Source organism: Mastacembelus armatus, chromosome 9 (assembly GCF_900324485.2).
Source record: "Mastacembelus armatus chromosome 9, fMasArm1.2, whole genome shotgun sequence".
Classification (NCBI taxonomy): Eukaryota; Metazoa; Chordata; class Actinopteri; order Synbranchiformes; family Mastacembelidae; genus Mastacembelus; species Mastacembelus armatus.
This window is the reverse complement of record NC_046641.1, coordinates 3,720,481-3,775,798: the sequence shown is the minus strand read 5'-3', so window position 1 is coordinate 3,775,798 and position 55,318 is coordinate 3,720,481. Positions and strand designations below refer to the sequence as shown.

The window sequence follows — 55,318 nt, the reverse complement described above, 5'->3', positions numbered from 1 at the left end:
GTGGAGCTTCCAGGTCTCATGTTGAATAATTTAGAATGATTGGACTGCACACTTATGCAACAGCACTCAGTATATTGACGGGTAATTTGAATGCAGCTATTATCCATCCATCCATCCATCTTCTATACCCGCTTTTCCTGTTCAGGGTCACGGGGATCCGCTGGAGCCTATCCCAGCTCTCTCTCGGGTGGAAGGCAGGGGTACACCCTAGACAGGTCACCAGTCTGTCGCAGGGCCACATATAGACACACAAAGACAGACAACCTCACACACTCACACTCACTCCTACGGGCAATTTTAGAGTCACCAATCAACCTGACATGCATGTTTTTGGACTGTGGGAGGAAACCGGAGTACCCGGAGTAAACCCACGCAAGCACAGGGAGAACATGCAAACTCCACACAGAAAGGCCGGGATGCGAACCCACGACCTTCTTGCTGTGAGGCAACAGTGCTAACCACTCAGCCACCATGTGCAGCTATTATGACTGACAGAATAAAAAAGAGATATGTGAGATAGATACTGTAGATACAATGATATAAAGACATAGATACAATCCATATAAATTAAAAAACATGAAATCACTCATTTACAAAAGTATTCAGCCTCTTTGGCAGCAGTTACAGCTTTGAGCTCTCCATCCAGATTGGGTGGGACGCACTTGTGAGCTGGGCTTCGACTGGTCCCCTCAGGGGAGTCAGTGAGTTCTTTGCACCTACTTTTTGTCCTGACATGCAGTGTGAACTGTGGGACCTGATATCCACAGATGTGTGTCTTCCCAAACTATGTCCAATCACTTTTCCAGTCCGGTTCTAGACACATCTCAAAGAGAATTAAAGCAAACAGGATGAACCTGACCACTGTTAGAAGTCTCACACTGTGAGGAAGTTTTTGATTATTCATACATTTACAAATGTTGTGAAAACAGATGATTTCAGATTGTCAGTATGGGATACTTAGTAATGGATTGATCAGTGTTATGTAAACATTATATATTTCAAATTAAACCTACAACAAAATATATTGTGCAAAAAGCAAAGGGGTCTGACTATTTCCAGAAGCCACTGTACCTATAGCAGAGCTCAGGGTTGACATGAATTGAGAATGGCAGCACATGCAGATTGATCGAAAGCTCTAGTGTTTGCAGTTACAGCAGATTAATCCCTGCTAAGGAGCTCAGTGCAGCACCTCAGTCTACATCAAAACAAGTACACTGTATTCATAATGCCATTGTTGTATTGAATGCAGTGGTGTTCCTGCTCATTTGCCCACTCTTTGTAGCCACACTAGAAAAAATAACATGGTTTGTCAGTCCAACCATATAGAATGATTGATAATCATATTTCCTACATGGTCTGACTAACGAGCAACTAACTGTACGTAACTCTTATGTTACGTGGATGAACCTGCTTTCCACCACGAGCAGCATTACGTCATGCTGCCCCTGCCCGTCTGAGGGATTTACAGTATAAGCACCTGTAGACCATTATAACAACTTAAGGGTTGTAAGCAGAGGCATCACAGTGCTGTCAGCTGCCAGGTAGGCTGGCAGTGTGTACCAGGGCTACATTTCAGGAAGCCCCAGAGCTGTGTACACACAGGCTGACAAACTCATACAGGTGCTTTGATAACCCTGTCAGCAGTGAGTTTATGGCCACACTCACACTTGTCTGTTTTGTTTCCCCTCTCGGGAGAAGGTACGTTCTGCTGCCCGGCCCTCTCTGGGTGATTTTAACCAAGGACTGTGCGGGACTGGTCAGATGCCATAGATTCCTGCAAAAGCAAGCACTTAGTGTAATTAAACTGCATTTAATTTAATTTAAACCTGGGTGTGGGAATCCATACAGATATTCCCTGACCATGTTCTGTATTGTGTTTGGAGGAGATCATACTGTATCTTGTGGTTTTTGTGACTCAGTGAAATTCATGAGATCTAATTGACAGCATCGATCCAGATCTCATGATTCAGTGCATTGGGCAGATAGAGGGAGACCTGCTGGCTAATGAAATAAATGAGGTCAGCCACAGTGTTTGCTCTGCCTCTCATTTTATACTTTTTCTCCCTCTCTCTGTCTTTCTTGCTTTGTTCTTCTCTCTCTGCCTCGATTCATTTCTAAGCAGTGGGCTGTGGCTAAATAATGTTAACTGTTTACAGCTCTCAGTGAATGGAGGGAATGTAAAACTACTCTAAGGAAACCCTGCAGTAGTGAGGCCGCTGGAGGCCTGCTATTTTCATCCCAGCCCTCCCTGTCTCTCATAATGTTTAACTCTTTAACTGGAGCACCATGAGCTAAATCGGTCTCTATGTGGTCTCCTGTCCAAAGCTATGGACATGTTCCACTGCCCGTCGAGTGATTCTAAACTTCATATTGTGCTATTGTGCATTTTGTGCTTCGAGTCACAGGTCAAAGCGTGTTGACTGAACAACAAACTTATCTACTGAGGACCAGGCTCCTAACTGACATAGCAAACACATCCACAGTGCCTGGATTAAAACACAAACAAAAGCAGATAAAACGTTCAACCAGTTTGTGGCTGCCATTATTATATTAAGCAAAAAATAAAACAGTCAGAGTATTTCCATCTATCCATCTGTTATCTATGCTGCTTAAAGGATTGCAGGGGGGCTAGAACTAATCCCAGATAATATTGGCGGAAAGGTGGGGTACACCCTGGACAGATCGGCAGTCTGTCCTGTGACAAAGAAATGAAAATATTTCTGTGTGATTACATATATCAATTTTAGACTAAGACATAAATAATCATAACAGCAAAATATTTCCATACACTGCCATGTATTTAACATTTTTAGCATGTATTTGCTAAATTAATATATATATATATATATATATAATTTTTATTTAAGCTTTTATGTATGTATGTATGTACTCATTATTAAATGTAGATGTGTAGAAATAATCAACTTTATTTATTTCTCGATTCTTATCAATATTTTGGTTTTATCATTTAAAGTATTTTGTTATTACATATTCTAGCTTTTATTTATTTATTTATTTTTTGCATTTTCTTATATATGTATACATTCATTTACCTAGATACTTTTTTATATACTTTTATATATTTCTAAAGTAAACCCCTCAACTAAGGATTACATTTAAACGAACAGTGCACCAGCGTCCCAAAAGCTTGGGAGTCACTTCAGTTGGCTGCAGTGGGCTGACCTTGAGAAGGCAGGGCACACCACAGGAAGTGATGTGTATCATGGGGTAAGATGCAGCGCTGAGGGGATTAGGGTATAATCCAGGCTAATAGCCTGCCATATGCATTCATTCAGGAACCAAAACATACTCTGCTTAATTAATAACAGCAGGTAACTTAAATCTAAAATGTGATCTCTGACACATATACCCCCTGTGGTTATTCCTCTTTGTGTCTGTGTGTGTACGCTTACTCACATTTTGGGGACCAATCATATAAAGGTTTGAATTCTAAAGTGAAAACGTGATTTACAGAGAGTGTTGTTAGGGTTAGGTTAAGTTTAGGGTTAGCATTATGCGTTAATGGTTATCGTAACCCTCCTGGAAATGAAAAGGAATGCATGTGTGCATGTTTGAAAGATTAGGCCTATTGGTCTGTGCTGGTCTGTATGGGTGTTGAGTGTGAGAACAGTCAATCTTCTCAGGCCTAATCCGATCAGAGTGAACCAGCAGGAAGGGACCCTTTCTCTAATTACATTACCACACATGCTCAGGGACGTCTGGGGATACACTGTAACCAGCATGCAGGTGTTTGCATGCTTTATGGCCATAGTCAGTTTTATTTCTAGTGTTTGGCCCCAGAGTGTGATTAGGGACAGACTGAGTCCACGTTCAGTTTCACTTCTTTACAACCTCCAGCACCACCAATACAACTTCTCCCTGAGCATCTGTCCAGCCTTTAGTTTTGTTCACATCTTGTCACGTCTGCCTCCCATCAGCCAAATGTTTGCTCTCAGGCTCAGCTCTCTGATTGGAACCTATTGTCAGTCTGAGGATTTGTTATGCAACTGTTTGAACGTGGGGTTGCCCATCCTCCATAAGTCGACACAAGGCAGCGCTCTGTGAAATTAACTAAGGAAAACACCAGAAACACTGAGACCACAAGTCACAGCTCCACCAATCCTACTTCTCTCTGGTTGCTATGACAACCAGAGTGACATGCAAATTGAAACTCCATGTGTTGTTACCATGGGAATGTGTTCTACTGAATGGCACAAGGATACAGGTGGTTTGATGGTAGGTCGTGCCATCAGTGACCTGTGATTCACAGATAGTCATATCTGCTAGATCATCTTTCACAGACACAGACAACAACTGGTGTCTACTTTTAAAGTTTCTGCACACCTCCTCCTCCTCCTCCTGTTAAATGAATATACAGTATTAGTTCAGATAGAGTAGATGTCAGGGCAAAAAGGGAGTGTGTTTTCCTGCTGAGCCCTACTTTGTTGTCCTGGATTCTGTCACAGAAGTCTGATTTGCCCCTGTTTGTCCTGCTGTGCTAATAATGCTTTATCTAGGATATCTGTGGAATTTGTGTAAGTGACTATCTGCAAATCAAACAGTGTGTAGTCAACTCTGTGATTTTTTGACAAGATCTCAATCTGTCAGTTTGTGAGGCCACTGGGTCAGATGTTACGTTAAAACACTGTGACCTGCCGCTGCACTGGCCTCCAATGACCACACATCTGTCAGCCACTTGACAAGGACAGTGCCATGCAGCGCTCATAGAAACCCACATCTGGCTCAGAGACATTAACTCACAGTAATATAGCAAAGCGACTTAAGGGCTGAGGCACACTGTAGTCTCATTATTTGATGCTTTCATTTTTTTTTTTTCGGGTAATACTGTAAAAATCAGAGTAGTCAGTGCTTCGAGGGTGTTAGTTACTGTTTGAAGTGGAAGCAGGAACTAAAACAGTGACCCCCTGGCAGCTAATCTTTACCAGAGTCCCCCAGAAGCAGAACATAACCGGCGCTACCTAAAGTCAACTGAAATGAATTAATGTATCTACAGAGCTGTTAAGCCTCCTTGAGTCTCTCGATGAGCTTCCTGAGAAGATGCAGCAATGTACAGTGCCACCTAGAGGCTGTAATTCATATTAATGCAATAAGTCATCTTTAATTAAATTCAGCACACAGCAATTAAAAAACAAAAAACAAAACAAACAAAAAATAGAATTTGAATTAACACTTCATTTCTTAACCTTTTTTATGACGTATTATGTTCAGTCTCCTCAGTGTGCTGTAAAAAGTGAGGCTTTTATGATTTTGTTGTTGCCATGGCAGTGATGATATTGTGAACAGTAGCTTCCTGAGTGCAGCACTATGCTAATGAAGCCCAGGCAGGCTCTGTGTGGCCTGATCCCACCTGTCCAATAAGCTCAACTGATGCACTCAGTCTGCTGCTGCATCTACACTGCACAATACTGAGCAGTGGCCTATTTAATGCTTAAAAAAAAAAGCCATGACAAAGGAACAGAGAGGACCTGCACCATTTACATGAACTTGGGACTGATTTACAAGCAACACTATGTCAGTAACACTGACTATATTGTGAACATCAGTGTGTTTATTCATGTAGTGTGTGTGTGCTTGCTACATGACTCCAGTGAGTCACGTCAGTATCTTAGTGCGGGAACACAGACTAAAGAGCTGCTCTGCAGTCTTTCTAATTTAACTAAGCAGTAAATGCAACACTTCAACAATGTGCTGCTGCGGCAACATTTTTGAGACCAATAATTAAAGAGGAACTCCACTGATTTTGCACATCAAAGTTTGTTTACAAAGGTCTACTTCATGTGTGAAAACAAGTGTGTGAAGACTTGTACCTCAAAATGCAGCTGTTTGAAATCTAATATATTTCCTCAAGTGATATCAATTGATTGTGATGGACTGGTGACTTGTCCAGGGTGTACCCCTGCCTTTCACCCAAGGAGAGCTGGGATAGGCTCCAGCAGATCCCCGTGACCCTGAATACTTATAAGCAGGTATAGATGATGGATGGATGGATGCATGGATGGATATCACTTGAGTCAGGGTCATTTGGGTCTGAATACATAACTGAAGTTTGCGTATTCTGATTGCTGCTGACCATGAGGCTGAATTGGTGGAATACTCTTACATTTAAATCAAAGATTGACCTAGTTACTGTTCTGTTTTGAATCCAGGCTGCAGAGGTGGAGAGGCAGCTGTCCACTCAGGTCCATTCATTACGGGACGACTTCAGGGAGAAAAGTATGTCTACAAGCCAGCACATGACACGACTAGAGACTCTTCAGGCTGAGGTGAGCCACTATTAGTACCATTTTTACATTACAAAGAACTTCATGCTAATTTCAGTTCACTGAATTGTACTTTTCCAAAGGCAAACATCTTTAGCAGTCATCCACCAATAGTTAAACAAAACTCAAGAAGAGCAGAACAGAAAATTACAGATGTACAAATGTCATTATTGGTAGAAATCCCACAAGATGTAACACCCAGAAGAAATAATACACAATTCCTAAAGAGTCAAACTCACTGTTGTTGAATTCAGTATGCTATACTCTAGGGTTTGCGACGTAGTAGGTAATGTGAGTAACATTGATGTTATTGTGTTGCTGATATCCATTGGTTAATTCTGTAGCATTATGATTTGTCTACATTTGTACTACTGCTTCAAAGGCATTTCATTCGTTTTATCAAAAAATGTAAAGCAAGAAAAACACACCTCAGCATGAGAGACGTTTGTTGTTTCCTGCCTTTGGATCCATTCCACTCTCTCAGTCTGGGCCTAACAATGGCATCTTTAACGAAGCTGACTCATGAAAATTCAGTATTCAGTTATCCTGCAGTTACCACCTGTGGACGCAATGACACAAAGTTACAAACTCTCACTTTTAGAGCATGGTATTCACCTTTCACCTGTCATACTACTGGTACTGTAGTACTGTATATTCCATTAGGATACTTTCCCTTAAAATTGATCTTTTCCTCTCTTTCTTTCTGTAATCTGTATATGTATCTGTTTTCGCACAAATTCCTCCATCCCTCAACTTCCTTCTCTTTTGGTTGGAGCAGCAAGGGCTAGAAGTGAGTGGTCACTGAATGCTGTCTATCAGCCAGACTGCATGCTGCATGTTTTGTCTTGTAAAATAAAGAAACAAGGATTGCACTATTATAATCCTTACAATTGCTTTTACTCAGTCTAATCATCAAATGAACTGATGAAAGTGTATAATAAGCCATATTGTCAAATGTCAGTTGTACTATTGTTGGTTATGAACCCCTTGGGCTCAGCATCACCATAGCATCTTACATTGTATGTCTTGTAATGTTAAAGGAAGTCAGATTGTATGCTATCACAAATAATCTATATATAAATGCAAAATCTATTTCCACATTATTGTGGCAATCCCTGTTTCGTGAGATTGCACATTTAAAACATGCTTGGTATTCAGAGCATGAGATGTGGTGTGAAGTCAGTCATGTCCATGTATGATATCAGCCAGACATAAACAAAAGCACATTTAGAGCATAAAAACAGATGAGATTTCCCCATAGCTTCTCTTTAAAGACAGGTAGAAAATACCCAGACTGCAGAGGCTGCAGTATATTTGGGAGAAAAGACTACTGCTCTATATTTAGCTGAGATACTGCAATGTCTGGGTGCTCCCACTTTTCTAATGTTTTGCCTTTACGTGACATGTGCTGATGACTAAGAGCTTTTTGCCCTACTTTTGTAAAAACAGAGACTATAGTAGCACAAAAATATCCAGAACCTGGCAATGTAGATGTTTATATGGTAGAGAAAACATCTGATCCACATGTAAGCTATGCTGTGAAGTAGGTTATCAAATGTAGGTCAAAAGCAGGAGGAGTGCTACAGATGAACAAGAACTGCTGTTTGTTTAATAGAAAAAGCTGCTCAGGCAGCTTAAAAAACAGTTCATGGCATGAGGAATTGTTGTGTAGTGCCAGCCTTCAGCAGAAGGCCGTTACATGGGCATGGTCAGGACTAAGCTGATATCAATCTTTGGGGCGACGCTAACATATCACCAAGACATTCCTGAAGACGAGGGTGGCAGCTAATGCCTACGCCTGTGCTAGGCAACAAACATTCTTTAGACCAGTGGGAGGGCTTTTTAATTTTGTGTTAGAGTGCAGCTCGTCCCAGTCAGAAAAACAAAATCTAGGCTTTAATAAGGTACATAGCTGCCCATCTGTCTGCTGTCTGCCTTCTCCACTTACTGCCTATTTCTCTGGAGCAGTAACTAAGCAGTGCTATTTGCCATGCTAGATTAAGATGCTGTCGGAAAGAAAGATGGAGCTGGAGCGCCGGGTACACGCCATGCTGGAGGAGAACGAGCTGCTGCAGACCACAGTGGATGACCTCAGAGAGAGGACCCTGGTGTTGGAGAAGCAGTGCTATGAAAAGGACCTACAGGTACAGAGACAGGAAAGGACTATTAGAACTTGAAGGGTAGCTACTACCTCTGTAGATATTGTGAGTATATTGCCTTCTACAAAGGCTTTTGAGTTTACCCCACAACAATTTACTCTTGAAACAGTCATCAGTCTTGTCAGACCTCAGTAAATATTCTTACTGGGCATTATTAAATCCCAGTTATGCTATGTTATGTCCAGTTGCGTCAGAGCCAGCTGGAGCTCCAGGAGGTTCAGGTGTCCCACAGGCAGCTGACTGCTCGGCTGGAGCAGCTGACAGAGGAGCACAGCCTTCAAAGCCTCACCCCCCACCCATCCAGCCTGCTGTGTGAGATAGAGCAGAGTATGGAGCAGGAGGAACAGGAACAGGAGAGGGAGCAGGTAGTTCTGTAGGATTTGTGTTTTATTGACTTCAGTCTTCATTCTACTGGGAGTACCAGGTGGTTGGATCACTAATATGTAATGTGACACGTGTGTTTAGCTGCGTCTCCAGCTATGGGAGGCCTACTGTGAGGTCCGCTCGCTTTGCTCCCATCTGCGAGGAAACGACATCACAGACTCAGCATTATCCACTGACTCTTCCATGGACGAGTCCTCTGAGACGTCCTCAGCCAAGGATGTACCTACAGGAAGTCTACACACCAGTCTGCTGGAGTTACGGAGGTTAACACAGAATCTGCTGGATGGCAACGAGTCCACGGTAATGAGCCACACACATTATAAAAAGTCATCGCTGGCAAAACTTTAAAAGAGTGCCAAAGACGGATCCTGTGGCTCCTACTGTCTCTGCTGTACTGTTACTCTGTCTGCTGTCTATGGATATGTTTCATTATGTTAATCTTTACACCAAGATAAACTGTGATGATTACATTTTGCTCTTCAGCTGACATGCTATTTGTAATTATGCACAAACTGCCCTCCAGGAATCTTAAATAAATATAAGTTTACAGTCGCATACTGGCTCCCTTCTAGAAAATGAACACTATAGAACCCACAAAATAAAGTGCTATCATAGTTATGCCTCCTCTCATAACACTAGTGATGTTGCATAGTTGAAAGAAATTATGACTTATTGCTAACTTAATTAGACCGGCAAGATGTGGACCCCCTGTGGACCCTTTTTTAGACAGCCTTGAAAATGAACGTTGGACAGCCAAAGTACATTTACAGTGAGTGTGTGTGTGGTGCGTTGAAAGGGCTCACGGCGCAGTGATGAGGAGGCTTTGGAGGAGCAGGTGAGGAAGCTGGGAGAAGAGCTGAGAGAAGTCAGAGCGCTGTATGAGGCGGAGCAGGACAAGACACACAGCCATGAAGAGGAGCTGCGGCAGCTGCACAATCAGGTCCTGACTTCTGAATTTTCCGAATTATTTCTCCTGTGAATCCTGCAGATATTAAGATGTTGTATCTTGGATTGGTAACAGAAAAGTCTGTACTAAGAAGTGATCGATACTTCTGTAGAACTGGTTGCCTGCACAAAACAATAACTAAAAACTAGTTTAAAATGGATAACCCAGTCTTAACCAGTGTCTTGACATAGTAAGGGACATATATGAATGCAATGGAAAAACTGACATTATCCCTGAGGAACAAGGGTAAAAGCAGAAACAGATCACCTTCTATGCAAATTGTTAGAACAGTTATATCTCATTTTGGATGGTTAAGGACAATATTGATGGTTAGCAAAAGAGATCTATACCCTGCTTAGTTGTTACACTTTTTTAAATTAGCCATTCTTTTTTAATATACTTAAAATGGCATGAATAAAAGTGACAAAAAGATTAGGTGAGGTAACATTTGAAGGCAGAAGTCTTCACACTGAGGCTGTGCTGCTAATCATGTGAACAGGAAAGTGTCAGACAGCTCTCATTATGTTAAGATCACCTCCAGTCTGTCTAAGCAGAATTACAGTGCTCATGTCTAAGAATAACAGTCAGACACTCATGTGCTGCAGATGTGGTTCTCATCAGTTTGTTTGGCAGTGTGAATGTGATGAATATCAGTACCCCACTGTGTAACTTTAAACCCTTGAAGAATTCTTATTTGAGACCTGTTTCTCACGGATCTGTTTTGTTCTCCTATATGACCAACAGATGGCGCTACTCTCTGTAGAGATGTGCTCCCTGCGGGAGGAGAACAAGCGGATAAGGACGATGGCTGAAGTCAGAGAACCCAGCGAACAGCTCCAAAGTGCCATCAGAGATAGAGATGACGCCATAGCCAAGTAGGATCAATAATAATAATTATAATAATACTTAAAAATAATAATACATCAGTGTCACCAGTAATTAAAGTATATACAATAGTATGATGGTATAAAATACACTCAATGTCAAATAAATCCCCAGGCAGGAGAAAATTCTTGCAGGACACCTCTGCTTTGTCTGTGTTTTGCAGGAAGAAAGCAGTGGAGATGGAGCTGGCAAAGTGTAAAATAGACATTATGTCTCTGAATAGCCAGCTCCTGGACGCCATCCAGCAGAAACTCAACCTGTCACAGCAGCTGGAGGCCTGGCAGGTGGGTCAAAAGTCATAAACAATACAGAGTTTTACTCCAATATAGTCCTTTTGTAGCATTTTAGAACAGCTTTTTAAAGGTTGTTACAAAAATGTTTGTCTATTTTCTGAATGACTTTTGTTCATCCACCTGTAGATTAAACTAGAAAGCAGACTTTTATATAATGGATACACAGCAAAATGACTAAGTGCTAGAATAGTTTGTCCATTTCCTTCCTGTGTCAGTTTTTTTGAGAGGGTCCAGGCTGCAGACAAGATAGCAGGTTGCACCCAAGATTTTGGAGGTGTCAATATCAGCCTAAGGTTGTCAACTTTATCCTGAAATAGGGTTACAGTTTGACTTAACATTAACCCTAACCCCTAATCCTGACCATAAACCTGCCAAGGTTAACAACTTCTGACTAATATTGCCAAGTCCCTGCCTCCATTCGCTATTTTGTCTGCAAACAGGTGCTCTTAGTCAATTTTAATACACACATTTAACTTCTGATGGTGTATGACAGATGCTAGTCTGTGATGGGTCAGTGAGAAACATATGACATATGTGGCGTGTGTGATCCCTCCCTCCCTCCTCTGTCTCATCCTTAACTAGCAGCTCTTTCCTCTCTATTCTCCCTGCCCACAGTTTGCCTCCTCAGGGCTCTTTACTGTTTGGCTCTTGTGGTTTCTGATCTAGTGGCCTTTCTCAGCTTCCGTACCACCCTTTCTCCCCTGTGGTACCCCCCCTCCTGCCTTAGAGGTGAGCCTCAACTGCGCCATCTCGCCATTTCACCCTGCAATAATCCGACTACTCCATGCTGAGCCATTGCATGTCATGCTTAATTGACTCAGAAGAAACACCCATCCCAGTTCCCTCTCTATCTGAATACATTGACCATCACAGAGAACTATCCAAACCCATCACGCTGCTGCTCTCATCTCTTCATACACCTGTACTAAAGGAATGTTTTAGGAGATTGTGCAGATAGAGTTGGAAACATGGACGCCTGTGTCCCCACTAACATAAGTGTGTCTTTAGTGTTTTATTTGAGGCAAAGGCCTGAATATAGCAGGGCTTGTTTCTACATGTAAGGAAAACATACCTGACTAGTTGAGTAGCTACTCAGGTCGAACATGTGTGAGAAGCAGAGAAAACATAGGGTCACTTAGGAAATAACAGAATGGACTTAAGCTCTATAAAGTGCACATAATTTAATATACATTTCCAAACATTATAAGGTATGGTGTACATTAATCACGTCATTACTCATCAAGTCATCATCAGTGTCACCTGCACTGCCATCTGTGTTAATGTATCATGGCGCCATCTCGTGGTCAAATTAAAATACATCAATCCAGCCAAAAACACAAACCAAAAATCTCCAGTATTACAAACTGTAGTGATGTCTTCCAAGTCAGGTTATTTCCATACACACACACACACACACACACACACACACCTAATTAGGCTCTCATAAGGTATTCATAGCACCTAAAAAAAATAATACATCTTCAAATTTTTTTGGTATAGATCACATTTAAATTTATTCAAATTTTTTATCTTCGCACATGCAAACATTTTGAGCACTGGCTCTGTTTGTCAGGACCACACAGACATAGACATAGGCCACATATGTATTACTGTGGAATCACCAGGCAGGACACCTCTGGAACATGGAGAACTTCCAGTCACTCTTCCCGCTCACATTTAGCAGCAGTAAACACCACAGACTGCCCCTAACTTCACACACAGAAGACGAAGAACAAGTGAATAACAGCAATCGCCCACAGGTGCCCCTTGTTTTTTAATCACCATTTCACTCAACTCAACTACAGGCCCAGCACGACTTCTGGTGCCCAAACATCAGTTCCACCACTAACAACAACAAACATTGTGACATACCATCCACTACAAGTATTCTGTTCACCGTGGTGGTAATAATAGAGCTCAGCCGTCACAGATGACTAATGGGACAGGAAAAACATACTGCTCCACACATTGTTTCACACTTTGCATTTTCTTTTGAATTAGCCTACTAAGTAACCCCACATTACTTCTAGTCCATAACTTTATAATTTATTACATTTATTACTTTGCAGTTGTGAATTAATCTGAGAGAAAACTGTAAATTTAACTAGCAAAGACATAGACCTATTCATTAAATAGTTACTGCTTCATTTTTATGGGTCAGGAGTTTCACTCACGTATGTCTCTTCTTATACAGTAGAATGCAACCTCTGGTAATTCAGAGCAACTGATGGGTGGGGTTGAGGGTGAAAGGTGATTGTGGTATATCAATAATCAATATCTAACAGATAAATTGATTGGAGTCCAATCTTCCCAAAACTTCCTGTCACAGCCAACTATACACCCTCTCTGTGGGCCCCTTCTCCCTCCCACTCATTCACCTTTCTGTCTTTGGCTTAGGATGATATGCACAGAGTGATTGACCAGCAGTTGATGGACAAGCACCAGGACGAGTGGCGCGACGCGCCCTCCTCCATGTCAGCGTCATCAAGGGCCCACAGCTCATCCCCCCGACGAGCTCACCGCTTCTCTGACCGGGATAAGAGACTTTTCTCTTTTTTCAAAAAGAAATGAGCCCTACAGAACTGAACCACAGCATAGCAGACAAGGCAACAGACAAGGAGGGAGTGACGTTACAGTACAGGGGTAACAACACATCCAAAGAACGGCAGTGGCACACACTAAGGAATAGGGGTGGGGGGGGGGGGGTATCATTTTGCACTTTATCAGTCCCATTACTCTTCTCCTTACTGATTAAATGGTGAGTGCTGACAGTGAGAGATAGATAGAACAGGACTTCCCCAGAGGCTTTGGTTTCAGCCCCTAAATAGAAAGATATCGATCTTACAGAAGACGAACAGGGTCATAAAGTTTACTTCCAAAGAGGAAGGTTTCCTTGTAGTGCCTACAACTATCTCTACTAGTCCACTGCCAACTTTGTAGAGAGGAAACACCATGTACAAACTCTTATTGTATGCATCCAAATTATCAGGCCAAGCAGTCTGGGGAAAGGCATGGATCAATGGGACACAGCAGGACCATGGGAAAAGATCATAGCAGGATGACGACCAGAGCAATGATGCTGAAGCCTACCCATGTGATCTCTCAGGTTTATTCACTCTCCAGAGCCACAGAAGATATTAAACTGGTTTTAGGGTCCCCTATGACTAGTAATATTGAATCAAATTGGATTTGCCTTTAAAATTATACTACATTTAATCCCCTGAAGTAAAGACACATAAAACCATGGTTAGGTTTCATGTATCACACTGAGGTGAGATTCTTAGTGAAAATATAAAAACCTTTTTATTTGGCCCTGTCTCAGTCTCCACCTCAGTGGTGGCCTCCAGTAGGTCTGACATCTGAATAAACCTTTGGGTGGCTGAAGTTACTGACGCAGACTGTCCAGGTGATTTGTTCTTCTACAGTTCATGTTATATTTAATATTTAAAACATTAATCCTTCCTCAAAGACAAAGACACTGTACAGTGTTGTCCTCATGGTGACAGTCATCTCCTCAGCTGACCAAATTTTTATAATGTTTACATCAGCTTGAGGTGGAGGAAGAACTATGTAAAATGATAATCAGCTCAGTCATTCCTGCTCATCAATAAACTGTTAGCTTTCATATCATTTAAAGCTGTGTGTGTGCAAAGAACTTCACAAAACTTCCTCTTCAGTGGTCAATATCTGAGCTGATTTGGTTCAGCACTAATAGAAAAAGGTCTACCTCCATTCGCATTGCTTCTGTACTTCATAGGCACTTTGATTTCTTAGCTGTCGGGCTTCCGTTTTAGGCGACATATCTGTAAACCCATAGTTAAAACAGTATGTGTGGCCTGAAATCTCAGAGCATGAATGACTTTCAATGTGGCACAGTAATGTCTCATGTCTGTGTTTGAACTCTAATGCAGCTGTGCAAACCTATGCAGATGTCTTCTTGTCATCTCAGCTGGTTGTTGGGAAGGATCAACCCAAAGACTGATTTTTATAAACAGTTGAATAAGTTTGGATGAAATCGATATATTTATAAGAAAAAAATGCATACCTTTTGAATGAAAATGTTTTTTTAGAGAGAACTATACCTGTACATTGTTATTTGTAGGCTCTATTTTCCTGTGTGTCCCAACAGTGTGCAAGATTTCCACTGGTGAGCTGGACAATATCACTCACATATACTGTATGTTTATTTGACTGTTTGGGTGTGGTGTGCAATGGAGCTGGCGAGAGAAAACCATTAGCACATCTATTCAAATTATTAATCAAACATTGCTGCGTAATTTTTACTGGAGAGACCCCAAGAAGACCCATCACTCATAGTTATTAATCTAAGACGCATTAAAAAAAAGCAAAATAAAAAGCAAATAAACCTATCTCCCAAAATATTGAGCTGTTGTTTTATTAACATTAAAGGTGCAATGTGTAAACAATGAAAGATTTAGTGGCATCTATTGGTGAGATTACAGAATGCACTCCACCCCCCACCCCCGAAACCCCACCCACTCATTTCCAGGTGCAAGAAAGGGTACAGGGGCCATCACCTTTAAAACAAAATATGATTCCCTGTCTAGAGCCAGTTTGTCCATTCTGGGCTACTTTAGAAAAATGGCTGCACAAGATGGTCCTCTGTGAAAGGAGACCTGCTCCCTTTGCATATTCAAAAGGCTCAAGATTAAGAAAATGCAATGGTTGATATTTTCCGGTGTTTAAACACTGATGACAAGATATTTCTGATCACCACATTCAATTTCTGCTAATAGATTGCTCTAAATATTACACATTGAACCTTTAAAGATTTAATAATAAACCCATTAACATTCAATAAAAGGATGCCTTATTAGAAACTTTTTTCACTATTTCTGTCTGCAGAAACGTGATCAAAAACCTAAGAGAAAAACAGAAAAATGAGAGTGAATGATATCGCTATCCTTGTAGTTTGGGACTGTAGTGGTCCCTCTTCCACTGGATGATACATGTGAGGTAAAGCTTGAACACCAGTCACTTCTGACATGGACGAACTGTAATTTGTCTCTTTTCACATCACATTTTGTTTTAGAAGCACAGTACACTGTAAAGTATTTGGTTCTGTCCTCATATCCTTTTTCCTGTTTCTTGTTTATATGTATTTTTGGAGACTGTCGCTCTGACACTGTAGACTGTACTGATGCATTTTTCAATTGAAAGCATTTTTAAAACCAGATCTGCTGCTTCCTTCTGTGGTAACTATCCAGATGCTTTGGGTTGAGTGTGTTGCAGGGACTGACAGACATGACACTGAGTTTGTGTGGTTTCTGTTGCTTGCTTCCACTCAGGCGAATGTTGTTTTGTAATTTAGTGCTTTCAGTGGGTTTATTGTGCTCAGTGTGAGTGCTTCCATTCACCACTCACTAACAGCACTGCTTGAAAGTATCCAAAATATTTATCATGCAATCTTCTTAGTGTTTTGGGGATTTTTTTGTACAAATAAATAATTTACAATCTGCTTGTCTGCCCTGACTTGGCCCAGAACTACACAACAGCAGGAGGAAGAATGGATGCACCAAATATTTTAAATAGTTTTCTATGTCGATAAGTGTAAGGAGGAAAGCAACAAACTAAGAATATCATTACATCAACTAAATGTTACCTGTTATTATTGTGAGTGTGTGAGCATAATTTCGCTTAAAGCACTGCCCTGGTATAATCTCACAGAGCTGTTTGCATGCCTATAGATTTTTAATTTTGTCCATACTAATTTTGAAGCGAATTGCTGCCAGTAGTGTTTACAAATGTGGTGTCTACACATTTGCACTGGGTATGTATCAAATATTGAAGGTTTGCATGTTCATGTACCTTGAACAGTACCTGATCAGATGTGTACTGATGCACTTCTCAGCCTTTACACTAGTACGCAGCTCAAGAAGTGCAGATTGTTCGGGAATTGCAGGGTTGGCAGTGTCAGTGACACCCAAGATTTGCAGTCAAGTCAGTCCTGTGCTTGCATGGCAGCTGAGTGTCATCAGTGTGTGTGTGTGTGTGTGTGTGTGTGTGTGAATGAGAGGCAAATCATAAAGCGGATTGAAGAAAGGTATAATGTAAATACCACTCAAACTAAAGTGATGAAGACAAAAACGCAAACATGAAAATAGGAATAGCAGCCAAGCACGATCACAGGGAGTGAAATAACATAAGGAACACACACTTCATATTTCTTTTCACCATTGTTTATTGTTCCCAAATTAGTCATTCATGGATCTTTTTCATAGATGTTTTGATCTGTCATTGGAGGAAAGCACCGGTGGAAATAACAATCATCGGCTCCAACTGCAGTGCAGCAAATAACATTAGTTATCTGTGTTTGAAGCCTACTCATCTTTACTCTCACTCCAGATTTTTCTTCAGTCATGACAGTTTGGCTACCAGTGCTCAGGTCTGTGTTATTTCTTTTCTGAAACAGTGATGCACGGGGCAGTTTCACATATTTTATCAAATATAAATAGGTGTGTTTATATTCTAAAATATTGTTTTAGTGAGGACATCAATATGAAACATTTTCAAATGATCCTCAGGTCTTCTAATAATGTAAAATCGAGAAGTCCTTCAGCAAACCAGGTATGTACACATTTGCTCCGCTTGACAGTAAAGAACTTTTAAGTGAGGGATGACAAGTGAAAAACAGACTTTGATGGTCAGTTTATCATGATGCTCATAGAGAAGTCTTAACTTTCACTCAGAACATGATTATCCCCCCTACAAACAGCAGTTTCTTCCCAGTTTATAAGAGGCTAACCAAAAACCAGCACATAATTCAAAAAATAAAGACACAGGTTCGAAATTAAGTTTAAGACCGAGTTTCAAATCATTGATAAATGAGATCAGTCACTATGTGTCAAATATTTATTTCTTTAAAATGTTTATTACTGATTAGATTCATGTAGGGAAAATGAATAGTACATCTCTTTTTCTCCAGTGTACAGCAAACCACAGCTGACGAGTGTCTTTCAACCACAGCACACAAGGCATGTTTAACACATGCTCCGACTTGTGTGCTCATTTTGTGTGTATGTTCTATACTGAATATAAACACACAAATATATTTATATATACATACACATAATGAACAGTAATCAAAGTGTGAGATTTGATACCATTTCTAGGCCCACGATGTCACAGTGACCTATCACGATCCCATACCGGCTGCCAGAGTCTGCCCAGAGCAGGAAAACTACATGTTTCTAACAATCTCAGCTACAGTTCTCTCCATTTATTACTCTCCCAATTCAAAATAGAGGAAAAAAAATCTGAGTAAGACGCTCAGATGCTTCAGCCTCTGTGACAAACCCTGGAGATGCACATGGAGAAGGAGATGATTTCAGGCCTACATGCAAAAGATCCAGTCCAGTAGTTCATTCCCATCTGTCCTTCCATCAACAGTCCCATTGTCTGCCACACTCTCATCATGGGTGCCTAAAACACTGTTTGGTAACACTTCAGTTGAACAGGTAGTGGGGGGCAGGCTGTTACAAGGAAAAGCAAAGAGGAAAAAAACACGACATGTCTGACATCATCTTTTAAATACCCCATTCAAACAAAGTGTTACATGCTCAGAAACCAAGGGCAAAAAGTCTGGTACAGTGACTATGAGAAGCTGGTTTCCAGAGCAAGAGCCGCCTCCTCATGCCTCTTGAGTGGCCAAATGAAGGAGGTGAGTCCATTGCTGGGAGAGGTGCTGATTTGCAGGGTGCTGGGGCGAAAGAAGGCCAGTGGCTGCAGAAACGGCAGCAGAGAGGGCGTGCAGCCCTGAGCACTTCCTGAAGACTCAGCAGTTGCCAATCAGACCCTGATTCAGCCTGCCTCTTGGCCATCCAGCCTAGGAATACACTCCCTGCAACGACTGGGGCCACTGAGCTAATGTTTGTTCTCTTATATTGGCAGTATCAGTTTTTTTTTTTAAAAAAAAAGGAGGCTTAAAAACAAAATCTGATAGCACAGTAAGACCGCAGTAAATAGTGCTGTCAGAGCCCGACATCTCAGAGTGGTTGAACTGCCCTGCTGCACTTCTACAAAAACAAACAAACAAAAAAAGAAAAACAACGGATGAAAATCAAATCAAATCAATTCTTTTGGCTCACCACTACTGGGGGTTAGGGGGGAGAGGGTCGGAAGCTTGGCAAAACGCAGACAAAGAAAAAGAAAACATGAGACGTCACCAGTTCTGTCCATTGGATTAGTTTGACTACCAATCATCAGGACCATCATCATCAGTGTGATCCCCCCCCCCATCAAGTCAAATAAAACAAAACGTAGCAGTTCATGATCTGCTGGTGTGAGCCGTAGTAACACAGGTGTCAAAATGTTCAAATGGTAGAGAGGTTTTGAGCCCCTTGCTCTTACTCAAGTCTCCTAAACAACAAAGGAGCCCCCCCGTCCCAACCCTACCCTACCCACAGGATAAAAGGAAACAAATAAATCCAGAAAAGATGAGCCCTCCTCCTCCGGCAGAGAGTCCAACTTGACTCTGAATGTCCCATGTGCAGTGAAATGAGAAGGAGAGACGAGATACAGATGGAAGAACATGGGATTATGTGGCTATAAATCTGAGCATTATGGCGATCAGTTGTCAGCTTGCAGATCCTTTAAGAAAGGGGGACCTCAGGTCAATAGTGCCCATCTGCTGAATTCCAAATAAAACTTGATCGGACATCTAATAAAATCTGTACATTTTTTAAAGTCTTCATGATTAGTTTGTCCAAAGGGGACATTATTTTCCATTTATTTTTTTAATCTTTCAATGTTTATTTATTAAATCTTTATCTGCTCTTTAATTTAGGTGCTCTTTGTCCCATTGCGTGTGTATGTGTGTGTGAAGAAGATGCCGCCGATTTTTTGTGGATAGCTTCGAGTTTGCTAGCAGCACTTTTTTTTCCGTTTACTGTTCCGGGTGAGTTTGACCACGTCGTTCTGTTGCTGCTGCTGTTGTTTGGCAAGCACCTCTTTCTTGGCTCTTAGCACTAGCTCTGTAATACAGTTGAACATCTGCAAGACAAGCACAAACCAAGCAAGTGTGATGAGTACAGTCAGATCAGCCACATTACATGAAAAAAATATGCATATAATTTTACTCACTCTAGAGATCTAGAGAGTGATTTAATACAGTAAAACTGTGGACTTTTTGTCATTTTCATGGCAAAATAATTAGTTCAACATTTTAAGAAAAATATTTATTCTTAAGAGCTGAACGCAATGATAAATAGCGATCAATACTTTTATTTCAATACTAATATTTTTTCTCTCTCTCTTTTTTTTTTTTTTTTTTAAAACAGTACTAGTAGTAGTAAGTTTTTTACATTTTGGGACCAGACAGTTGAGAAATATAATCAGCAGGTTATTTAATATACATTTCCAGCCCTGAAATGTATATCCCAACTTTTCTGAACAGTAAGCTGCTAAACATTCACCATATTGAGACAACCTACTGATCAGCAGGTATTACTGAAAATGTAGAGACACTGCCCAATTCAAGCCTTCAGCTGAGCTATGCATACCAGACATGTTCTAGAAACAAAACAAACACACCAGTCTGCGCAGTTTGACAGCAGGCAGAACAGAAACAGAAATCAGTTACCTCTTCAACATTGATATTCTCTTTTGCACTTGTCTCAAACAGGCTGATTCCCATCTGCTCAGCAAACTTCTGCGCATCAGTCGTTTCAACCACCTTAGAGTTGGGGTCGTCATTCTTGTTTCCCACTGAAATTAAAAAATATGATGTAATGTGAGTCCACAGGGACTGCCTTGAGTCTAAACAAAGCAAAAAACACTATAGTGCTTGAGGGAAAAAAGGCATGCACTAGACTGAAGAGTCTATTTAAAGCAAAGGATGTCAAGGTGGCACTGGGACCACTACTGGACTTAATTATGCACATGACAGACAGCACACTCACCTAATATTCGGCAGACATCATCGCAGTTCTGGTTGATTTCGTGTAACCATCGTTTGACGTTAACGAAAGACTCTGCACTTGTGACGTCGTATACCACTATGACACCGTGCGTGCCCCGGTAGTATCTGAACAGAGGGAGACACAGTGAGCCAGTAGGTAGCTCAAGTCCAAGAATTTACAATTTGATTAAAAACTGTGTCAGCTAAAACACCTGAACCCCACATTGCAATTACTAGAACATGAAGCCCAGTTAGAAAAAGAAAGAAATGAAAACAGTTAAATATAACGAGTAAATGACTGAAATAGCGAAGAGAAACGGATAAACAGTTGAAATAGCTTAGAGTAATGGTTGTAATAGCTAAAAGTAATAAACTGTGATAGATTTAAGTCACTGGATAAAAGTAATTTAAAATAGCTATAGGTAAAGATTCAAGACAGCTTGAACAGCTAAAAGTAATGGATACCCGGTAAAAATAGTCAGATAGAAAATGTCAAACTTAGTCTACTCATGTTGGACAATATTGGCATTTTCTGTACTTTCCTAACATTTGAGTATAGCTAATCAAAACTTTAATATATATATGTATATATATCTCATCGGTAATATAGACCTGCTTTTCCAGCAAGATGTCTTCTCTAATCTCATTTCAGCATTAGCATCAAATACATACAAAAAAACAAAACAAAACAAAAAAATCAAATTTGTCATTCACTATTTGGAAATGACATGCCACCCAATAAAGATATCTCGTTTAGTTATCCTCATTCTGTTCTCCAGCCATGCAATTGTATGTCACATGATGACTAGGCGGGTATCAAACACACTGACCCTAAAACATTGTTCACAAATCAAATTCTATTTGGAGCAGCAGTGTGGTGGAAATCACAGTGACCCTAAGGAATAGTGGTTGTTTTTATTAACAATATCTGAAAATGTCTGAAGATTCTCAGTCATCCAGGTGAAGTTGTCTAGAGGCTGAGTCATGGCAACTGGACTTCTAGTTTTTAAGGTCGAAACTTTTCAACCAATTCATCCAGTTGACTCAACCTCTAAATATCTAAAAATGCCAACATATCCTACAGCAGAGGACACATTTGATTAGAATAGGCAGTAATACGTGATTCATATTTTTTTAATAATATTGTGTTAAAGTTTAAAATTCTGTAGAATAAAAACACCCAATAATAGTTAAAATATGCAAAAACGAAAACTGACTGTCCAACTACATGAAAAAATGTCTCCATCTACTGTAATATTATCGACTGTTAAATGATGTCCACTTTAGGGGCAATCCAAATGAAAACATTTGGAACATGACATGTCCACAAAGTGTCAAAAAGGCTGGCTACCACAGAGGTCACTAATGCAATCATCCAGCAGAGGTAGACAAATCCCAGCAGGAAACAGACAAAAACAAAAAATGATCTTAATGATGCAGTTACTTAAAATGAGCAATTACTTGTTAGATAGTCTGAAACAAGCTCAATACCATTGGCCTAACCTTATCTAAAACTAAACAGTCCATTGGAATCTCTGCTACAATAACCCAACACATTAGGACAGATGATATGACTGCTTGCATAAAGGAGGAAAGGCCTCAGAAAGGAGACTAGCACAGGTGACTAAAGCAGATGACAGAAAGCTCCATTAGAAACCTGCAAGCTTCAGACAATGGCTGGGCCACATAAAGGGAACATCCCCAGTGTAGCGCTACTGCGCCAAACAAGCACAAAGAGCCTTTTGTCAGGCTTGCTGTGTGTGTGACAGTGTGGGGATAGGGTGTTGTTCCTAATGTCCAGTAGTAATGGGCCATCAGACAGCATGGGGTGTCTCTGGCAATGTGTGCCAGTCTGCTTGGGCACATGAAAAGAGAACCAGAAATTTTAGGCCACAAAACAGCAAAATAAAATGTTCTTGCAAAAATATAATCCATCAAGTGGCTCCTTGGTTAAAGGTGCTGACCATGGGATTAAAACACTCCGGCACTGTTGCTGCAGATCGTTGCTGTCTCTCTGAACACTGTCCCTATTGCCCATTCTAGTTAGCTGCTTAAAGCCTCAGAACAGTAAATACTTGGAGTGGTACAGTATCAGGGAAATATTGGTGAGGAAGCACCCCGAATTTCAAAATCAATTTTGCATATAAAAATGAGTCCTTTTATGAACTCACTAAAAGAGGGGGAAACAACTTTAGCATTCATCTGAAAACTTTAAATTATGATTTAAGTTCTGCTGTTGCTTCAGATGTCAGAGGTCAGCCGCTGACACATCCGCAGGGTCCAACATATGGCCACCTAACCATACTAGCTCACTGTAAAATTTGTTTAGATTGCAATGAGGCACCATGCCACTCTCCTTCAGCATAACAATCAGCCTACATGGGCCACTTGCTTGGCAGAACGATGGCAGCTGGGCTGCCAAACTAGGACATTCATACTCTTCAGTGGCTGAAGCGTCATCACTGCAGAGGATTTCAAGATTTTTGGATGATTTTAGTGTTGTGATAGCTGCAGCAGAGCTAATTCACCATCAGCACTCTCTTCCTGGCCTTGTTCCTGACAAAACCTACATTACTCAGGCTGCAATGCTTTAATATTTATCTAAGTGTTGTCTCTGGCTGCTCCGAATTCAAATATGACTGAGTAGGTGAGCTGACTGCAGCTTGAGCTGTAGGTCACATCACTGTTTCTGTCGTTGCTGCTCAGACGCTATATCCTCAAAGTGGGAGGAGAATGGCTGCACATACACACACACAGCTTTTATCTGCTGCACAGTGTGTGTCAGCTCTGTACTGTAAAGTCAACCAGTCCATGAAATCTGCATAGTGATTCAAAGCCAAACTCTATATTCCAACTGGGAACTTCACAAGAATAGGGAAATCATGTGTTTGACAGTACTAAAGTGAGACACAAGAACACGAGTAATTGGTTGTCAGACACAGTGAGGGACACTTTACTAAGGACAAGAGACAGCAGCAGAAGCAAGCTGCAACTCAATAAGCTTTGGGTTTCCAAACCCAGTCCCAAGGAACGTCACACTGAATAAACTAAATAAGCAAACAGGTGAGTGAGGGCCATCACTACTAACAGTTTATTTATTTAAAAGGCTTTGAATGCCAAAACACCAAAAAAACTAAACCAGTGCAACTAGTATTAAACCGTTCCATTACTGATCTATCGCTTTTCAAAGCCAACATTGAAGACGTTTTTGTTCAACACTATTTATGGGTTGTGATATGTTTGACCTCACTTTGACACTTATTTTTATTGCTGGTTTCTGTCTGTGTTGTGTGTTTTATTGTTCCATGTTTCTATTCTCTTTTTGTGTGTTTTGTTCTAATGTTTGTTGTTGTCCAGCACCTAGTGTGACTTGTATCACTGGAAAGCACCATGCAAATAAATTTTAATTTAATTTATTAGTAGGAGGAAGGCTCATTACAACGTATGTCAATTACAGACCAGTTAATGACGATGATGTTGCCCTTAAAATATTTGTAATATTTGTATTTCTTCACATTACCTGCTTTTCTATGCTGAAAATCTAAAAAGTCACTTGGAGGCTAACTACTGTCAACAACTGCTTCAAACCTTCCACAAATATCATGCAAACCACTTTTGTTCATTAGCATAGTGCTAGTGACACAGCGTGTTCTGAAAACCTGCCTGACAGAAAAAGTGTTTCCATTGAAAGTGACGTGAGCAGCTCTCAATCTGATTTGAATGAGCTGAGGCCAAACTGACTGGACAGAAAAATAAAACTTGCAAGTCAGAAAAAGCTGACAGGCCTCATGTTGGGCGGCTGTGCTTCTATGAGTGGGTGCCTGTGCTCTTATGCTGCAGCACAAAACATTAATAATGTGGTTCGATTCAGTCTTGATTGCCAGTGAGAAAAACACTCTACCAATAACAATGGTTTTACTTTATATTTTTATTATAAGCATCCTCAACAATTCGCCTGCAGAGACCCAAACCAACAATTAATTTATCCTACACACAAAGATTGTCTGTATATCCTAATGCAGGTTATAATTGTGCATTAAAACTCTGCTTTCATCCAAAAACAACTAACTAAAACAACTAAAAGTGTCTGGTACTGCTCCGTTTTTGGCAGCGACACAGATCTAGAGCACAGACACCAAAGCTACACCATGGTATAGTTATACAAACAGAAAATACTTTGTGGTTTTGGTCTATTCAGGTGAATCGCTGATAATGAAAAGATGAAAAACAACACCAGCTAGAATGAAAACCCACATGGATGCTGTACAAGACTGGACAAAAAGTGTGGCACGCACTAAGGGGGCAAAGCTGCCGTCATGTTGCGCTGCAGTGTGAGGCCAGGAGCCTCCCTCTCACATCTGTAATTAGAATCTCTGGGGAATTCCACCCAGTTTCACAGAAGAGCACTGGCTTTTTCAAGTTGTCTACAAACTGCTTCCTCAAATAATACCTTATCTGAGGACCGCAAGGAACCTGTCTGTGTTTCAGATTCAGTTGTCAAAATGAAAACAAAGTGCTTCAGGTGAAAAACAAAGAGCATGTGAAACGTGTGCACGTATCTACTTACGTCGAGGTGATGGTGCGAAAGCGCTCCTGCCCTGCTGTATCCCAGATTTGTAGTTTCACCTTCTCCCCATTGATCTCCACTGTCCGGATCTTAAAGTCCACTCCAATCGTGGTGATATAGCTACCTGCAAACGTGCACACAAACACAAGATCTGGTGACTTTAAGCACTTTGACATAGAAGTCTTGAAATGATGCTAGAGTAGCTGAGAGAGAACCACACACCTGAAAATGTGTTGTCTGCAAATCGCAGGAGGAGACTGCTCTTCCCCACTCCTGAAGAAGAAACACACACACAGGATGGTGTTTAGAGTACGGCAGGTTTACAAAAGAGAGCACCGTTCATAACATTTATATTTAAGCTTTCAGACAATATACCACACCTGTTTGATGACAAATATTTTAAGGTTGTAGAAGGTTTTTTTTCCACCACACAAGAGTAACTTTCCACATGATGAAAGCAAAAACAAGACGTCAACCTGAGCACTTCCTGTAATCCTTGTGTATCTAAAGATTTGGTATTTGAAGACAGAGACCAGGCTGTACCTGTTTCGCAGTGCACAGTGATAAAGGACTTAAGGTAAGCAAGGCTGCACCCTTCATTTTCATTTAATGCACTAAGATGAACCTTATTCAGTGCAGTGGCAGAAGCAAAACAGCAATTGAGAAGGCAAACAACTAATGAATCATCTGTTTTCTGACACCAATTGTACGTGGTATACAGGTTTTAGGAAGAAATAAGAGAGAGATGAAAGGAGAGGACTTCAACAGATCATTTTCTAGGTAACAACTGGAAGTTAGGCAAAGAGTCTGCAGCCCAGCCAGTGGTGAGACTCAACCCGCATCCCTGTTACTTAACTTACCTATTGTGCTATTGTCATCTCATGTTTGATTGGTCCTAACAAAAAAAGGCTTCAGTTTCCTGTGATCTCCACGCAAACAATAACCTAAGCTTCAAAGCAGAACAAAGAACATCATCTTTTTGTACTCCTGAGGCTTTAATATGACATGCCTTCCTGCCATCTGGCAAAAAACCATTACATCCCAAATAAATGAAAATACATTCGTAGTCTGCAAGTTGTGTGTTTTGCTTCTGACACCTTAACATGCTCCACATGTCTCACAGAGAAGCAGTAGTTAACATCTCAGGTGTTTCATGAAGTGCCTGACAGAACTTTATGCTGCTCAGCTGAGATAGTGTCAAAGAACCATTTTACGTGAGCAGATATAAGATGTGTGAATCTTGCTGTGACATGCTAAAGGCTAAACCACAGCAGAGCAATAAAAGTCAGCCTCAGCGCAGTATGGAGACCCAGTGACTGGAATGTCCGATTCTCAGCAGCACATCTATGCACAAGCAAAAAAATTAAAAAAAATCCCAGCACAGCACTACAGACGGTCATATATCCAGGCTGCAGCTGAGAGGACAGTGGTCTCTGTGTGTGTGAGTGGTGGCAGTGAAGGGCCTGCTGTGCTGCCTTGCCCTCTGCTGTGAGCAGCCAGCTGATGGGGTAGTGCCAGGGTCGGGGCTGTCAATGAAGGCAAAGATCATTGCCCACAAAGAGACAGATCCTGCAGGACAGAGCTGAGGGCTGTTCTGTCACTTTGACAGGGACAGACTTTACAGAAAAGCCTTCACCATGTGTAAACGGGTTTACATCATGGATCTATGCTGCTTGATGTTGGTTCTAACATGATACAGAGCTAAGTTACCCACAGTCAGTGGTCTCTGGACCCCAGCAGACAGATGCACCTAAGGACCATACAGCTGATGCTGACCCCTGTTTGTGCCACTGCACTTTACCGTGGGTGGCGATAAAGCAGACTGCAGGGCAGCATGCCTCCACTGCGACCAGTTAGCAATACAAGGCAGACAGATAAACAGACTGCATCATGCCCATGGTTAGCTGACTGAGCACCGTGCAGCAAACAGAATGAAAGCTGTCGTTGGCTCAGGCATTAGCTTTTCAGCCGAGCTAGCGTTAGCCACAGTTAGCTCCCAGTGCAGTGTTAGCCTGGCTCCAGGCAGCACACACACGGCTAACGGGGATCTGAACAAGAGGCCAAAGTCAGACCACTATAGAGACCCCCCTACAGTTACCTGGGTTAAGGCTACAGTCCGACATTCACCCAATGATCTGGAGGCGATATCCGGCCTCAGCGGCTGACATGCCCAGTCCGGACACACAACCTCCGCCCTGTCACCACCACACAAATACGGCGGATGTCCACATTTCAAATAACTCACATGCTTAAAATAAAAATGACTAGTTGTAAGTGCGTCGGAGAAGTACACGGCAGACCCAGAGTTGCGTTTCTGCTTCTCTCCCTGTAAAAAAACACGACAAGGCCCACTTCCCGTCCCGCATCCCCGGCGTCGACTTACCGCTGTCACCGATGATGAGCAGCTTGAAGAGGTAATCGTAGTCCCTGGCCATGCCGGTAGCTGGTGGCTCACCCCCGCCTTGTGCCGCTTCTTTGCTCGGTTTGCAGTCCGACCCCCTCGGCCCGTAAATAACGACCAGCCCCCAGATCCCCTGATATTAAAGAAAACCACCACTTCAGACGCAGGAGAGACTGTTAGCCCCCTTAGTCGGCGGCGTTTTTCTCCGGCTTTCGCGGCGTCAGCAATCCTCTCCCTCCGCTGCAAACAGCCGGAAACTCCGCTTCCTTCTCTGGTGGAGCTGCACCCAGCTCTGCCCCGGCCTCACTGCGCAGGCTCTGCTGCGGCACAGCCGTCCTGTCCCGCTGATGAGCACTACACTCATGCTGCTGCAAGGCCGGGCCAGCGCCGATTCATAACATCTACCAGCGGCTCCAGCAAAGGGCGGGATCCCTCACATTTTAAAAACATTATCTGAGGCTAAATGGCACCGTGTGTAAGAACTGATAACACCAGCCATAGGCCGTGTCCTCGTGTCAATTACATAGACTCTACCTCATAGAAAACCAAATCACAATGATTAAAATATGATAATAATGATTTAGTGTAGTGGTGATAAAACATGACAAGATTGTGTCCTGCAGGACGGCTGCAACTGCTTAGTATGTTGGTGTGGTTTTTCAGCCTAGTGTGTCTCCTTAAGGTTTTCACAGCCATCACTTTTCATACAGTGCTCTGTAGATTAATTTTCAACTTGATAAAACTGGGATCTGCACTCAGTAACCCATAAGGCCCAGGTAAAACCATGTAGACACTTTACTGTGACACTTCTGACTGTGGTCAGGTTCATCCTGTTTGTTTCAACTCTATTTGACGTGTGTGGAACCTGAGTGGAGTCCAGCAGTAAAACAGTGATTTGATTGGACAAGGTTTGGAAAGACACACACCTGTGGATATCAGGTCCCACTGTGCATGCCAAGACAAACCCCAAGCCCAAGAATGTCTCTGTAGACCTATATGACAAACCTGTATCAGGGCAACAAAACATAGTATAAAACCACTTTAAAGCTCTGGACTTTACCAGGAGCACAGTGACCACAATGACTGAAATGGAAGAAGTTTGGAAACACCAGGGCTCTTCCTAAAGTAGGCACCACAGCAGCTCTCCACCTATCAGGTCTTTATGGTAAAGGGGCTAGACAGAAACCACTTTGATTGTGTCAAAAACAATGTAAGGGAAAAAGAGTATCTGGTCTTTGTGGGGAACTCATCATGAGCACCAGCCAGTGCTCATCACACTAATGGCTAATGCCATGGTTTAGTGTCCCAGCCAAAGACCAGACGTAACCCCACTGAGATGTCACTGTTTGATTTTTAATACATTTGCAAAAATTTCTACAAACATGTTTTCACCTTGTCATTTGGGTTGGGTACAGAATAATGGGCAAACAATTAGATTTTATCTATGTTTAAATAAATTGACAACTAAGTGGGCAAATGCAAACAGGGTGGAACGCTTCCCGAGGCAACTATAGTCGTCACCTATACTGACAAATTTTTAAAAAAAAAATCAAAAATACCAGCAGGAAGAGGACAAAGAAACATGGAGTCGAGTTACATTAAGCTGTGACAGCTCAGTGATTCTCAACTCCACCCTTACAATTAGTTTTGCAGTATTTCACAAACTAAGTTATGACATCAAGATTTTTTATTTTTATTTTGTATTGCCTTTTAACAACCATCTCACTGACATAAGAATATCTTTTATTCTTACAAGAGGTTGCTCCCCCCCAAACAACTCAATCACACAAAGTCCAAATAAAACTTAAAGATAGGGATATCACTTCATTACAGTATCTTAAATGCTTGAAATAATTTTGGTAAAAGTAGCAAAACACCAAATTATATTTGGCCTCTTCCTAATTGTAGTTTAGTACAGGAGAATAACCTGCATGTTGTTAGATAAAATAAAAGCCATAAATTGGGCTTAAAGGCCACTAAAACAATGACACAAAATGAGAAAGGAAAAAAAGGAGTCTGTTGGGGAAGATTTAAGGAACCAGCTGAAACACTACCCATGCCAGTCTTGGTCCATGAAGGGCACCATGGGCATGTGTGGTGAGTTTGTCAGGGGCTCTCATACAGTGGAAATTTGTTTTATATGACTTCAAAAGATGTCATTTCATTGCTCAGTCCTGTTCCATCATGTTAGGATGGTGTCATCAATCTCTTCATTGGAGTCTGGCAGGCTGGCGATTTTCTTCAAAGACCGACGGTGACACTCTGACAGTAGGTCGTTACTTGCAGAGTCCAGAATGGCAGTGACACTCTGAAATGCAGAAATAGTGAAAATTGAAACTGAGAAAAGGTCTTTGTGGATGTATGTGGGAACTGTGAATGATACCAGAGAGTCTGTACTCTGACCTGCATGGTTTCCTCTCCCTGGCGGAGTCGTAGCAGGTTGACGATGGTGTGTTCGCTCTGGGCTCTGACGCTGGTGTTCTTGTCCTTGGTGTTGTCCAGCAGATTCTTTAGCAGGGGCTTGATGAGACTGTCCTCCAGTTGTGGCGTAGCTGGGTCTCTGAACACCCACCACAACACTCGCTCTGACACCAGTCTGATGTCACTGGACTGATTCTGAAGACACTGTGTGGTCACATATACAACACATGTCACAACACAAAACCTCCATCTTTGGAAGCAGGCACTCATCTTTCAATAAACACTCTAATGGCCTCATGTTCCGATTCACATCTGCAGGAGAATTGCTGCTTTTTGAAATTAATCATCTGACTCACTTTCTTGAGGTTTCAAGGGGAAAAAAACAGCTAATTTTGAATGAGCTGGATCAAGTTGTGCATCTGATGACAAATGCTAAGCCCCTTTGTTCTTACAACCATCAAACCTAAACAAAAGATAAGATTTTTATAGTTTAATAGATTTTCTTTGAGGTGACTCATCTGCAACTGTTGGAACAATAGTAACTTAGAAAATAGTTGCCTAAATATACATCCAGCAAATATAACAACTTTAGCATTTTTTTAGAGTTGTGTTTCTGGGTAGCTGACACAAGCTGAAGCTTTACACAAACCTCCCTTTAGCTCTGATTTGGGGCTATTTGTGGTTTGACTATCAAAACGAGCAGAAAAATGGTCAAACACTGTTTAACTGAGGGGATATACAGAGGTGGGTTATAATTAGAAGTAGGTTTGTTGCTATGAGTAACATCTTTCATATATAAAAAAAAAAAAAAAACATTCAACAGTGTGGCTTTAATTTTTTATACAAGGTGCATGCAAGCCAGAAAAGGCTGTAGCTCGTCTGTGATCCTACACAGAAACAAGTGTTTACAGAAAATTAATTCATAAATATTGAATACAGAGTGCTCTGCATTTATCCTACAGATAAACTACCAAAGAAAATACATTTCTGAGTAATTTACTTCACTTTATAATTTGCACAAAATCTGAGCCAGAAGGGTAAAGGACTTCCTCACCTGTGCAGACACAGAAAAGGGAAGTACACAGCTTGTAATTATCTGCTCAGTGAAATGGTTCCTGCTTTACCTTGACAAACTGTGTGATGATGCGCTGGGAAATACTACTGCCTCCTCCTGTTCTCAGATGATGCCTCATCAGGTATCCCATTGCTCTGACTCCACTAGTGGCAATGGGGATCTGGAAGAGCAAATAAAAAGACTGAAGGAACAACTTACAACTTACAATGTAAAAAAACAGGAAAGGACATGGGCATGGATCTATAGCCTCTTCTATTTATGTTCCTTAAATATATATGTTATACACAAGTCGTGCACTCACTTTGTGATGAGGATAGATAAAACACTCATATAGTTATGAAACTATAGCCAGGAGACAATTATTTTAGCTCAAAATAAAGACTCAATACAAAGAAACAGCTAGCCTGACTCTTGGCTCTGTATCGTATTGTGTTGGTTATATCTTGTTTGTTTATCTGGTGTCAAAACAAGTTGTTGTTCAACAGTGGGTTATGTGCTGATATATTTCTTGGCCAAGAGCAGTAAGTTTCTGGAGTTGCCTGGCAAAGATATGGTACCTACTAAACTCCAGCCAACAAACAGTTAAAGCACACCTCTAATAAATCCAAACTATTTCTCCAAAGGTAGCATAATGGATACTCATCACAACCATGTATATCAGTTCGTGAGAGAGGTGAGAAATGTATTGTCGAAAAACAGAGGGCCACACAGAAACCTTGTTCTCACCCTGTCTGCAGTGGCATTGGTCAAAATGGTTTCTGTTACAGTATGACAGTATTCCTTCCCACACATCTTCTCAGGAGCAGACTTCACAGCTATGGCAAGGGCCAAGCTACGACCATGACGTACCATCCAGTCCACACCAGACATGTCTGCTAAAGTCAAAAAAGTTTTCTTTTATTAGCTCATGCTCTTAATGCTTTACAGGAGCAGAGAACAATATACACACACAGACAGTGTACAGTCCTGCTGCACAGTATGTCCTGTGAAATGTTAATATAACAATATAAGAATTTCAGCCACTACACAAGGTTAGTAGTAATAAATGGCATAGATGCTACATACATTCAGACTGTCACAAATAATTTATTCAGAAAACTGAAGGCGATGACAGCTTTACATATGAATACCAACCCAAGATATGCTGAAGTAGCACGCTATTCAGCTCCTCCTCTGGCAGGAAGGCACACATCTCACCAACACAGCCTGCTGAAGCCATTCGAGTTGCATCCTATGTGCGCACATACGCGCACACACACACACACACACACACACACAGAGAAACACACACCAGTCAGACAACCAGACAGTGTCATTTGTTGTCAAACCAATATGGACGCTCAAAACCACCTTTTTAGAAAACCACATCCTCTGCCTGACTTCCGTTTTTTTACTGATCACAGAGGAAACTTCTCAGTTGAACAAATCTCTCTGAAATCTCTTGTAGGCTTCTGTATTTAAACCATATTTTAATGTTATTTATTATATGTATTCAGTAGCCATTATGGGCTGTGCCGTGGAAAAAAAGCTTCTTTCAACTCTACTTGATGTTGCAAGGCATGTTTCTCCATCTGTCATACCTCATCATGTCCCACCATGCCAAGTAATGTGGTGATGATGTTTTTGCGGATGGTTGGGTCCACTTTTGATCCAGCCCCTTGGATCACAAACCTTAAGGCTTGGAGCATAGTCTCCCTGTGTGGGGGTGAAGAGCACAACATAAGCATGACAACACTATATACCATAAAACACCTGTTATTAAAATTTACTTTAATAACTTGAATCATAAAACACAGCTCAAGCCACAGTGATAATGGACTTTTGAGGATGACCTTAATTTTAATATTTGTACCTTCAAAAATATATATATTTTGGCACATTTATTTTTTTTTTTTTTAAATGGACAAACACAAACAAACATTTAATTAATAAGTTCAGGCTGACTGAGGCAGAGACAAAATGACTGTCAGTGCTCTCTAGTGGACAAATTATGTAATGGAAACACTATTTTCCATTATATATCACCCAATAATACTGGGACTCTAGTTATCACACAATTAATTATGATTGCTGTATAATGTTTGTTTCTGAGTGGTTTACTTGTGCACTCTTTCACACATGTACTACACCTGTACTGACTTCACACATGACGTCTGTGCGCTAGTTGTGAGGAAACCAAAAGTTTTTTGCCTTATCAAATGTGAAGGTTTGGTAAAACTATCCAACACTTCACAGGAAGGGAAATAAAAAAAATTACTAAAGCTCAAAATATTTTTTTTTGTAATAGAAACATAACATGCCTTTCTTATTTCTTTTGTGATTTTATGTCAGTGGAAATTATCTCAGTGTCATGTTCTTGTGTTTGCTGTAGTTATCCCATATAAAATTCAAAATCAGCAACAATCATCCCAAACAGGACAGGAAAATGTGACTGAATATGCATTAGTCTGTCTGTGATATTAAAGCTGTATGCAAGTTTGAGAAATAGGAGATTAGATTAAAGACTCACCGGACGCCAGAGTCCTCAGCATTGCGAATGGCAGAGAGCTGCTCAGTGAAGAGGGGGTCCACCTTAGTGTGGATGGAAACCAGTTGGCCCAGAGCCTCAGCTGCCCTCAGCCTCACAGCACGGCTGGAATCCTGCAGGGCCTTCAGGAAGGTGGTCTGCAGCTGTGGCAGGAAGGGCTTCAGGGCTATGCCCACCTGGAGGAGGAGCACAATCCAGAGGTTAAAGGCAAACACTTTGATCTTAAATTGTACTAAACAACACACCATTTATGAAGCAAGAACGAACTGTCTTCAACAGTATTTCGCCTCATGGTGTCCCATAGGGAGATGCAGGTACAAACCTTAGCCAGCAACAGGGTGAGAGTCTCCAGTAGTGCGGTCTTCACTGTCCAGGCAAAGCGGTCTCCCAAGATACGAATAAGAGGTCCAGTGATGTTGACAACAGACGGACGCAGCGCTTCAGGAGAGGTCAGTTTGATGACTGCTCCTAATGCTTTAGCTGCCTCTTCTTTCTGCTCAGGGCTACCAGTGAGGACACCTTCTCTTAGGACAGGCAGGATACATGTCACACCCTGTAGACACAAAGAACGCATATGATTATAAACATGGTTGGAACAATCTATTTAATCAGAATTCATGTTTTGCAATTAGCTTCTCCTTCCATAACATGCCAGACGACATGATCTCCCAGAGGCCAAGGTGACATATTAAACTGTAATTAGCAGAATTTCTTGTTGACTAAGCATGTTATTAACAGGGTTTAATCAAAGAACTGAACCAGTATTTAAAGACTGGAGATAAATGGCTTCTTCATCAGAACCTTGTTAATTTCAACTCAAATGTGTCTGACTTTTCATGTGAATCTTGTCATTTAAATGAATTAAACAGTTTGGCCTTTCTGTGCTTTCATCATGTTGCTGGAGCATACAAATTGTCCAGTATCATGCTTTAAAAAGGCCTGTCCAGGAATAAATCAGACTCAGCTAACTAACTGCTGTGGTAGATCTGATATTGCAAGACTAAACATAAAAATAAAATTGGATTGGTCATGATGTCTGTTAAAGTGCTGATATAGTTTTAGTCACACAGAAACCAGGATCTTGTCTAAAATAATGTTTGAGCAATATTGTAGTCATCTGACAACACGGGAGCTCAGGGAACCAAAGGGATGTGGTAAAAGGTAGAAACAAGAGTGACCTCATCATGCTGCTATAAGGCATCCATGGTTACTGTGACAGGAGGCCCGTTCTTACCTTCTTAGGCAGACAGAAACCAGGCAGGTGGTGACCTTTCACATCTGCAGCTGCTGATCTGATGTCTCGATGCAGGTCATCAATTAGAGCCAGCTGGCTGCTCGCATCCAGTTTCTACACAGCAATAAAAAACACAAGAGTCCACATTTATGCTATGCTTTGATTAAAACAACTAAAATAATGAACTGATTTCTTCACTACGTGCAGTCTGAACAACAAAACTAAAGACATTTGTGTCAAACAAAACATGAATTATGATTAAATAGATTGTTCCATTGTTCAGTTAATTTCCTTTTTGCTTTAACACACCTTGGTGATGGAGTTGATGGTGTCCCAGCTCTGAGACAGGACCTCTGGGCTGGAGTCATTGAGAAGGCGGATAAGGCCTGACAACAGCATGCGTGTATGGGTACTGTAGTCCAGGCGAGTACGAGCAAAGTAGCCATTGAGGATGGTGACAGCCGCCTGTCTGAGGCCTGGGTTAGCACCTCGTGTGGCCTCTAGCAGGTCCTCTATGATGATGCGCTGGCCCACTTCATCTTCCACTGAGAGGATCACCGTTTGGCAGCTGCACAACTCCTGAGACAAAGAGAAACAAAAAATTGCACTAGCAATGTAAAAAAAAGTTAAAAGATGAAAAAGAACAATCTGCTTGGGATGTAAGGTTATAACACAGCAGGAGCAGTCTCCATCATAACTGGAGAATGACAATGTTACCTGGGCCTCTTCCTCTGTTCCCAGCTTTTCTCTGAGGGAGGAGAGCAGGGCAGGCAGGATAACCCCTAGGTGGCGAGTCAGAGCATCTCCAGCCACAGCAGACAGGAAGGCCAGCACCCGGGTGTTCACAGGAGGAGCAGTCAACTGGTACACAGCACATTCACTTTATTCAAACATACAGGCAGACACAATGAGAAGGCCTAAAAAAGGAAATATCTGACTGACAGTACCTTTGGAACTAAGTAAGGCAGCACAGAGCGACTCTTCACCGCCATGACTTGCTTCAGACCATCCAAAGCAAACTCAGCTGTCTCCTCATCATCCTGACAAAAAAGATATGCAGTGTATTGTAAGTCACATTAAAAACTCTCTGTTTGGACCTTAGGTACTGTTTATGTCCTCAATCTCCTACCAGCTGTTTGAGCAGGGTAGGCAAGATGTCATCCAAAGCCTGGTGACCGATGGTTGCATGGAGCTGTTCAAAGGTTTTGGCTGCAGCCTCTCGAACCTCCTCCAGGGGGTCACAGAGAGCCTTCCTCACTGTGGGGACCAGTGACTCAGAGAACACCAGCACCTGCAGTATTAACAGAGTCAGGTTCATATTACATCCAGCTTATTTCAGATCAGATTCCTGGGATAAGCTAAGACTTCAAAAATCACCTTGAACAGAAAGGAGTCTCACGTTCACACAGATATGACCCAAAAAAAAAACAAAACAAAAAAAAAAAAAAAACAGGAAAAAGGGGCTACTCATATATTTTGGTATTTTACTATGACAACATTATTACTATGTATCAGATGGGAATGTTCTCATGATTATGTTTTTAGTGTATCTCAGCCTATTCCTCAATTGTTCTCCTCTCTCCTAATCCTGCTAATGTTCATAATCACATGTGCAAGCTAACTCAGTTCAGTGGCTTCTGAAGCTTCAAATGTCATCAGCCATGGGGCATTCCTCATCTGATTACAAGTTTGGGCATGTGACATATCACGATAACATGAGATTTGGAGCTTCTGAATCATTGACCCATATACATTTACATATGCCATCACAGCTATCCTTACTGTAAAGCACTGTGTCTAAATGGTGCTCATGTGAAAAACTGCTCTAGATTCCACACAAAAATCTTTATTTTGAATAATCTGCATCTTTAAAAGAAATCCTTAAAATACAAAAAATATAACATGTTCCCAGGATTGTAGCACAAATCTTGGGAACAGATCTCACACCCTACTTAAAAAAAAAAATAAAAATTCTACTTCTGCTGCGGTGGGCAACTATGATCTTTACATCATTCACCCCTGCTAGCTATGATGTTTGTGTGTGTGTGTTACAGTATCAGCTTGACTCACCGCATCTTTGCTGGTGGACTTCATGATCTCACTCAGACCGATGCAGACACCCTGCCTCTCGTCGCTCTTGTCGGAGCGTAGCCCCTCCTCCAAGATGGGAATAATTTCAGGGAGAATCTTCTCTCCCAGCTTCCTCACCAGGTCACCCAGTGTTCGAGCAGCAATCTGAAATCACATGTAGACATGTAGTCCATAAAAAGGCCCTGTGCACGCTTTCACAGCAGCAGGCAAGTACAAGTGCTGACAGTCGCCAACCAGGAAATGTAAAAACAGAGGGGGTTATACAGTAAGAAGTCAGACCGTTCTCTTGTCGGGGCAGGTGGAAGCCAGGAAGCCCAGCAGGAGACTGAAGAGGGTTGGGAGGATCTCTCGAAGGGTTCTGGGAGTGTTGGACACCACGATCTTCCACACATGAAGGGAAGCCTGTCGAACCACCAGCTGGGTGTCTGACCGGCCCATATAGAGGCCAGACAGGACACGGTTGCGCCGCTCAGCACCCAGAGCAGAAATGATAGCCTGGGACACACAAGATTAAATGTCAGTAATTGCTGAGAAATCAATGTATAAAAAGTTTTTATAAACAGGCCAACTGTGTACCTCTGTAAGGGGAATTAAAGACATAACAGAAAGACAACCTTTATTTTTTTTATTAACTGCAGGAGATGGGTTCAGTAGAAGAATGTTTTGTAAAGAAGAAGTGTATTCATACTTTATTGGAGGCAGCTGTTCCAAAGTTGTCATCCTCAGAGGCCGTCTCTGTGGTCATCTTCCCTGTTACTCCAGAGATATGGAACAACAGGTCTCCAAGCAGCTGCACAGAGCTGAACCTGCAAACCAACAACAGCACAGAGGTACAGTTAATCAATGTTATAGTGGCATTTGTTCAATCACTAATGTGTTTCAGTGTATTTAGCTCTAACCTAATTCTCCACAGGTCATCAAACAGGCCTTGTTCCAACTCTGGAAGCAGCAGTGCAATAGCAGTCTCAGCATACATACTGATGATTCGCTGACCAGCTCGCAGTGCAGTGTCCCTCACATATTCATTCTCATCAGCCAGAGCCTAGGTGGACATACGGATTTGAAAGTGTGTGATCAAAAAACTATGATACACAGACACTGGTCACAACATGAAATTCTCTAGGACTGATCCTGAGCCAACTCTGGTGCCTGAGTGGTTTCCAGCCAATATGTTGGTTACCTCTAAGTTTCCATGCAGAGTTTAAAAGTCTTTTACTGTTTTTTGAAGTGCACTATGGTCTTGCACCAGCATACTTGCTTCCAATGTATGAACCTATATGCTCATCTGATCCTATGGTGCAAGCTTTTTTTAGTTGTTCCAAAATGCAAGACAAAAACATTTTTTGAAGCCTGGGGAACTAAGAACAGCTGAGAATAATGTCAAACTTTCTACTGTCATTAATTATTAATATTATTGTTGTTCTTATATACATTGTTATAGACTACATTTGACACTGCATACTTTCTCTGCATCCTCTTCAGCTTTTATTTCATTGTTCTATTTAAACATTTTTCATTAATCCTTTTTTTTTTAAACCTAGTTGCATTTATCTTGTAAAGCATACTGAATTGCATTAGCCTATATTGATAAATAAGCTATATAAATGAAGCTTGATTTGATTTGATTTGAATTGAACGAATTGCAGAAATCCGGTGAAACATATCCAATACCTGTTGAGAGAGTTCCTTATGTAGCTCAGGGTGCAGAATTAGTTGTTAGTTTAATACTAATACTCCATGAAAAAGCACCTATTTTAAGATAAGACATGCAATCGTCTAAGACTCTGAACATTGCCAATTGATAACTAATACTTAGAATGAGGTGGATTCTATTCAGCATGAATTTGATATATGCTAACCCTTCCTTAATGGCAATGCGTGTGAGAGGAGGCTGCTGTGCTTTAAGCCATGTTCCCTGTTGATTTTGAACAAATAAACAGCAGTTCTCACTAGATGCAAGAACTAAATTTAAGGAACTCTCAGGTAATGTTACCACTGCTACACACTGATTTCATTCTAAATAATGAAAACGCCCACAGAAGGTAGTATTACATGCAGCTCCAAGCACACAACAATTATCAACACAGTTCATACGCAGTTCTAGATGGGAGTTGGCTAAATGGGCAAAGAGAAGTATGTTGATCACACCTTGAGAATGCAAGGGATGATGGGCCCAACGTAGGGAGTAAACTTGTCTCCAAAAGTGAGGGGCAGGTAGATGAACATCATGATGTAGCCATCTCTGACATGGGAAGCAATGTCCACCTTGCTGGCTGTTTGCACCACATCTGGCATCAGCTTGTCCAGCTTCTCCACTCCCAGTCCGGCCATGACCTCAGCCAGACCTGATACCAACACACAGATCATTCAGTGCCTGACACTGTTGAATGATATTAAGTGCAAACCACAAACACAGGAAGAGAGTGGAGTACTGACCTTGTGCAGCTCCAGAGCGATCTACAGAGCTCTGTTCAGAGGCCAATGTCTCCATGAGCCACGGCAAAAGGTCGTCGAAACAGGTCTCACCCATCCCCTTCACCATGGCACCCAGGGCCTTGGCTGAGACCGTACGGACCTGCAGAGATGAGGAAAAGGTGTAGCTACTATTGTGTGTATTGTGCTGTAGAAGTGTTATCATCTGTATTCACACCTCAGGCACTGGGTCCAACAGAGAGGCTTTCAGTCCAGGAATAACACTAGGCAGGTAGGGTGACAAGTCCTGTGGACAACAACAAATACCATGCTAAACAAGTGCACTGGTTTGGAAGGATTAATAAAAGTTGAATTTATTTGCATTTCATTGTCATTGTAATGCCATGTACCTTCTGGTCAGTGAGGGAGTACATGTTGCCAATGATCTGAGCAGCCATCTTACGAGTGTCAGTGGAGCGATCCTGGAAGGCCCTCTGGACAATGGGCATGATGAGGGCCAGGGACGGGGCATCAATAAAGTGAACAAACTTGGTGTCAAGCAGCGTCTGCAAGCATGTCTGGGTCTTCCTGGATGGCTCGGTGAGAGCATCCAGCAGGATGGGAGTGATGGCTTAGAGAAGAACAACGGCACAGAGCATGCTTAATTTACTCCACACTCATATAATGTTTTAAGGATCCTGCACAGTTTAAAAATAGGACAAAAACTATTCCAACAGAACTGGAGATGCAACTTTAAAAAATATATATATATACATATATGCAACAATGAACTGATTTAAACTATGTGCAATAAAATTAAGTGGTTAGCTCAACTGTTCATAGACACAATTAAAAGTGGTTCTGAATATTGTACAAGTAACCCTAGAATAATTATCCCTGCAAAAAACAGTTTTTATGTCCAGAAAAAAAAACAAAAAAAAACTACATTATGTATGTTCATAAAAGCTAAGTCAGTATTTGCAGACCAAAAGCCTTCTGCGTTGGCAGCTCGGCTCCATGATTCTGAGTCACTTACCCAGGATTTCAGGGTTGCGGATGACTGAGCCAATCTGTCGGAGGGCTTGCTGGCCAGCCTTCTGCACCTTCACATGGGAGTCAGTCAGCACTTCAGTCAGCTTGGGCACAATGCTGGGTAGGCAGGAGGACAACTGCTTGGGTGCGCAGTAGGCCATCGCGCCCAACAACTCCACAGAGCCTGGGAGGAGGAGGAGGAGGGGGATAAGCCATAAGAAGGTATGGTCTGAGGCAATAGCTCAGTTGTTTGTATGTCCATGTACTAGTAAACGAAAACAACCACTCTCTAGTACACAACTACTATCATGACAATTATCAACTACCTAACAATGATATACTGTGCCTGTGTGTCTTGACAGTGCATATCTATATTGTACAGGAAATGTGCAGAAGTGTGTATGGTGGAACGCCTCAGCTTTCTAAGCAACACCAGACAAGGCAAACAATGTGCAGATAAATACAAATACATTTGCAGACTTAATCCTCAATGCATGACAGACACATTACACAGGAATACTGTGCCTGAAGGGGTTCCTCACCTGCTTTGGTTCTCCAGGACTCCTCCTCTAAGGCCACCAGCAAGGAGGGCAGGACCAGCTTTACCCCATGGGCACTCAGGTTCCTCATTACAGCCTTGGCACAGTCATCTGCAGCCTAGGGATGAGAAGACAGAGCAGAAGTCACAGTATGACACTTGATTCAGCAGAATGTGAGATATTAATGCCTACCACACAGTGGACTTGGGATACAATCTGCTCACTCACCTCTCTGACATACTGGTTTCCATCTCCAAAGCAGAGCAGTAGATGTGGCAGTACATGGACCACGTATGGTTCAAATAGCTTCCCCAACATGTTACACAGCATCTCAAAGGCAAATAGCGCTCCTGTAAGAGACCAACAGGTGGTCATCACTTTCTTATTGTTTGACCCTAAAGAAATATATTATTTATTGCCAGTATGGTGATGTCTGGCAGTCATGTGTTACACACTGAGAATGACATACTCTGAAACATCTGCACAAAAAGTGTAAATCAATAAAACCCTTCACCAACCTTCCCTTCGTCTGAAGTTTTTCTTGTCCTGGATGGCATCAGTCAGTGTGGTCATGATGTCCTGCTGTTTGAGTGCCAGGATGCCGAGACCTTTGACCAGGCCAGCCAGTCCGTATGCTGCTCCTTTCCTCTCTGCATACTTGTCACTCTCCAGCAGCAGCTGCATAAGGTTTCTTACAATTCCTGCAGCGTCCTCCTTGATGGCAGGGACTAAAGGAGGTAAACAACTGGCCACAGACTCCTGAACCTGATGAGAGATGAAAAAAAAAAACAAAAAAAAAAAAACACAAGAGATCATTTTCAATTTTAACAAAAAAACCCCCCAAAAAACAAAAAAACTGTAACTCAATGATTCAAACTCAAACGCCAAGCACCCAGTACAGAATGAGTAGGGAAAAGCTTACCTGCTGTGAAGGCGTAGAGAGTGCAGTGATGAGCTTGGCTACGATGGGTTTGACCTTGGGGTCATTTTTGTCCAGATGTTTGGCCAAAGACCCCATGAGAATTACCACACTCTGACGAACAGAGTCGTAGCTGGCATCCTGGGGGGCGTTCTTCAAAAACTCTTCAAATACTGGCAGCAGGGAGCTCACGTTATCCTGTTAAATACATAAGAACAGGTACATAAAGGTGTTAATAAGGTGTTAGCCACATAATAAACAGTACATATTTGAAGCCATTTGTGTGTTTATGTGATAAAATATACAGAAGCTGGCTGTGGAAAAGAAGGGAGCAGTGAACTGTACCTTTCCATGTGTGTTGAGAGCTGACAGAGCAGCATCCAGCATGCAGCGTCGCACCTCGGTGTGGCGGTCGTTCAGAGCGTCAGGAACAAAGAAGAGGAAGAGAGGGGTGACCTGTGACTCACCCAGGTACTGAGACAGCTTGTTCAGAGCCAGAGCAATGCCACACCTGACAGGGAAGAGTGTGTGCATGTGTGAGAGGCTCAGTGCACAAAAAGAAACATTTAACATTTACATTTACTCTGTGATAATATTTGATAAGTAACTGCTAAAGACATTAAGCCAAGACTTTCTAAGATTCCATCGTTCTCAAAATACACAGATAAAACTAGTAAACTGGCAGAAAATACAGGCTCTTTGAAGCAGCTTATTTCGAAGAAACTATTTTTTGGCATCTCACCTCCCCCTGTTGGAACTAACAGGTGGTGTTTAACTGTGCATTTATGAGCTTGGGTTTCTGGGAAACTGATTTTCATTTTGGTTCCCAAGATAAAAACATTTAAAGAAGCCCTGGTATGTGTCACTGGGGCTGTGAAGTTATGATGCAGCTGAGTCCGATTTCTCTGTGATGACCTGGCTAGTTAAAGGGAAGAACTTCCAGCCAGTGATCATCACAGGAAACAGAGTCAGATGAGGTGGCAGATCTGTCAGCAGAACGTTTTGGAAGCTGGTGGGTGGAAAGAACGAGCAAGATAGTGGGTCGGTGATGGCTCTAGGGAGTGCCTGCTCAGTGACCAGGGGGTGACGGTGGAAAGGGCCTGGAGGAGTCATGCCTGCCGTCCAGGTGGGCAGATGAAAGACACCCTTTATGGATTCAGCTTTGACAGAACTAAAGAATGGAACCAGGAGACGGCTGTACAGGCAGGGTGTGAGAAAGAGAAAGAACGAGCAGGAAACAACTGCTGGAGAAAGGGCTGCCAGCTCAACACCAGAACAGTAATAAAAGCACTTTAATAAAGAGAATTGAACTGTTGGTGTGTGTCTGTGTTGGCAGGTCCGGAGGTCCCATGGTGGCTAGGGAGAATGTCAGTCATGTTTGCAAACAAACATTGCACTTTACCTGGCCTCCCATTGGTCAGGTGGTGCTTCAGAGATGACTCTGCCCAGGGCATCTAGCACTGGAGGTGGCCTCTTTATAAACAAAAAAAATAAAAGTATCAGTTTGGTGTCTGAGCTTAAATTAACCCACTAGAGCTATAAGAGCAGTAATGCAGTTTGGCCATGGCACAAGGTCTCACATAGAGTTTCTGGTGGTAGAGCTCAGTCAGCTGACCGAGCACTGTTGCAGACTGGTCTCTGTAATTGGACACGGCACTGGACAAAGCTTCGGCCGCAGCAGAACGGACAGCCTCCTCATGGTGGGTAACGTCTCCTATCAGCAGGGAGCAGAGCTCGGAAACCAACTCCAGACCCAAAGAGTCCCAGAGTCTGAGGAGGGACAAGCGAAGAAATTAAAGATTTGAAAAGGAGTAAATCAAAGTCTTGAGAGATTGTTTCAGTTTAAAGTAGGCATGCAAGAAGAAGAAAGAGCAAGAAAGCCCATAACACATACTTTTCAGCCAAGGCTCGTCCCTCTTCCTCAACGTCAAACCTGGCAACCCAAAGCCTACGCAGCAAACTTAGCCCGCTGGCCTCTGTGCTGTCTGTGGGTAAGGCAAACTCCATCTCCAGCAACCCCTGAGCATGGATAGGTTACATGTTAATGGAAGTACAGATCAGTGCATAATTAGTCTATTCAAAGATAGTGCTGTCATCAGTCTAACAGTTTTTTCTTCTTGCCTTATAAAAAATAAACAAATATAAGAATGAACTGATCCAAAGCTCACTCTGAGGGCAGCGTCCCGCACAGAGAAGCAGGGTGACAGCAGGGCGTTGAGCAGGACATCGATCTCTGGCTGCTCTGCTACAGTGCAACCCTCTCCTCCTCCAGCACTGACACATACAGCTGTCAAGCACTGAGATGCCAACACCTGAAACACACAGTGTGAAATGTCTTTCATTATAGGGCTTATTAACAATTCTCTCATCCATGTGGTCATATTTAGTCAGTAAAGACAGTAAAAGGACTGAATAGAGGAAGAAATGTTTGATAAAGCTACACATACAATAAATACAAAAATAAATCGCCCCAACAAGAATAAACAGTAAATGCCTCAATTGAAAATAAATTTTAATTCAGTCTGTAAAATTCCTTTTTCACCTGGAGTCTTGGGCTGGCTGTGGAGATAATTCTAGTCAGTAGCAGCAGCATGTTGACACGTGGAAGCAGTTCAGGACCATTCTGAGACAAAAAAAAAAACAAAACAAAAACCCACTTAATTGATAAATCATAAACATGGCAGAACAATGGCAGCACTGCAACATAAAACTTTACACTTCCTATGCCATTTAGTTTTACAGACCAATGACACTGTGTAATGGCTGCGAACAATGTGTGCACACCCAAAAGACTGACAAATTAAACGTTAAGGTAAATGGCAACAATTTCCCTCTGTACTAAGTCATCGCTGTTGATCTGCACTGATGGCTTTCTGTTTTTTCTCATAAATATTAGATTTCCCAATCATCTTAAAGTAACATGTAGGTTTTCAACCTTAAAATATAGTGTTGCCTTAAACTCCTAGACATGTTTAACTATACCTCATCTATAACAATATCATCAATTTCTGTGTTGGCCCGAAGCTGGGAGTGTTCATTGATGACTTGAAGAGCTCTGGTCATCATATTCTCTGTCTCCTCTGTGCTGTCTGAAGACTCCCTGAGCACAGTGTTGAGGAGAGGGAAACAGAAGGAGAAAGCTGGAGCAGACAGTGGAGCCACATCTAAGGACAAAAAGACAATACAAAAAAAACAAGAGCAATCAGAAAGAGATAACAATAACCTTCTGGACAAAAAAATGTAAATAGGGTAAATTTCTCATTTTTTAAAATCTTCCATACCATGCTCACAAAAAAATGTATTTATTTATTTCTGTGACGACAAAGCTCAATGCCTAAAATATTATAGAGCTAATAAAGTCAGCGTTGACAGTGAGCAGGAATTTAGACTGCATTTTTCACCTGTCTAGCAGGTGCAAATCTGAACATATTCAAATAATGTTATTATATTATAGAAATAAGACGTGCTAAGAAAATGTGATTGATTCTGAGGTTGAAGCGTTTGTGTGTGTCCCCACCAGCAGTCTTGGCCTCTCTCTGTGGGACAGTGTGGTTGTGCAGCAGCAGTATGGTGCGGTGGGCTGCTGTGTCCAGGTCCTCCTGTCCCCAGGCCTTGTCCAGCTCACACTCTGGTTTCAGCAGCCGTAAAGTCACATGACCCACAAGCACAGCTGGAAGGCACAAAAAGACAATGACACCGACTCCAGACAAAACTATGTTGACAAATACAACACAGTACCAAGACAGGTTATGTACCTAGACAGTGAAGGTGTTTGGGCATAAGGCACACTCCGATGTCCAAGAAGACCTGCTGAATGCACGGAGCAGCAAGAGGGGATTGGAGCAGTGGCATTAGAACCTGCAGGACTGAAGGCAGCTCCCTGGTGATATGAGCCGGTCTTTCTATCAGAGTAGCTTCTAGCAGACCCACCACACTCTGCAGTTCCACATCATGCTGGTGCCAGTAAGAGGTAAGCCACAGGTCAACAAGAATGCATTCAGAATGGGATGCCTCAGACAGGCATTAACAGTGATCATTTCAGTAACTTGCTTCCATACCCCTTGAAGTCTCTTGCGAATAGATGCCTCCTTATCAAACTGGACTTGAACCATTTCCTTCTGTTTGCTAGTAAGCTGCACCTCTTCTTTGATGCCTCTTTTCTTTTTCAGCTCCTGCAAGATCAAAGAGAAGTCAAAATGCGTTCCTGACTAACACAGGACAACAAAGATGGCAGTGTATACACTTTACCTCCTGTAACTCCAATTCAATGATCTGCTCCTTGTAGGAGTAGGCCTTGTTCTCTCTTTTCATGTTGACTTTCTTGGTGCTTTCCTTTTGGGCACTGCAGCATGTGTGGAAACCAGAAGTAAATAAATTTTCCAAATAAATGTCACAGCAGTTCCAGTCTGAAAGGCTGCAATGTTAGGAGAGGCTGTGTGTTACCTCTGAATGATGCTGTTGTCATACAGTTCTCCCTCAGGTGTCAGCATGATGGCATATTCCTCCCTGGTGACCTGAAGTAGAGCAGGTTGTGAAAGCCCCTCAATGACATGACTGATTACCCGTGGTAACAGCTTGTTGGGGGAGAGGGCAGATAGGGCACCGACAGCGTTTCTGACCGCCTGCAGAGAGAAATATGATCACTAAAGATCGTGGTGTCTGGTAAAATACATAAGCTAAGTCAAGGACTAATATCTTTTGCAAGCTAATCTGTACATTTCATATCATTTTTAAACAACATTTATAAAAAAAAAAAAAAAAAAAAAGATGTAACCTATCTTTCAGACACCATGGTATCTTTGCAGGAATCAGTTGTTAGTGTTCTTTTGTGTATAAAGCTCATGTAAATGCAGTGTGTGTTACTGTCAGACCTGGTTGTCTGCATTGACCTCCAGCAGATGTGGCAGAATAGCCTCCAGATTCTTGTCTATGAATTCTTCTGCTTTTATTCTCATGGAGGAGAGCAGAGTAGGCCAGAGGCCATGGCGAGCTGCAACTGAAAGACACACATGAAGTTGATGATAGGTAGAACATAGGACAAAGCACCAACGCAGTTACCAGTGTTATAAGTGCAAAAACAAGTAAGGAGCAGATTCATTCTGGACACCAACTCATTGTCACACCTATGGATGGATGATGAGTGACTATGAGGATCTCCATGGCCAAATTCTCTGCTTCAGCAGGGTCGCCCCATTGACTGGCAGAGGAGCAAACAACACACAGTGCGTCCAGCAGGACACGAGGAGGAATGTAGCTGCGGCCCAGCTCAGTTAACTCTCCTGACTCTGACACCAGGACATCTGGGGGTAAAACCTGAGAGTTTATAACACACAGTCAGTAACAATCAGGCTGGAAAAAAATGTTTTGTTTATTTTGCTTAAACAGCAGTGTTTGTATACATTAGTTCTCAGTGGTTAGTAGCTCTATGTTTATGTGGTCTATATGGAAATTATTTATAGTACTTTGTGTTTGTTGATGACCACACGGAGTTCTCCAAGAAGGCCATGGGCAAGATTGGATCCACCCAGAGAGGACAGCAGCTTCCTGATTGTCTGTTGTGCCCTTTTCCTTACACGCCAGCTCCGGGACAGCAGAACTGCAACTATGGCGTGATGATACATCCTATAGAACAGGTACATAAGAATACAGAATATAGAATACACTCAGCTCTATATCACAGAAAAAAAAAGATCATTAATGTGATGTTGATTATTAGATGATAATCACTGTATTTTTACTATATTGTATATGAGAGTTTCTTCACATGGAGTATTATAAGTGGTTAGGCCTATGCTATGCTATAGGACAATAGTAAGAATAATTCTATTATTAGAAATATCAGGTGTCCTCTAACATGCTACTACCAAGTACAATAAAACACACAGCCAATAAAGAAATACTGACGTAACACATTAACACTTGGCAAGATTTGTAACCCGAAAGTTGCGGGTTCGAGTCTCTAGACCGGCAGGAATTGTCAATACCACGACTGAGGTGAGACCCCTGAGCCCCTGAGACCACCGAACCCCCAACTGCTCCCCGAGGTGCCCACTGCTGCGGGTGTGTGTCCACAGTGTGTGTTCACTGCTGTGTGTGTACTTTGGGTGGGTTCATTCCAGTTTGGGATGAATAAATTAAGTTCTTAATCTTAATACTAACACATGATCAATAGCTCATAATTCATTATAATGCGCTTATAAGCACATGTTTATTGAAGTAGAAAAACTTCATGCATCATGCAATAATAAGCCATAACTATGCTATGATACATTGCAATTCTTTATCTGTTTATACACCAGAATCTGATTATGATTTCCTCAGAGAAGAAAAAGTATGTATTCATTTTATAAATCTAAGTGTTATCATGCTAATGCTAATAACCAGCCTACAAGTGAATGCTAACACTTAAAGAAATGTTCTTTTAATCATGTTTGCATGAACATTATCATTATCCTGGGTTCTTCTAAAGAGATGCATATATTTGAAAGAAATATTATGTAACCAAATGATGCAATTTGGTGTTACATAAGTATGGTCGCTAAGTCAGGTTGGCTGACTCAGCACAATTGACAGTAACAGAACACTAACAATACAGGAAATCACTGCAAGAGTCAGCATTCAGAGAAATTTATGTTATGGCCCACTGTAAGTTAAAGGAACATAATCCAGTGTTTGGCAATTTTCTGAGATGTCTGGGCCCTGACCTTTTTAATCCTCTGGGTGCACAGGCAAGTATGCAAACAATAAAATAGAATATATAAGTGCTCCAAGACATTTGTAGGATTAAAGTTATGCACAGTTTAAGGGAACATCAAACTCACTGTGATTTGCTGGTGTTAAGTCTGTGGGCGTGGTCCAAAAAGAGCCTTTCACAGAGTAGCAGCACTGTGAGCAGAGCTAGAATACAACAGACAGAAATCAGTCATCCTTACACTGAAAGCTTATGTCAATACCCTTTAACATGATAGGAGAAAAAAGTGCTTACTTTCCTCACTGGCCTGGGATATAAACTTCTCCGTGGTAAATAGTGGCTTCTTCTCATCTAAAACCAGGTTCCAAAAGCTGGAGAATTTGGCCTCTGCACAGATAAGTCAAAAAACATCATCATCAGATTCCACCCTTAGGTGGTGAGACTTCACCAACAGTCTCCATAAATGAGAAAAAGTAATTGTTCAGAGGTCAGCCACACCTGTCTGTGTCTCCAGCAGGGCCAGTCGGCTCAATAGAACAGAAGCTGCCACACCTTCTGCAAGCAGAGCATGCTGGGAGTTCTGTCCTGCAGCCTTCTCCACTGTTTGGAGGAATAAGGGCATGAGGTCTGAGGCCTGGGCCAAAGTGTCACCTAAACACCAAGGAAAAGCGTGATTACAGTTCAGCTTAGATATCTGTACTGCACATTTAAAATGCAGCAGGTCCTTTGTGTGACTGACCTTTAAAAGCCCCTAGCATGGCTTGAAGGTAGGCGTGTCGAACCGGAGAGGTGGAGGTCTTGAGGGTAAAAGCTTTCTTCAGCCAATCCATCAGAGCACGGGGAACTTCGACTGTGAGGCGACTGCTCCACTGAGACAGTACAGACACTGCATGCACCAAGGTGGCCTCGTGGACTGAATAAAGAAAGAAAACTTAGTACCAGATAACACTGTGTCCTTTTCAGGCACAAGGCTTAAACTTGCATTACAGGCTCATATAGTCTTATCGCCTGAAAATAAATCTGCACAGAATTCTGAAGGAAAAGAAACTACAGTACCTTCTTGTTGTAAATAAGGGATAAACATCACGGTGACTGCAGAGCTGAGAGTCTGGCTGGAGGTTCCTGACACGGCATGATGGCTGCAGCTGCCAATCCCTATGACCAGATGACAAATTTTAAGGGTCAAAAAATGCTTACTTGCACTTCTATCCAACAGATAATTCACAAAACAGTGTTTGTAAGGGTTCTTACCTGAAAGCACACTTATTTTCTGAGCAACAACTGTGAGTTTTCCCTCAGAACCTGCAACCAAAACAATTATGCTTCAGGTGAGCAAAACCAAAGATGATTAAAACCATTAAACGATCTTAGACCACCAGCTCACCTCCAAGGATCTTGAAGAGGTGTGTGACGATGTCCTGCACAGCGGTGAGGTCACTACACTGCTGGGCCAGGTTCTGCATGGCCTGGACTGCTTCCTCCATCAGTTGGGCATTATTAGCTTTGAGTTGGCCTGTAACAAAGACCGTACCAGCAATTATACACACTGTTCGGCTAAACTGAGCAACCAGTCCTTGTTATTTCCCATGTGTCAGATAATACCCTTGTTAAAGCACAAAGACACATTTTTAAGATTAAGGCCCATAAAAAGCACACAAGACAAATAAATTGAGTACCCAATAGGGACTTACTTGCAATGGCCTTTCCAATATCCATGGCATATTGGCTGAGATCGAGAGTTACCATGGACAGCAGACATGAAATGGCTGGAAACAGTGAAGACAGTGTTTAAATTCACTGTGTGAGAGCTACCTGAGTGGGTAAGTATTAAAGGACATCATCACAAACTAAAAGAGCCTCACTCTGCATAGCGTTCTCTGGACTGCGGAGCATCGTCTTCTGCAAAGAAGGGAGCAGTAGCTCCTTGAATTCAGAGTGGGACACATGACGCACTAAAGAGCCACTTTTGTCCAGAATGTGCTGTTGTGGTTTTGTCTTGCTCATGAGAACAGACTTTATATACAGATCCAGCAGGGCACTCTGGGAAAACAGCACATATAAGGATATATGTGACAGTCATGCTTGCACATTATTTCTAAAATTTTAAGATCACTAGTCAGATGTGATTAATAAATTCTCACCTTATGCTTCTCTATTGTAGCTTTGTCTTTCTGAGTCGTGCAGAAGTCTAAACACAACCCTAGCATGGCCAGACTTGTTGGGCTCTGATCCAGACTCAATAGAGTGCTGATGTATTCATCAACCAGTCCAGGAATCTGTTAAAGACAGACAAAGTGTCAGACCAATCCATCTTTCCTGTCTCTCTTCAGTTGTTCTCCGCTCTAAGATCCATGGCTGCTTCTAGGTGTAAACAAATTGAATTATATTTCAATCTATATCCCAATATCACAAATGTCTCACCTGATTTTAAAGGGTCACAGATCTAGTAGTTTTTAATTGATTCTGAGTTTAAGACAATAGTCTACGTCCCCATTCAGACAGCATTAATATTATAGGGAGAAATAACTGATAGAAGTCAGTGTTGAATTGCATCCAGTGGAAAAAACAAGACCTTCATCAGGTTTTCTATTATTTGATTTGTAGTAGTGCTTCACTATTAGTATCAGTATTACATTTCAAATAACTTAAATGTCTGCCCAAACTGGACTTGTACTACAAACAGACTGGCGAATTTGACAAAAAAACAGTTGGGAGTATTGATGAACACTGGGCTGAGACGGTAAGAAAATTCTATAATTTATGCTTTTGATGGGATGAAAATCCCTGACCAGTGCAGATCATCTTGTCAGGACACCAAACCCCACATTAAGTGAGACACATAAACTGAATGAGTGGAGTGAATACAAAGGGCAGCTCAGTCTCATTATCAGACTCGTTCATCCCCTCTGACAGAGCCAACATGTATGTGTTTCTGTGCTGTGTATTTGATACTTACCTCCTGCCAGAGATGTCTGACATGCTTGAGACCAGATTTCTGAGCGGTGGTCTTGGCTCCACCCACTACTTCAGCCACAAGAAGGCTCTGTATCTCCACCTAATGGAGAGGACAAAACACCGTGAAGCCATGAAGTGATGCCAACAGCCAAAATAAAACTATGACTGTTGTCATATGTGGGAAAATTTGGAGCAATGGTGAAATAACACTTCCATGAGAACTGTCACTCTGTATAGACAGTTTTCTTACACAGGGTCGATAACTATGAATGCGTAAGTCAAACTCTTTCACTAACCATTTTCTTCCAGATGGATCCTTCTCTTTTCTCTGGGGCAGAACACACATTGGAGACCAAAAGGCAGGTCCAAGACAAGCCAATGAAGGCAGCAGAGCCTGTTCCTTTACTGTAAGTGTAATGAGACAAGCATGAGAGGGAGACAAGCATGAGAGGGAGTGCAGTCTATTTTTAATTAAGGTGATGTTTGTTTTTAATGTTTTAAATTGCCTTATCATCCAATCATAAATATTCTTCCTACTTTAACTTAATTCTGCCTCATATTATATAAAATCTTGCATAAACCTTTGAATAACATAACATTTATTTTGTTTAGAGCAAAACATATCAAACACATCTTCCATACTGAGAAATGTGCAATCTAAAGTTCTGAGCAGGACCTGGGCTGTCCAGTTTTGCTGATGACTCCACTGTTCAGCAGGCAGTGGGGGAGGCTGGTCACCAGGATGTCAGGCTGAGTGTCAGCTAGCTGGGCAATCACTGAGAGCAGCTCTCTGCGTGATGCCGCATCCCTGAGAAGCACACATACCCGTGTAAACATACAGGACAAGAATACACAAAGGATTCACAAGAATACAACAACAAAAAAAAAAAGAACGAAACCTCACATTATATTTGGTATGGTTTTCAAAGTGACTGTGTACACCTACTGATATCTGTGTGGGGTGAGACAGAAGAGTTTGCATAGTCCTTTGATGGCAGGCTCTGGTATCTCTAAAAAAGAGAAATTAAAGAAGCATTAGTGTTGATTATAGCACCTTCTAACTACAGCATCACAGTGTGGGGAGGTTCAAAACAAAATTTCTTACCTTTGCCCTTTAGACACTGTTTCAGCTCTCCAAATATCTCCCTTCGCTCTTTCACACTGGCTGTAGTCACTTTCTGAGCAAATTTCTTCAGAGTGTCTGAAACCTGACAGACGTCTCAGTTACTATGAGGATTGCTTTAATGACATCAGTGAAGTGAATGGCAGCAGAGACGCTGCGAGTCATGATGATGTGGGACTACAGCTGTGCCACATATTGAATGTTATTGCTGCATCACCATAAGATCAAGATCGATCTCGATGACAAGAGTTGGCCATTTTTTATTTGATATGGACAGGTCTTCGACCCAATCACGTAGCAGATTAAAGAGAAGATGAACAGAACAGAAAATGAACAGAAAACAACGCGAGCGTCAGCATCAATGATGAAAACACCCAAACAGACACAGCCCGGGGCTCAAAAGACGAGAGCATTGTTGAGAGCAAGGGTCTGGGGACTTTAGTGGTGTGGAGATATTTCATATATTTGAAGCAACTATTAACTATTTATAAACATATAACTATTTTATTTATTTAGTTGTATAGTGTGCTATGTTAGCTATGTTCAATTTTTAAGAAGAAAATAAATTTTTAAATCAAAATGAACCTTACATCTTTATCTAATGTTGGTCACGTAGGAGTAAAAAGGAACCTTAAAGTTTTAATGCAATAGTCCTTTGGTTTATATCATGATATATATCGATATCGTCTGATACGAAAAAAATGATCGTGATGAGATTTTTTTCCACATCGCCCAGCCAAAGGCAGCTTACCCACACACTTGAGTCTGGAACTAGGAGCCACTGTCAATATATTTCAGCTGGCTTCATAAAAATGACACTGCAGAATTACACACCAACGTAAGAGGAAAAATGTTTCTCCTAAACAAACGTCAGCGTCCTGCCTCAACAGGAGGGGCCGCAGTAGTGAAACACAAGCCGAGGACTGTAATACTCAGGCAGGATTATATAAGTCTGAAAAGTTTTCATGGCGTCGACACTTATCTTTGCTCAGGAGTCATCATCTCCACACAGGGCGCTAATCTGTCTGCCTCAGGCCATTCTCACCACAGGATGTCAATGACAGTAAGCAGCTACTTAACAAAGCGACACCGTGTCGTAGTGTCGCCGTGAGCTGCTCTGAGGCTACGTAGCTCTATGCTAGCTGCAGCAGCTAGCTGCTGCTCGTTTCTGCACGAGTATCCCGTTCGACACCCAAACCCACCAAAATCACCATAAAACAACACACTAGATACCGCGAAATTGTTTTCTACGATACGGAATTACCGTTTTGTAGGCGGGTAGCGCACTATTGAAAAACAGCCACACAAACCTGCGTGTCCGCTGCCATCTTGCCGGTCTTGATACCCGGAAGAACTTGCTTACGTCACTTCCAGGTCACAACAGGTACGTAAAATTTTTTCTTGTTGAATCGGCCTATAATAATGTAAACATCGACAATATTATGTTGGACGTTGAAAATAAATCCTAATTAAAATACATATCTTCAAACATGTTCCATTAACGTGTTGAAATGTGGGTAAACTCCTAAAGGTTTAGGAAGAAAACACGTGGAATTAAAAGCGTCACACATCACATTTACACACATTTAAGAACAATAAAATTTGATATATTCCCACCTGCTACCCTCACTCAGGAGAAAGAGAAAATGGTATTCAAAGGGATGCAACTCAATCGCAAACCAAAGCTGTTTTAGAACAGAAAAATGTCCCCTCAAATGAAGCAAAAAAAAGTACACAAAGTAGTTTTAAAGTTATTTTATACTGTGTATCGTTTACTTTTTGAGTTGGCAAAAATAAGTTAAAAAGAAAATGCTTTAGTCCTTGAATACTGCAATAGAACCATGGCATGAATACGTTTTCTAAATGTAACATTATGTTGAATATATATTAGGATCCTAAGAGCTCAGATTTGATGGAGAGAGTGTTACAAACCAAGCTTAATAAGGTATTTTGGTACAATCCCAATTCCTAAAAAGTTGGGGCACTGTGTAAAATCTACATAAAACAGAATGCAATGACTTCTAAATCTCATAAACCAAATTTTTATTCACAATATAACATAGCATATCAAATGTTTAAATGTACCATTTAAAAAAAAAAAAAAAAGATAATTTTGAAACTTGGACAGCATAGTTGCAAATAGGGATTAGGGTGTAAAGTAGGTCTACAACAGCCAACAACAGTTGTGTAGTGATCCAAGAGGCTGAGAATTGGTGACCTCTCCTGGACAGAAATGTTACAAAGTTTTTTTTGGTTCGTTTTATAAAATCTAAAGACATGATATTAGTATAATTGGGTTGTTTTAGTGTAAGTAGAGTGGTAATGGAATATAATTCATAAAGCTGTGCTTGGAAAGTGTTTTTTTGTAAGATTTGTGAGCATGTACATTATGCTTGTAACTGTATACAGAAAACTGTTTTTCTTTGCTTTTTCTGAAAAAAGTTAAAGTTAATTGAAACACAAG

At 41.6% G+C, this 55,318-nt stretch overlaps 3 protein-coding genes across 5 annotated transcripts in view; 1 reads left to right on the top strand and 2 right to left on the bottom strand.

The window, feature by feature from the left end:
- The window catches only part of bicdl1 (BICD family like cargo adaptor 1), a 15,692-nt gene extending 2,075 nt beyond the window's left edge, over window positions 1-13,617 (top strand). The window contains exons 3-10 of the mRNA XM_033325351.1: window positions 6,168-6,284; window positions 8,279-8,425; window positions 8,626-8,805; window positions 8,906-9,124; window positions 9,621-9,764; window positions 10,515-10,645; window positions 10,819-10,939; window positions 13,346-13,617. Coding sequence (XP_033181242.1) covers window positions 6,168-6,284; window positions 8,279-8,425; window positions 8,626-8,805; window positions 8,906-9,124; window positions 9,621-9,764; window positions 10,515-10,645; window positions 10,819-10,939; window positions 13,346-13,519 — 1,233 coding nt within the window. The 3' untranslated portion in view covers window positions 13,520-13,617. The remainder of the gene's footprint in view (window positions 1-6,167; window positions 6,285-8,278; window positions 8,426-8,625; window positions 8,806-8,905; window positions 9,125-9,620; window positions 9,765-10,514; window positions 10,646-10,818; window positions 10,940-13,345) is intronic.
- A 5,583-nt stretch (window positions 13,618-19,200) lies between these two features.
- On the bottom strand, window positions 19,201-28,250 carry rab35b (RAB35, member RAS oncogene family b). 2 transcript variants are annotated; one of them, XM_026321029.2, is made up of 6 exons: window positions 27,818-28,239; window positions 25,657-25,707; window positions 25,435-25,558; window positions 20,869-20,993; window positions 20,550-20,674; window positions 19,201-19,960 (listed from the first exon to the last, which is right to left on the bottom strand). In XM_026321029.2, the coding sequence occupies exons 1-6, from the start codon at window positions 27,867-27,869 to the stop codon at window positions 19,832-19,834; spliced, it is 606 nt and encodes a 201-aa protein (XP_026176814.1). In that variant the 5' UTR covers window positions 27,870-28,239; the 3' UTR covers window positions 19,201-19,831. The 2 variants fall into 2 exon arrangements, with proteins under 2 accessions (XP_026176814.1, XP_026176815.1); XM_026321030.2 differs by lacking the exon at window positions 20,550-20,674 and having other exon boundaries at window positions 19,854-19,960; window positions 27,818-28,250.
- Window positions 28,251-29,507: 1,257 nt separating this feature from the next.
- gcn1 (GCN1 activator of EIF2AK4) lies at window positions 29,508-54,203 on the bottom strand. Of its 2 annotated transcripts, none has more exons than XM_026320980.1 (57): window positions 54,165-54,203; window positions 52,837-52,939; window positions 52,678-52,741; window positions 52,408-52,539; window positions 52,028-52,136; window positions 51,733-51,831; window positions 50,918-51,052; window positions 50,639-50,816; window positions 50,468-50,542; window positions 50,161-50,289; window positions 50,028-50,078; window positions 49,833-49,931; window positions 49,516-49,689; window positions 49,275-49,427; window positions 49,071-49,163; window positions 48,907-48,982; window positions 47,548-47,707; window positions 47,209-47,398; window positions 46,957-47,081; window positions 46,529-46,707; window positions 46,334-46,427; window positions 46,144-46,257; window positions 45,841-46,039; window positions 45,603-45,755; window positions 45,068-45,249; window positions 44,628-44,708; window positions 44,254-44,397; window positions 43,980-44,104; window positions 43,666-43,855; window positions 43,488-43,558; window positions 42,431-42,596; window positions 42,089-42,283; window positions 41,685-41,931; window positions 41,395-41,516; window positions 41,170-41,284; window positions 40,632-40,811; window positions 40,006-40,226; window positions 39,834-39,902; window positions 39,620-39,758; window positions 39,332-39,528; window positions 38,083-38,225; window positions 37,872-37,989; window positions 37,463-37,678; window positions 37,163-37,327; window positions 36,222-36,383; window positions 36,040-36,132; window positions 35,810-35,953; window positions 35,402-35,671; window positions 35,093-35,206; window positions 34,181-34,411; window positions 33,841-34,034; window positions 32,912-33,026; window positions 32,466-32,562; window positions 32,058-32,206; window positions 31,381-31,491; window positions 30,239-30,460; window positions 29,508-30,143 (listed from the first exon to the last, which is right to left on the bottom strand). In XM_026320980.1, the coding sequence occupies exons 1-57, from the start codon at window positions 54,180-54,182 to the stop codon at window positions 30,018-30,020; spliced, it is 8,016 nt and encodes a 2,671-aa protein (XP_026176765.1). In that variant the 5' UTR covers window positions 54,183-54,203; the 3' UTR covers window positions 29,508-30,017. The 2 variants fall into 2 exon arrangements, with proteins under 2 accessions (XP_026176765.1, XP_026176766.1); XM_026320981.1 differs by having other exon boundaries at window positions 32,058-32,203.
- Window positions 54,204-55,318: the final 1,115 nt, after the last annotated feature.

Bases quoted from the DNA above. Each gene is read 5' to 3' on its own strand.
- gcn1 (XM_026320980.1), bottom strand. The intron at 51,053-51,732 runs GTAAGTATCAAA...TGTCTTTAACAG, and splicing joins TCAGACATCTCTGGCAGGAG to ATTCCTGGACTGGTTGATGA. The intron at 46,040-46,143 runs GTATGGAAGCAA...TACTGGCACCAG, and splicing joins TTCGCAAGAGACTTCAAGGG to CATGATGTGGAACTGCAGAG.
- rab35b (XM_026321029.2), bottom strand. From the start codon at position 27,869: ATGGCCAGGGACTACGATTACCTCTTCAAGCTGCTCATCATCGGTGAC. The intron at 20,994-25,434 runs GTAAGTAGATAC...CCCTCTGTTCAG, and splicing joins TTTCGCACCATCACCTCGAC to ATACTACCGGGGCACGCACG. The intron at 19,961-20,549 runs GTAACTGATTTC...CTTGTCTTGCAG, and splicing joins AGAATATCAATGTTGAAGAG to ATGTTCAACTGTATTACAGA.